The 72,089-nt window shown below is 41.3% G+C and overlaps 1 long non-coding RNA gene across 2 annotated transcripts; it reads left to right on the top strand.

Annotated features, from left to right (window-relative positions):
- The first annotated feature begins 53,289 nt into the window (after positions 1 to 53,289).
- Positions 53,290 to 71,442, top strand: LOC102555465 (uncharacterized). 2 transcript variants are annotated; one of them, XR_005497574.2, is made up of 3 exons: positions 53,290 to 53,721; positions 54,223 to 54,307; positions 70,058 to 71,442. It is a non-coding gene; the product is annotated as an uncharacterized LOC102555465 (long non-coding RNA). The 2 variants fall into 2 exon arrangements; XR_589883.4 differs by lacking the exon at positions 53,290 to 53,721 and having other exon boundaries at positions 53,728 to 54,307.
- The last annotated feature ends 647 nt before the right edge of the window (positions 71,443 to 72,089 follow it).

The following is a 72,089-nucleotide window of genomic DNA, read 5'->3' as shown; positions in this document are numbered from 1 at the left end:
ACATTTTCTGTATCCATTCCTCTGTTGAAGGGCATCTGGGTTCTTTCCAGTTTCTGGCTATTATAAATAAGGCTGCGATGAACATAGTGGAGCACGTGTCTCTTTTATATGTTGAGGCATCTTTTGGGTATATGCCCAAGAGAGGTATGGCTGGATCCTCAGGCAGTTCAATGTCCAATTTTCTGAGGAACCTCCAGACTGATTTCCAGAATGGTTTTACCAGTCTGCAATCCCACCAACAATGGAGGAGTGTTCCTCTTTCTCCACATCCTCGCCAGCATCTGCTGTCACCTGAGTTTTTGATCTTAGCCATTCTCACTGGTGTGAGGTGAAATCTCAGGGTTGTTTTGATTTGCATTTCCCTTATGACTAAAGATGTTGAACATTTCTTTAGGTGTTTCTCAGCCATTCGGCATTCCTCAGCTGTGAATTCTTTGTTTAGCTCTGAACCCCATTTTTTAATAGGGTTATTTGTTTCCCTGTGGTCTAACTTCTTGAGTTCTTTGTATATTTTGGATATAAGGCCTCTATCTGTTATAGGATTGGTAAAGATCTTTTCCCAATCTGTTGGTTGCCGTTTTGTCCTAACCACAGTGTCCTTTGCCTTACAGAAGCTTTGCAGTTTTATGAGATCCCATTTGTCGATTCTTGATCTTAGAGCATAAGCCATTGGTGTTTTGTTCAGAGGGCTTGGATTTCTGATTGCTTCATGTGACCTAAACCCTGGCTCTGACTTCATTATCAGGCCTCTGTGATGCCAGAGACTGGGCCTCAGCACATGAAGCAGGCTAGACCACTGCTATTTCCAAAGAGGCTGAAGTACTTTTGATGAGAGTATTCCTGTGGTTTTTGGGCCAGTCTTTGAATGTAATTTTTTTTAGAAAGAAATTATTAGTAGTTCTGTCCTTTTCTGACTGGCCACTGTGGCTGTGTACAACTGCCATGCTTTGTGACTTGTGAGGGGAACTTCATCACACAATCCTAAAAGCACAAAATGAACAAAATGTAACCGTTTGGCTCCCACCCTCCTTTCTCCCACCCTCTTGCTCTTCAATTTGCAAAATTTGCAACAAGGCACATACGCTTATTTGTATACTTAATGAAATGCTGAATATATATACATATGTATATAATATCTAATAGCATAGTGGATATGCTTAATATTATTATTTTTTTAAGATTTATTTATTTATTTTATGTATGTGAGTACACTGTACTGTCTTCAGATACACCAGAAGAGGGCATCAGATCTCATTACAGATGGTTGTGAGCCACCCTGTGGTTGCTGGGATTTGAACTCAGGACCTCTGGAAGACCAGTCAGTGCTCTTAACCACTGAGCCATCTCTCCAGCCGATGCTTAATATTATTAGTAACACTGAATAAATGTTTTTACTGCCTGGGTCTAGGTCACGATGAATAATTTGGATTGTTGGCTCTGAAGTTCTTCTATAAGATCCAGGAGACATTCTTTCAGGAAAGTTTTTGCCCAAGTGCCCTATGGGAGAAGCACAGATATGAGAGAGGTGGACAGGCTCCAGGTCAGCTTCAGACTGCTGCGGGCTGCAAGTCCTGGCTCTCACAGGAGGATTCCTTCTCAGTCAGGGCAATGGAGTTTGGAATCATTTTTACTCTGGTTCTCTCTGCAGTCATATTTCCCAGTACTCTCATTCTGACTTTGGTGCTTACCTCCTGGAAAATCTTTATTTCTCCATGCAGGTAAGTTCTGGGCATGGCCCAACGTGCTGTGTACAAAGGAGGAAGTATTCCAGTAGGGGCACTGGCCATACTATATTTGTCTAACATAAAATTCCTGTTGAAAGCACCGTAGAAGTTAGGTAATAAATTACTTCTGTAAGCAGTCACCCCTTAAATTCCTTCCTCCCTCCTTCCCCTTTTCCTCCCTCTTCCTCCTTCTTCCTCCCTTCCTCTCAAACTTCCTCCCTTCCCCTCTCTCTTACTCCCTCCCTCCTTTTTTTTCTTACTGAGGCAATATTTAATTCTGAATATTTAGGTTGGCCTGGAATTTACTATGTAGCCCAGGCTGGCCTTGAACTCACTGCATTCCCACTACTGCACCTCCAAAGTGCTAGAAATACAGGTGCTAACGTCTTTCCACTGGTAAATAGGTTTGCTATAAACAGAACAGGGTTTGGGTCTGTGTTCTAAGTAGAGACGAAAGCCTGGGTTTCAATATTTAGAGTCTAGAGAATAAGGTTACCAATTCTTAAAAGGTGAGGGCAGTTTTCTGGGAGAGGGATGCCCAAACACTGCAATGTCTTTAGTCACTATGTAATAAGCCCCTGGAGTTCCCCTCTCCCCCTTGTTTACACGTAGACAGTGGATTGCACAGTATCCAAGGCTCATTAAATACACAATAAAACTCCGGGAAGGAGGAAAAGGGGTCAAGAATCCATCCAGGACCCTCCCGAGAAACTAAAAGGCAAACGGTCAACGTCTCCCTGCATGTGTTTAAGTTGTTTTAAGCGAAAGAAGACACTGTTTTTATGGTCTGTGTTAACAGGAAGAGGAACAAGCTGCATTCACGTTCTCTGGTAACCTTGAACTGAGAATGTGGGAGCCCGAGCCTTTCTGTTTCCATGCATCCCACAAAGAGGTTAGCCTGCATACACTTGGCAACGCTCAGAGGAGCCATTTCCTAGTCCTCAAAAATAGCTCTTGTTTTAAATGTTTCCCAAAAGTCTTAAAATATGTTCACGAGCTGTATATATATTTCATTTGCTAAACTGTTGGGTTGAAAACTCCTTAAAGGAAAAGCAGAACTTGCAGAGCAAAGATGTTTAAATATTGTAAAATCTAGAGGAATGGAAAAGCACTTTAAAATAGCACATCTTTTAGTAACGCGTAGAGAGCATACAAACATTTACATCCAGACTAGAAACTCAATAGGATTAAAAAGCCTATTTTTTATTGTTTTTGCTGATAGTCAATGTAGAATATTTAATTTAAAATAAAATTACTCACTGAACAGCAAACAAAAATTAATATGTGAAGGAATTCAAAATGAAATGTTCTTTACCAAGCATTTCACATGGACTTTCCTCCAAGGGCCATATGTTTCCTTATATTATCTTACTTACTGAAATTGTAAACTCATTAAGGAAGCATTTGTTGAATGTCTGTTCCTAGTGTTGGTGATATGATGGGGCAGGTAGGCATTAATTCAACAACCACACACACAACTCTAGCAAAGGCTCCATGAAGAGGGAGAAATGTGGGGGGCCTTAAAACACCTGAGTTGGGCTAGAAATCCCTGAATTGTCACCAGGGCAGGAGGCCACCAGGAAAAGACTGAAGACAGAGGACACAGAGAGTGTCTCTAGGTCAGCAGGTCTAGATTTTATTTATGACACTGAGTTTGATGACAAAACACTGTCTTTTACAAGTGTGAAACTAAGAGTTTTACTCCAAATTAAAATAAATTCAAACATAAATATATGTTACTGATGCACTAGAGAGACTATTTCAGTTAATGAATATAGCATAAATTACAAAAATAGCTACTAAAAAATTCTGAGTATCTATAAAACCATACCTTCCTTGCAACAGATCTGGCCTCATGTTTAACCAACAGTATGGTTGTTTCCAAAGGTATTAAATGGTAGCTCAGATTTACTTAAATATATTCTAGTATAAATCTATGGAAGATCGATGTCTCCTGAGAACATTGACAACAAACACATTTGAATTCTTTACATTTTGACAGAGTGAAAAGAGCTGCTTATATGTGTAAGGAAAGGGACTCCGGAACTCACGGCATTAGTTCCCTGATCTCTAAGCAGGCAACAGGAGGAAGGACATCATGGAGATTGTCACCAATGGTGACATTCAACTTACATCACGTAGCTTCTGGAATAGTTCCTAAGAGACTAATGCCAGTAAGTCTACCTATTATTTACCCAAAAATAGGTTTTTAAAAGTGCTTTGATCAAAGGGTGTCGAGACTAAGCATGTACGCACACCTGAAAAACACTTGCTGTCAAACTGCTGGACAATAAGTGTGAGAGAGAAATAAGAACGAGGAAAGGCTGGGCAGGGCTCCGTCTAAGTGGTTCAGGAAGAATTGATGGTAGAGTTAGAAATGCAGGGAAGCAAAGGGGCTCATGAGATTTTCATAAAGCAAAATTAACTAAAAGTTCCAACACTCTCCCTTAGTGAATCTTAGAAATATGGGCCAAGCAGATGTTGGTAAGCTACCTACCACCTTCATGTTGAGGGCAGGTGACATCTATGTGACATCCTCAGAGGTGGCTGCGGAGGAAGATAGGCAAGGGATAGGCCATCCTGAGGTAAACATTTCAGTCAGAATGAGAAAAGCTCACGCATGATCAGGCAGCAGCCAGGGTGAGGTCAGCAGCAATGGCCGGGGGTTGGGGGGGGTGGTTCTCTTCAGAAGGCTCTCTGAATAACCAAGCCAAGTTCCACACTGTTCGTCACTGGCTGGCATGTGGGGTGTCTCATGATTCCCAGGGAACTCTGCTCATGTCTCTGTGTAACCCAAAAGGTTAAACTGACCAATTGCTTGGTTTTCTTGTATGTCTGCTCAGCTTCCTGTAGAAATACCTCTCTCTCCTGTTGTGACAGGAGTCAAGGCTCCTTGGCATCCTTCCCTCAATAACTGGAGGTTAAAACGAGAGACTAAAATTCAGGCAACTCACAGAGTCCAGCGTCAGCACTAGTCTCAGACGTTTTTGTGATGCTGAGAAGCAAACCCAGGGCCTTGAATAATCTAGAAAAAAAATGCTCTATATTAAACTACATCCTCAGGTGAAATCTTTTTCTTTAACCTTTTATGGCATAGTTTTCTGTTTTCTTTCTTTTGGGTCTCAGTGTTATCTCCAGCTGATCTGGAACTCAGTATGTCAACCAGGTTGACCTTGAACTCACAGAGATCAGCCTGCCTTTGCCTCCTGGGTGCTGAGATTAAAGGTGTGAGCCACCATGCCCAGTTTATCCTCTTCCTTTATCTCACCCACAGTTTCAGCTCTGCCTTTATTTGTCCAACACCACATACTTGTCAGGCACCTGACACCGCAGACAGTAACGCCATAATGCCAGCTGAGTGGAGAATTATCTTTGTCTTCACAGATTCTTGACTCTGTGAGCAAGGACAGATGTACTTCAGAGAGCTCTGCTTATCAAAAACAAAATTTATCCTTTTCTCATCGGATATGACAACTCTCAGTCTTTTGCAGTAACTGTCACCGTGTGACCCATTACTGTAATGTAAGCACAGGTGACGTGCATGTTATTTCTTGACCAAGATATTTAAGACACAGGCATACTTCCTCTGTATCCTTTCAGTATATATTTTTTTGATGGATAGAGATGATAATGACATATTCCAGGAGAAAGGGGATGTGATTTGAAGGGGAAATGTCACCCAGAGGCTCATGTGTTTCAACACTTGGTCCGCATCTGGAGTTGGGTCGGTCTGCACTGTCTAGCTGGAGGAAGGGAGTCACTTTGGACGGGCCTTCAGGTTCCTTATCCCTGCTCCCCTTCCTGTCCTCTCTCTGGATGTCATATTCTCCTGCCTTGCCTTCTTCATCATTACAGGGTCTATCCTCTGAACCCTTACACCCCAAATCTGCCTCATTCAGGGTATTTGGCCACAGATCCAAGGAGGGCAACTAATATAAAAGTCAGAGCCAAGGAAGCTCTCAGGTTCCAGATATGCAATGTAGTAAAGGCCTTTTCCCATCCAGAAAGATGAACTTTGCAGTTTCCTGAGCAGCCACTGAACTAATTTCTATTAGGCATTTGCTACTGCAATCAGATACTCTGCCTGCTTCTGCAGTTTCTCGAGTCTGTTGTGCTCTACTTAGTATCCTGGATTGTCTTTTTGCTGTCAGGTCACTCAGCCTCCAAATGTGTCACAGCACTTAAACTTTCAAACCCTTTTTGTGACCTGGTAGTGGCAGCAACATTGCTATTAGCCTTTCCCTTCACATGGGATCTCAGGTCACTAGGTTTCTACCACAGGCACCATTGTCTGTGGAGCCATCCCATTGACATAATCACGTTAGTAACCCATGAGACAATTCTCTGAACTAAGTACTATTCTATTCTTCTGCCTTTATACACGGGAAGACGTTGGCTCAGGGAAATGAGAAGACTTTTATCCAAGAGTCAACAGCTTGTGTAAAACAGGGGAGCTGCTCCAGATGAACAGACGAGGGTCCACGTGGAACTGCACTATGTGTTACTCTCTAGTGTGTTTTATTACACCTTGATTTCCCTCAATTCGTTCATTCTACTTGAAACACTTCCCCGTTGGGTTTCCATGGTATAGAATAAGGAACTATAGATACAGTTACTAAGAAATATTAGCAGTGGTGAAAACATTATGTATTTAACATTTAAAAATCAGTGCAATTTTTTTTTATTGTTGACAAGTGATTTGACTAAAGATACAGGCTGAAATGGGTTGGTATCCACTCAATGGATATATGGATATGCACTGGACTGGTGTCCACTGAAGGGGTTTACTTTGAACCTTCATATTATTTGTATTCATTCAGAGCCTAAGAAGGCACCAACCGACCCAGCAGGCTTTCCTTCATATTTTTAGTAAACTTCCACGATAACTGGAATGGCCTGTTCAGGGAAGAATGGAAGCATGAGACAACTCCTTTGCTTTGTTTTGGAGACAGTGTCTCACTTCGTAGACCTGGCTGGCCTAGAACGTGTGCTATGGCCCAGGTTGGTCTAGATTCATTCATGGACAGCCACTTATTTGTTTCCAAGTGCTGAGATTAAAGGGTGTTTCACCATGCTGGAGAGGAGGCTATACTTATTTCCAGTCCTTGTGAACAGGAAGCCACTGAGCCTTTAAAGAATACCTTCCTGGGGAAGCCCTGGGTCCTGCTAAGACTGAACCCCCAGTGAACTAGACTGTTGGGGGGAGGGCGGCAATGGGAGGAGGGTTAGGAGGGGAACACCCATAAGGAAGGGGAGGGGGGAGGGGGATGTTTGCCCAGAAACCGGGAAAGGGAATAACACTCGAAATGTATATAAGAAATACTCAAGTTAAAAAAAAAAAGAATACCTTCCTACTATGAATATCGATGCAAAAATACTCAATAAAATTCTCGCATACTCAGTCCAAGAACACATCAAAATGATCATCCATCATGATCAAGTTGGCTTCATCGAAGGGATGCAGGGATGGTTCAATATGCAGAAATCCATCAACGTAATCCACTATGTAAACAAACTCAAAGTAAAAAATCACATGATCACCTCATTAGATGCTGAGAAAGCATTTGACAAAATTCAACACCCATTCATGGTAAAAGTCTTGGCAAGATCAGGAATTCAAGGCCCATACCTAAACATAGTAAAAGCAATATACAGCAAACCAGTAGCCAACATCAAACTAAATGGAGAGAAACTTGAAGCAATCCCACTAAAATCAGGGACTAGACAAAGCTGTCCACTCTCTCCCTACTTATCCAATACAGTATTCAAAGTCCTTGCCAGGGCAATCAGACAACAAAAGGAAGTCAAAGCGATACAAACTGGAAAGGAAGAAGTCAAAATATCACTATTTGAAGATGATAGATAGTATACTTAAGTGACCCCAAAAATTCTACCAGAGAACTACTAAGCCTGATAAACAACTTCAGCAAAATGGCTGGGTATAAAATTAACTCAAACAAATCAGTAACCTTCCTCTACTAAAAGGATAAAAAGGCTAAGAAAGAAATCATGGATATGACACCCTTAACAATAGTCAGAAATAACATAAAATACCTCAGTGTGACTCTAATCAAGCAAGTGAAAGATCTGTATGACAAGAACTTCAAGTCTCTGAAGAAAGAAATTGAAGAAGACCTCAGAAGATGGAAAGACCTCCAATGCTCATGGATTGACAGGATTAATATAGTAAAAATGGCCATTTTGCCAAAAGCAATCTACAGATTCAACGCAATCTCCATCAAAATTTGAACTCAATACTTCATAGAGTTAGAAAGAGCAATTTGGAAATTCATTTGGAATAACAAAAAACAACAACAACAACAACAACAACAGCAACAACAACCAAAAACCCAGGATAGCTAAAACTATCCTCAACAATAAAAGAACTTCTAGAGGAATCACCATCGCTGACCTCAAGCAGTATCACAGACCAATAGTGATAAAAACTGCATGGTATTGGTACAGAGACAGGCAGGGAGATCAATGGAATAGAATTGAAGACCCAGAAATGAACGCACACACCTATGGTCACTTGATCTTTGACAAAGGAGCCAAAACCATCCAATGGAAGAAAGTTAGCATTTTCAACAAATGTGCTGGTTCAACTGGAGGTCAGCATGTAGAAGAATGCAGATTGATCCATTCTTTTTTTTTTTTTTTTTTATCGTGTCAAGCCAGGAGAGGAAGAGAGGAAGAGAGAGAGAGAGAGAGAGAGAGAGAGAGAGAGAGAGAGAGAGGAAGAGCAGAAGGAAGAGTGAGAGTGAGGAAGAAGAGTGAGCAGATCGATCCATTCTTATCACCCTGTACAAAGCTTAAGCCCACGTGGATCAAGGACCTCCATATAAAACCAGATATACTCAAACTAATAGAGGAAAAAGTGGGCAAGATTCTCAAACACATGGGCATTGGGGAAAACACTGATAGCTTACACTCTAAGATCAAGAATCGATAAATGGGACCTCATAAAACTGTAAAGCTTCTGTAAGGTAAAGGACACTGCCATTAGGACAAAATGGCAACCAACAGATTGGGAAAAGATCTTTACCAATCGTACATCTGATATATTTTGGGTTAATGTCCAAAATATACAAAGAGCTCAAGAAGTTAGACTCCAAAGAGCCAAATAACCCTATTAAAAATGGGGTACAGTACTGAACAAAGAGTTCTCAGCAGAGGGGTATGGTATGACTGAGAAGTACTTAAAGAAATGTTAAACATCCTTAGTCATCAGGGAAATGCAAATCAAAACAACTCTGAGATTCCACCTCACACCAGTCAGAATGGCTAAGATCAAAAAGTCTGGTGACTGCAGATGCTGGTGAGGATGTGGAGAAAGAGGAACACTCCTCCATTGTTGGTGGGATTGCAAACTGATACAACTGGTCTGGGAATCAGTATGGAGGTTCCTCAGAAAGTGGCACCTGAGGATCCAGCTAAACCACTCCTGGGTATATATCCAAATGATGCTCCAAGATACAACAAAGACACATGCTCCACTATCTTCAAAGCAGTCTTATTTATAATAGCCAGAAGATGGAAAGAACCCAGATGCCCTTCAACAGAGGAATGGATACAGAAAACGTGGTACATCTACACAATGGAGTACTACTCAGCTGTCAAAAACAATGACTTCATGAAATTCATAGGCAAATGGAATGAACTAGGAAATATCATCCTGTGTGAGGTAACCCAATCACAAAAAAACATACATGGTATGCCCTCACTGATAAGTGGATATTAGCCTAAAAGATGGAATTACCCAAGATACAATCTACAGACCACATAAAGCTCAAGAAGAAGAACAGGGCTGCAGAGATGGCTCAGGGGTTAAGAGCACTGACTGCTCTTCCAGAGGTTCTGAGGTCAAATCCCAGCAACCGCATGGTGACTAACAGCCATCTGTAATGAGATCTGATGCCCTCTTCTGGTGTGTCTGAAGACAGCTACAGTGTACTTATATTTAATAAATAAGTCTCTTTTTTTAAAGAAAAGGACTAAAGTGTGGATGCTTCACTCCTTCTCAAAAGGGTAAAAAAATATTCATAGGAGGAGATAAAGTTTAGAGACTGAAGGAATAGCCATTCAGAGCCTGCCCCATCTAGGGATCCAGTCCATATATATACAGCACCAAAACAAGACAATATTGATGAATCCAAGAAGTGAATGCTGACAGGAGCCTGATATAGCTGTTTCCTGAGAGCCTCAGTCAGAGTGTGACAAATATAGAGGTGAATGCTAGCAGCAAACCATTGAACTGAGAACAGGTTCCCCACTGGAGGAGTTAGGGAAAGGATTGAAGGAACTGAAGGGGCTTGTAACTCCACAACAACAATACCAACCAACCAGAGCTCTCAGGGACTAAACCACTACCCAAAGAGTACACATGGACAGACCCATGGCTCCAGCTTCATATGTAGTAGAGGATGGCCTTGTTGGGCACCAATGGGAGGAGAAGCCCTTGGTCCTGCCAAGGCTGGAGCCCCTAGTGTAGGGGAATGTCAGGGAGGGGAGTTGGGAAGGGGGGTGGTTGGGGAGGAGGAACTCCCTTACAGAAGTAGGGGAGTGGGAAACCGGGGAAGGGAATAACATTTGAAATGTAAATAAAAAATATCCAGTATAAAAAGAAAAAAAAATCAGGTGATCAATAAATGCCCTGCTTCTTGGGTCCACAGAACAGACAATTGAGGGAAAAAAAAAGAATAGTTTCCTACAACTTTGAAAACTTGTGATATTAATTACACCAGTTATTCAACTGTTTTTTCTTTCACCCATTTATCCATCCTTTTTTGCATACTTCCATTTATACATTCATCCATGTACTTATCTGTCCATTCGCATCTCTTTATTATACAGTGATCTAGAGCTATGAGTAATAAGCAGTCATCTTTCCAGACAGAAGGGGATATATTGGATAAAAAACATAATTTCACTAAAAGAGAAACAGAAAAGAATTCATACTTCTTTATCTCTAAGATATCATAATAAAGGGAGATAGAAATGTAATGAAATGAACACAACTATCACACCAGTGACAGACACGTGCATGACATTCAAAGCCATCTTTGGTGGTTGTGCCTTTGATTCAAGTGCAGATTCTTGTCTCTCGCCCAACGTCTCGCCAGCAAGAATGACGCGTGGACACCAGGATCCTTCTGCAGCAAAGCGTTTATTGCATCTTAAAGAGGAGAGAGCGAGCCCCAGAATGGCGCTGCTTATATACACCCTAATGTGGCGTGTCCATGCCTGATTGGTCGCTTACCCATGATCTCATTGGCACGCCCTGGGGTGGGCAAAGACTTGGCACGAACACACTCTTGCACATGCGCACACAGCTAGTCTCCTGAAAGGAAGTCGGGCTGGTGCAGCGGAAGCCAGTGCCATCTTGTAATGGCGAATGCTATCGCGGCTTTCCACAGATTCTTTGTAGTGTTTAATTATTAGAAAGAATATTTTTGTGCTAATATCGAGGAACGAGTGATTAAAATGAGTTAAGTGGATTATAGACGTGTAATCTTGGATTCAGTTGAAAATAATAAAAGCCCAGTGGCTCTGGCTTTAACAGCAGAGGGAATCATCATGGGGATAAGGGGTATTTCATGACATTAATACCCTCTAATCCTTATTTCTGCTCGTCTCACTTTTTCTTCTTTTTATAGCTTGCTCCCTTTTTCATTCAGGATATAATTGATTTAAGTCCATCAGAGAAGACACTGGCTATCTCTCTTTTGATCTTTTTGCAAATTTCTCTCAGGAGGAACCTGATGGTTTGGAGTTGGAGGGACATTTAACCCAGGCCAATCAGCTATGACAAGTAGAGTAGGAGCTGGGGTGGGAGGCCATGCCTGGGAGCCGGGGAACATGCAGAAGTGATCCTGCTAGATTCTGACCTCAGCAGCCCATGTCTACCACCAGGCAGATGACTCCTGAGTGTTGTGTAGAGACAGGGCTCATGTGCAGCTTAAATGCAGGACAGATGGCACTATGGATAAACTGCTTTTCTGTTTTTACCATTTTTATAATATTGCTCTACTTTTCTATTTGGGCACACATGTACAGTATTACGTTATGCCAGACTATGTGTTAGCAGAACTAAGACATAGTATTTAAATACAGAACTCCAACCAAGTCCCACAACATGACTAATTTAACTATTTCTTTATATCTTTCATCACCTTATTAGTAAAATAGGAAAATTTCCCACTCCTCAGGCTGTGGTGACCAACAAATGAAGTCATGCAGGGAAAACATTTCCTCAAAAGCTGAGTGCACACCAGTTGACTGTTATGATAGTTTTTAGCTTAATTTAAAGGCTTTATATTTTGTGGAAATGAGTAAATATATATGAAATGAGTTTAATGCGTTCAGTGTTGAATTGTTCATGGAACCAAGCTTTTCCTCGGGAACCTATACAAGTTTTTAACAATGTCCCATCGAGTCAGATGTTTTACTGTTGTTACTAAAGAATGTAGCTAGAGATAATTCAACATATTTCCATGTTTCTTCAGAATTCCTCAATTAAGTTTTTATGAGCTCATAATTGTGTTTTTTACCCTTAGGAAGAAGGAAACATGTTTAATACCACGACTGAGCTATTTGTGCTGATACATTAAAGCTTTTGTTCTATTTTTTAGTGTGTGTGTAGTGTGTGTGTTTGTGTGCATGTGTCTATGCATGGACCTACAGGTGGAGGAGACCTTGGGACTGTGGGTGTCTTTCTATCACTTGTCACTTTATTTGTTGAAGTTCACTGTCATAGAAGTTAGGTTGACTGGGCATCAAGTTCTGGGAACCCATCTGACTCTGTCAGAGAATTCTTTGATTACAAGCATGTACAGCCATGGTGAACTTTTACATAGATGCTGGGTATTTGGAATCAGATTCTCTTGAAGCGCAGTTGCTAACATCAGCATACACAGGCTTGGCCTTCACACAAGGGTGAGGCTGGAAGTCTGTCTCTCTAGCTGCTCTCACCTGCCCTTGTTCATGTAACAGTTCTTTCTTGGTCAGACCCACTGGTCTCAGAGAGCTGGGTATAGAAGGATTTCTATCCTCAGTGACTTGTCACTCCAGATCTTGCCCATACCACATCAGGGTGCCTGACATTCTGTATAGAGAAAGTTCCATTTGTTAAACAAGAGATGTAGAAAACAGACTCTGTTCCTCAAATGCATCAAACCGACATATCCACAATGGCTTAGGGATAGTGTGGTTTAAAGCTAGAGTAACAGCTTTATTTAGTTTGCAATGAAGTAAGTGAAATCGTGCTTTGTTATCAGTCATATCCTTCGCTTGTGTGACCATTCAATGCTTGGGACAGCTTGGCCCCGTCATGAAGATAATGGATTCAGTGAGAAACTCAAGCGGAAAACTGACAAATGAAGCACACAAGTTTATCACATTTCCAAAGGGAGAACATGAGGCTTTGCGGATAGAGTGGTAGGATTTGTTAACTTCAGTCTGTGTCAATGCATAAAGCAGGCTCCAGGACTTTCTGGCACATTCCCATTTCATGCTGCTAAGTTAGAGGGTCTGGGCCAGTGAAAAATATCCACGGACAACACAGAGAGCATTTAGGAGCCTTTGGTATTTCACCCTTCTTCATAATTGCTCTGTGTGGACATTTGCTTTCTTCCCCCCTCCCTCGCTAGGTCACTGCATACTCTCCATGTCTCTTTCCCTGGCCCTCCCTCTTCTAGTTCCTTCTACAGCATCACATATCAGAGCCTTGCTGATGGTCGGCAGGTAAAGCACTTAGCCACACTGCCTTTATCTCCTGACCAAAGAATAATCGTGTATTTATTATTTAAATCAGGAAGATTTCCCCTGAAAACTATGTTTTCACATAAGTTATGAAATAATGGACGGCAATTTATTTCAAAACTGCCAACTAAAAGAATGTAAAGAACATAATAATAATATTATTATATTATTACTTTATTTAATGTATGTAGGAGTGCACTATCTGTATGTATACCTTCCTGCCAGAAGAGGGTAGCAGAACTCATTACAGATGGTTGTAAGCTATCACGTGGTTGCTGGGAATTGAACTGAAGACCACTGAAAGAGCAGCCAGTGCTCTTAACCTCTGAGCCATCTTGTTAGCCTTTGGACATTAATATTATTAGTCTCTGTTTTTTAAGATTTGTTTAGGTGACTGGCTTTAGGTGTAAGATCTAATTTTGATTCTAAATAAATATGATGTGCTAGGTTCTGCAAGCCACCTTTTGCATGATCCTTTGAGTGATCACAAAGCTTTCAAATTCTAGTATGCATGGTGGGGCTGCCCCCTATAGAGTTCCATAAATAGCTTCAAATATACCTTTTACTTTTTGGACAGTCAAGCCAGCACTGGACATGGAGACACGCCTAATCTTGAGGTTCCTCATGTAACTGAAAGGAGACATCTGAAAGATGAGGATTCAATACATTGGTACTGCCATAATAGACATTTCGTGCCCTTAATATTTGTGGTCAATTCCACAAGGAAAGAGAATTCTCCTTGCACTGGCTGGTTTTGTGTGTCAATATGACACAAACTAGCATCTTCAAAGAGGAAGGAGCCTCAGGTGAGGAAAGGTCTTTATGAGATCCAGCTGTAAGGCACTTTCTCAATTAGTGATCGAGGGGGGAGGAGATGTAAGTTGAACAAACCCATACCTTGCCTTTTGGTCATGCTGTTTTGTTGCAGCAGTAGAAACCTAACAAAGTCAGCCCCGGGAAGGAAGGATGTTGGCTAATCACCTGTCACCATGGAAATAGGAATCGGATTCTCTTTTCCTTAGATTTTGTATTCATTACTCAGAATATCAGTGTAACATCCTCCAAGCTAGGAAAAAGGAAGCATTCATTGCACACGCTGCAAATCACATCTCAATTCTGAACATCTGTGGGTGCTCAAGGAACTCCATGTTCTTAAGGACATGGATGCTCTGTGGCCAGGATGGGCTATGAGCCGTTGAATGAAGAAAGGGAGGAATGATAATTAGGCTCCCTGCACTGCCTTGGACCAGGATTTGCTTTCCTTGTCTCTGGGAAGGCAAGCCTTTATCATCCCCTCTGTCACCAAACATCTAGCTCCACCTTCCATTCACACTATCAGCTGCTGACCTCACTTGTTGTTCTCTTGAGGAAATAGCAGCTTTTAGAGGAGATGACTTCATCTTGGCCCCAGCAGATTTGTCAGCCTCCCTTAGGATGATGCTGGCCTCTGCTCAGGCCATGGGTCTCATCCCTTCCTTTGCAACTATCATCTTTTCCTGAGTCACTATTTCACCTATTGTCAACCAGAATTCTCAAGCACCGAAGCCAGTGTCTTAAATAAAATACCCTACACTCATCTCTCATCTCTTCCTTATGTTTAGCAAAACTCATGATGTGATTTGTATATATTCGATATGTTGTTGTAAAAATCTAAAAAAAAAAATGCTGTCTTTTATCCCGCTCTAGATCTGGCACCCTAGTGCCCAAAGATATCTGCTAGATATCTTAAGTCTCAGTCAGCAAAGCTTCTCACCCGCTCTGCTCCAACCCAAAGCACACTGCCAAGGGCCTCTCTCTGAGCCTGGCAGCAATCTCTCTACCTATCTAGTTCCCAAGGCAGGTTTCCATGCCAGAAACACACATCCCAACTCTGTGGCAGCCCAGACCAGTCGCCCCACACTCCCTTACACTTAAATCTACACATGAAAGAACACACAACACAATGACCTTTGACCCAATTGATGAGATATAACTGCCCACCCAAACATCCATCCCTTAAGAGCATTCATAACAACCTGTAAAGGTACAGCGTGGAATCCTAACGTCAGCCTCCATGTTGTCTCTCCGCAGCTTCTCTCTCTCTCCCTCCTGTCTCTTCCTCCTTTCCGTTCCAATCTCCTCCTCTTCCTTCAAACTTTACTCCCTCCCATCCTTCCTTCTCGTCCAGTGACAGGCCTCCTTCTATCCTGTACCTGCCCCTCACCTATATTTTACAAATTAAATGGGGAGAAGGTTCTGGTGAAGTCATGGGTGTCCTTGGGGCAATAGAATTAGCATCAAAATACAGACAGGGCAAACCACAATATCAATATATCTTAATCCTCTATTTGCATCCTTCTCCCAGGAATCTTTGATTTTTAAAAAAGGTACCTATGGCATCCTTTCACACTAACTTTCAAATCTCAAATGAGTGCTTTATACTTTCTATTTTATAATAAAGCTTTGGAAATGCAGTATTTATCATAATAGCAATCAGTACACTATATAACACAAAGGTTAATATGCTTGTGGACCAGGACCCTCCTTCCCACCCCATTCTCATTCTATATAGAGTATACAGAGGCATCTATGGAATTGTAGCCACAATGTTGATCACTTGCAAACTCCAGTCTCAGATGACTCTACTTCCATTCTTTTTAAATCATAACTCATTATCTAGCATCTCATGAATTATGAAATTCATGTATAATTGGTTTCCATTGGTCAGGTGGTCTTCCAAGACAGTAAGGAGGTATAGGTATGAAATATTTTTATGTTTTACACCTTGGTTGATACAACTTACAAAACTTAATAATTATTCTCTTAAATTGTGGATGATATTTAAGGTTTGCATGAAATTGTTTGAATGCATGAAATTGTTTGAATTTCTTTAAGAAACTTTCTGCTTTAGGAAGCACAAGTATTGCTCAGAGAAGCCTCACAACCAAAATATGAATAAATATAATTTGCTTTGCCATGATCACTCTCTTCCTTGTCACTGCTTCTCTGTCATTATTAAAGGTTGGTCACAAGAAGAATTAGAATTCGTTGTATACGATGAGGTAGCTATAGAAAATTAGAATCTTCTCTAGTAATTCACCTAACCCAAAGGTAATGGTGGATTTACAAGGATATGATCTCTCTACCCAAGCTTCATGAAGACTTTGCTGAGCTAGTCTGCCACATAGACATTTATCTTTTAAGACAAAGGCATCTTATGCAACCTCTACCTCAGAGTTTTCAATACCGTTTGGTGTTTTAATCAGTTAAGAAGAGTGCAGTTCTTGTAATATAATAGATGCTGAGTTGTGAAATTATCCAGAAATGGAAAACTCTGCATCTGCCTTCTGAGTCTTTGATGAGAGGAAGTCATATGCTTCTTGTAAGGTCCAGGGACTAGTCATAATCTCCATCAACTTGAAGATTGCTATTATTTTGTAGATTGCTCACACTGGACAGAAAGTGGCTGCTGGGTGCTCTGCTGAAGGACATACCAATAGGTATGTACACATATGGCAGGAGGTTAGAGTAAGTATCAGTTGGAGTTGCTGATAGAATCAAAGGCAAGATAAAGAAATATGTTACTGGATGAAAATTCTGTAAAAAGGGAGGCCATCTGGTAAGGTTAATGTTTCTCTCTTCTTGGATAAGCAATCCCTTTCAAGAAACTTGAAGCTAAAAGGCGTGGCTAGTAGATAGGGAAAATGTTCCTAAATGCCCATTGAGTAGCTATTGCTTTGGAATCAAAACATTCCTTTCTGAAGGGAAGCGCATTATAAGGCAGAATCAACTAACAGACTTACAAGTCCTAGGAAGTAAACCAAATCCACAAGTCTCAGGAAGTTCCTGAAACCTACAAAATTCCCAAGGCCCCCTCCTTAAGGTTTTATGAGCAGTAACAATTACTGTAGGGGAAAAAAAAAACCTCTATTCCATGCTGAGCTGTCTACAAGTCCCACATGGAGCTATGAGGATATACCCATGTTGTAGTGGGCTTTTTGGTGATGAAGCTTACTTTGAATCACCTGTGATTCTATAAGTAATCCTTCACTCTTGATCAATAAATAACTCAACAGTCTCATTGGTATACTCTCTCTTGTTTCCTGTATATTGACAGAATTTCTTTGTCCATTGAAAACTGAAAATGTTAACATTCATTGCCAGGGGTATCCTTGTGCAAACATACTTAAGACTTTCATTGGTAAACAAGACCCTCCATTCTTCTTACATGTATGCACAAGCCTTGCCAAGGATGAGGGCAGCAGTAATTGCTAAATAGAGTCATGAATACAAGCACATGATAGCTCGCTATGGGATAATGGAATGTCTGGAGAGTAAGAGGTGTCAACTGCTAGCTCATCCTACATTGTCTCTTCAGATGAGACCTAGAAAGCACACATCCAAAGGTAACATTATGAAAACCATCAAAACAGTGACTGGAGCACTGGGCTGTATTGGAAGGGGGCATCTTGAGCTGACCCCAATTACATCATCAGGAAACTGCTCTTGTGTCCACATCAACAATCCCAAGAGTTTCTCCTTACTGGGAAATCCCTTTGTAGTAATTTAGCAAATTCTTCAAAATCTCATGCAGAGTTGCTTAGTAATAAAGATTTCTGCATCCACTAAGGACTTTTATGTCAGCTGCCTCACCCAGTCCTTCATTCTCCCATGTCTGTAGAAACAACCTGGGTTCTAAGCTTTGTGGAAAGTTTTATGAACAGGTCAGTGGGTGGCATTCAGCATCACTGTGTTTGTGGGCTGTGAAGGATCCATTGGTTGGCGGAGTGTTAAGGTTTGAGTGTAAGATAGCCTTCATTGGCCCATGCCCTTGAATACTTGGTCTATAGCCAGTGGCACTGTTTAAGATGACTGCAGTCCTTTGGGAGGTGGGGACTGGCTGGAAGAATGAGCTGCTGTGGGGGTGTAAGGGTAGGGGTGGCTATGAGGACTTCTGAGGGCTGTGGCATGAACTCTCTGCTTCATGGGGTGGGACATCATAACCAAAGTAGCTATTCCAGGCTCCCGCCTCCATGAGCTAAGCCTTCTGTCATGTCAAGAGTTTGTCATGCTGTGACAGACTCTGAATATCTGCGACTCTGAACCAAAATAAATCATCCTCCTTAAGTTGCTTCCATTGGGTATTTTGTAATAACTGAGAGGTAATTAATGCAAAGACGTTGGCCTAAAAGAAAGACCAAGCCAACAGAAGTCCAACAAAGAGAGAGGAAAGAGTGGTGAAGGAGGAAATAGGGAGGGTTCAGCCTGCAGAATGGGCGGTGATAGTGAAAGCCCAGAGTGAGATTCATTTCTGATTATTTACACAGACTTTTCAAGAAATTCTGATGACTAACCAGGTGTGGAATTGACTAAATTTTTTTTTTTGGTTCTTTTTTTCGGAGCTGGGGACCGAACCCAGGGCCTTGCGCTTCCTAGGCAAGCGCTCTACCACTGAGCTAAATCCCCAGCCCCGGAATTGACTAAATTTTGTCTGCTCTTTGTACACTCAAAGTCAAAGGGACTTGATGAATGTCCCTCCTTTAGATGTATCACAAAAGCAAAGGAGAAATAAAAAATGTTATAACAGGGAGTGTACTTTTCATGTGATCAGTGCCCCCTAGATACTTTCCTACTCCAACGCTTGTGTGAGAATCTGCAATTCCGTTGATCTTCCATATAAGGACGACACATTTCATAGGCACCAAAGACTCGATACCAGTTCAAGCAGAGTTGTAGGGTGACAGAAACATGACCTAAAAGACCACATCTTCCAGTCCTCAGCTGTGAAAGACTGTGTCTGTCATCACATGTCTCTGACACTTAAAGTCAAACATGAACTATCCCTGTGTCTTTCATAAAGTCACTTAAATATGATATGGTGTAATTGATAGTGGCTGTGGAAAATGAGTCCGTTTCAGGGAAGTCATGTTTTTCTTTTTCTAATAAAGAAAAGCTGTGGGAGTCAGTGCAGGCCCTTGATATGCCCAACCATTACCATGATCTCTCCATTACCATGACAGAGGAAGACTCCATGAACTGTCAGAGCTGTAAGCCCACATTAAAGACCTAGTGATGAAAAAAACAAAAAAACAAACAAACAACAACAAAAAAAAGATCTAGTGATGGAAGCCTGGCTTTTCCACATAAAAATCCAGAGCATTTCGGCATCACAACCATCTTTTCACCCATTAATATTATTATGTTTGGGGGTGGTGTTGTCATTTCATGGGCCGTGGCCTTTGGCTGAAGTAAAGACAGTGAGTGGAACGCCAGCGTTCAGCGCTCACTGCTCCCTGATGGGCGGTCACCATGTGACTAGTTGCTTAAGCTCCGCCCCCATGGCTTCCTTGGCAACATGGACTGTATTCTCTTTAAGTGAACCCAGACAAACTCTTCCTCCAGTAAGCTGGCTCTCTGTCCCCCATCCTGTCACAGCCTTAAGACAAGTAAGGAGTTCAGACTTGTCACAAAAAGGTCAATGTATCTGTACATCTCGATGGAGCAATTGAGTAAAAAGACAAATTAAAATTACACTTTCTCTGTCCATTTATTTGTGTGTGGATATGTGTGGGACATGCATGAATCATGGTGCCTGTACGGATATGAGGTGAGAACTCTTGGGAGCTGGAGCAGTTCCTCACCATGTGGGACCTGAGTATTGAACTCAGGCTATCAGTCTTGGTAGAAAGCTGTGTTAGCCATTGACTGAATCATCATGTCATCCCGAAGAGGATTTTTTTTTAAAATAAAAATTTTGAATGTGTTTTTGTGCATGGTGGGGAAATTTATGCCACATGTGTGCAGGTGTCTGTGGAGGTTGGAAAAGGGTTGGATCATCCGAAGCTGGAGTTATGGGTAGTCATGAGCTCCCTGATGTGGGTCCCAGGAAATAAACTCAGGTCCTTTGGAGGAGCAGGAAGTGCGCTTCACCATGAGGAATTTCTGCAGTCAATCAAAAGACTATTGTCAATCGTATTGAAAGAAAGGGAAAGCACGGGAGACAGGGGAGGAAGATGAGGAATAATATTAGCAGAAATCGCAAAATCACTGTACTACAAAACAAAATTAGCCATAATCCATATTTACCAGTAATAATAGTTATTAGATGTTCAATAGACTTGGTATTTAAAAGCCATTTATTGTTTACTGAGAGGAAGAGAAATAGCTAAAATATACATACACAGAAAAGTCAAAAGTTAAAAAAAAAAAGACGCATGTGCCAGTCAAAATGGCGTCTGGAGGGAAAAAAATCATTAAGCATAGGAAGAATCTTTAGTCATTAAAATTTATTTCTTCAGATACATTGTGTGTGCACTTCGTAGCAAAGCTTCAAAACATTTAAGTCCCATGATGGGCAAATCTACGATAAGAACTTAAAAATTTAGAAATTTCCTATGATTTGTTTGAGAATCAAGTAATGAATCTTTGAATAACACTATTAACACCATACTATGCAAGAGAGGTCACCCCTAAGAAAGTCAATCTTCTTCTCAACTATGTAAGGAAGAGCTATGGACGCCAGCTCATCCTAAGCCGTGATCGCATAGGTTTTATCTCCAAGAGCGTAATCAGTTACATGTAAGTATCTGAATATGTGGAGAAGATGTGTACCTTTAAAAATCCATTTAAAGTCTTTTACATTAATTCAGTTAAAGTCAAATAATGCACACACACACACACACACACACCACACACACACATTTTGACATTTACATTTAAATAGCCTAGGAATTTATGTGGGACCAGTTTATTCAAGTGTTTCTGATTTTTAATTAAATTTAATAAGTAGAAAATGTTTTGTTTTGGTTTTAAAAGCTGTTGTTAAGTTTCGGTTTTCCTAATAAACGTCCATTTTACCCAAGGTTTTTAATGCGTCCAAGAAATGCTTCTTTCAGCTCCTTTCTTTTGAAGCTTCTGTACTATCTACTTATCTTATTTTTCATTTTAAGATTGTTTATTTGTGCCGTTTCATATTTTCAAAGATCCTCAACATATCTATTTTATTAGCTTTCTTTTTCAAAAAAATGAACTTTTGCCCTAGTTGGTCCCCTCTACTGTATATTTGCTTTTCGTTTGATTGATTTCCACCCTTATCTTTATGGTTTCCTTCCTTCTCCCCTCTTTGTGTTTATTTTGTTGTTCTCTTACTTAAGTTGCTTAGCTCATTTATTTTCGGCTCTCTTCTCCTTTTGTATAAGCACTCGGAGCTGTAAATTCGGCCTGCGGTATGCTTCAGTTCGAGCGCACTGTTCAGGCGGGCGAGCGGAAGCTGGCTGAGTTGTGCTTTCTCCTGCAGCTGGCGTGAAGACGGCAAAGCAGCCCTTGCAAGCATGGCGCGCAAGCGCAGCAAGTGTGGGAGACATACGTAGTTGATGGGGCATCCTGGGCCCCATGTGCTGTACAGTTTTGTTTTGAGAAGCAAATAGAGGCCAGCAGTTGATTTTGTTGATTGGAGCTATGACATAAAGACGTTCACACGGTTATTGCTTATGCTTCCCCAAACATGCCTTAAAAAGGAAACCAGCCTGAAGAGTCTATAACCATTCAGCTGAGTATCAGGGAACTATCTAGAGACCAAAATCAAGTGTAAACAGTGGAGCAGGGCTCGCTAATGGTTTGCTGAAGCAAAAGGGATGACTACAGGAAGAAGTTAGCAAACGCAGACTAAATAACCACAAATCAAATCAACACGAACAGACAATAAAAGAATTTATGAGGGCTTCATGCAAATCTGAAAACTGCAGGAATTAAAAAAAAAGTCAAAGTGACATTGGGATAAAATTTAAAAACATGGAGTGTATGAATAACAATTGAACCAACCTGGAAGAAAAGGGCCTCAATTATAATCTTCATGCTCAGAAAGTTCTAGATGAAACTCCCCATACTCTTGATGTACAAGAGAAACGACTGACTTTAGGATAAAGAAGCTGCAGGTGGACTTTCAGCCTGGGGCAGAGGCTCTAAAGATCCAGCTCTAGAGAATCAGAAGACTTGTGGGAAAATGGATGCACATAGAATAAGACATTAACTGAAAACGATGGACATAGAATGTACAGTATTAACACAAAACAGATGTGCATAGAATGTATAATATGAACTGAAAACGGATGCACATAGAATGGTATTATTAATAGTATGGTATTAACTGAAAATGGAAATACATAGAATGTACGGTTACCTGAGGATGAATGCACATGGAATGTATATTATGTGACATTACCCAGTCTCAGAAAGAATTACACGGTCTCCGTCATGTGCAGGATCCAGCCAACAGTGCATGTATATATATAAGTGGATGCACGTGTGAACGCAGTATTATAATGCATAGAAGAGAGAACAAGATTTTTAGTCTAAATATTAGGGGATGAGGGAGGTCTAAGTGTAGGAGGTGGGCATAAGTTATGAAAGAGGTTATAAAGCTAAATGTGTTTCCGGTTCTAACCCTCTGGTGGATCTTTTCTTTGAGGTAGTAGGTAGGTGCACACAGTATATTTGAGAGTAAAAGTGTGTAACCTAGTATACAGCTGCACTGCTCTGTTCCAAATGGCCATTAAAGGAAATAGAAGTGTGTTAATATGCATAGATTTGAGTCTGACTGATTTTGGTGTGCATTTTTTTTATTAGAGAGTTTCTTTTCTTTTTCTTCCTTCCTTCCTTCCTTCCTTCCTTCCTTCCTTCCTTCCTTCCTTCCTTCCTCCTTCCCTCCCCCCCTTTCTTTCTTTCGAGACAAGGTTTCTCTTGCATAGCTCTGGTGTCTCGAAACTCATTCTGTGGACCAGGCTGGCCTTGAACTCAGAGGTCTGCCTGCCTCTGCTTCGTGGGTGCTGAGATTCAAGGTGTGTGCCACCACTGGCTGGCTATTTCCAAGTTTTTAAAACTATAATTTATAACATTTAAACTAAAGGAGAGAAAAAAATCTAGACTAGAATAGTACTGGCATAGAAAATCATGAACAATCAAATACTTAAGAAATATATTCTTAAATACTAATTAAAATATTTAGGCAATAAAATAAATGCAATTAACATTTCCAGAATGTTCCTCCACACAACAACAGAGTGCACATCTGTTTCTCCAGGGAGGTCACAGAACAAGATTTATTAAGCCCGAAATATTATCAGTCCTCTTTTCTGACCAGAGTAGAATGAAACCAGGAATCAAGCACAGAAAGAATTTTATAAAATTCACAAATGCACAGAGATTAAAAAATGATGGTTTTCAACAACAAATGGATCAAGGGAAATAAAAGTTTATGTGAAGACAAAGAAAAACTGAACTACAGAAACATCACACTTGCGGGAGGTGGGATAAGGGGGTTTATAGCATAAATGTCTCTGTCGTCAAGGTCGACTTTTGCTAACTATATATACTACACGGGAAAGGAAGAAATTAACCCTAAACACAACCAAATGAAGGAAATGGAGAATACCACAACAAAATAAGTGAAATTTGGACTGAAATTACAGTCAATGGAAAAGACAGACACAACTGAAGAAGAATTAGCCAGATTGAGAAAAAATAACTTTAAATAAAGCAGAAATCGAGGAGAAGGGTCCCAGGCACTACCGACAGAACTGGAGAGGAGCACAGGGGAGCACAGCGGACCATCCGTGTCTGCGAACTGGACAACATAGAGAAATGGGCCGTTCCTCCACAGCCTGCTCTGTGCAGACTGCGACTCATACTGCCCGCCGCCTGCACCTAACAGAGAGATGACAGCCGCATCCCCTATGTCCTGACAGAACAGACAGGGGCATCACAGCCAAGGGACGCTTTAATTTTAACTAGAATTCTTCAATATTATCTTTTTTCCCTCCGGCTTCTTCTCACCTCTTTTCCTCTTTTGCCCCACCCACTTCTTCACTTCCTTTCTGTGTTTTCTCCCCGTCCTCCTCTACACAACTCTCTCTCTCTCTCTCTCTCTCTCTCTCTCTCTCTCTCTCTCTCTCTCTCTCTCTCTCTCATTTTTTCTTCTGATATAAGCTAAAAAATATCCCCCCATACTGTTTTAAATGTTCATGCTGAAGACTAACCTTTCCCAATAAATGCAACTAAAAATGAATAGTTTTTAATTCAGGGGATCGGGAATGTGGGCATTTGTTATATTATTCTTTGTACTTGTATCTTTCTTTCGAATGTTATTTTTCAAAACTAAGAAAACATCTCATGGAAGCCCAGCTTTGGCCCGGAGCAGATGCTTTCAGTGAAGATCTTTGCGCCGATTTCTAGAATTAGTCTAAACCTAGGCACCAAGGCTCATAAGAATGCATTTTACTGTGGTCATCTCTAGTTTTTATTCATAAGTGCTGAATTACTCAACATAATATTCTTTTTTTTAAGTCAAAACCAGACAGGAAAATATGCATTCATGTGAAAACTTTCACTTCTTCCGAATACCGGAAATAAATTCATAGTCTCGGGGCCAAAAAGAAGGCACTCATAATCCTTAAAAGGAATCTTTATTTGCCTTGAAATAAATATGTACATGCCAGTTTTCTCATAAAATTCATTCCTCCCAACTGACACCTTTTCCCACAGTTCCTTCCAGGCATTGGTGATGCTCAATGCCTGGAAAACATCCTGTGTCCCAGAAGAGGGTGGGGCGCAGTCCCACGGGGATAGCATCTTGAGGTGACAGACAGTGACAACATTTTCCTTTAGGGCAGCCACTTTCAGGCACAGGACGGCATCTGTGGGAAGCTGTATTCAGGATGTGCTTGCCAGAGAACCAACCAGAACAATGATTTTATCTTTCCTAGGAAATAAACACTCTCATGATTCTGATTTTCAAAATGGCTTGTCCCAGTTGGGTACAGAGATTGCTGGGAAAAAATTGAGTTTATTGGGACCCTTGTTTTGGGGTGGGCAGCAGCCACATCTGCATCATGAGAAAAAGATCCCGAAGGTGATCTTGAGTGTTTTAAGGTCAGGAAAATCAGAAGTGGGGGAAAAAAGAACTTGCAACATGCCAGCTTGATTGATATCCAAGAGTGCCCACTCCAGACACGTAAGATGGCCTGGCCAGAGTTTCCGTGTGTCAATCTTCTGTGGTATCTTTAACTTTATTTGTAGATTATGACGATTTATAATCTCTCAAGGTCATGCTGACGACATCATTAAGGAAACAATGAATACAAAGTGCTTGTTATTATCATGTTGTTTGGACTGGCAACTCTCCTGAGGTGTTGCTGTTATTATAATTCGTGTCCCATTATCCCATCTGTTCAATATTTATTTGTAGCTTCTGGCACTTTCCTTGTATAATTTCTTATATGAAAACATGCATCTAGAGTTAACTTCTCCTTTCTCCACTTTTATGTTGAGTAGGGGAGATGAACGATACTTTACCACAAGTTGTTGTTTTCTCCAGCTCTAGCCTTAGATGTCCCTTGATCCAGATTGAATGTAGGTGGATTAAACTAAGTAATTTAGTGTGCCAGGAACTGAACATATATGTCACTTTTCCAAAAAAATGTAGAATTGGGGAGGAAATAATAAATATTTTCTAGGCCTTAGCATTTACCATAACATACTTACTAGTGATCATTGCAAAGTTTTGGCATTACAAAATCATAAAAAATTCTACTTAATTCTTTTTAGTAACAAAAATGTATTAGTCTCCAATCAATATCTTGCATGTCTTACTTGCTTATAAAAAATACATATTATAATTAGAGATTTTTTTTACCAAGAATTATAATTATGTTTTCTTCAGGGTTTAAACTTGTACTTTTATCTCCATAAATGAGTCTTTTGCTATTCTGGAAACAGGTTTTAAAACATTATAGGTAAAAATACAGTAAAATTCCACAATTACAGCCATTTTATACCCTAGTCTTTTAAAACTTGCAGACCAAGTGATATTGTTGAAATGCTTAACTGCATAAATATGTGGCTGATATTACTGCCAACAGCAGCCAGTTCTAATACTGATGTAAGACCATTGAATAATGTTTCCTAGTTGGCTATATTTCATTATAGACTGCTGGAATGTGAATTCTGAAGATCTGGATTAAATGAATAAATATTTTAGTTTAGAACAAACATATGTCTTGTATATGAACTAACTTTAATAGCTGGAAAATATTTTTCTATTGGGTATAGTCTTAAGAATATTTTATGTGTATCTATTGTTGCAGTAAGTTGAAGCATTAGAGATTGACAAGATTGAAAAATTAGGTCTTGAACAGTTGGACTTTTTTTCTGCCCATGTGAGTTACCCTAGCTCCCTTGTCCGAGTCAAAAAGGACTTTGAATTACTGAGTTTTTCCCCAGCTTAGTCTTTGTGGCTGAAAAACTAAATTGCGTAAGTCGAATAACAGGCTTAAAAATCCACCCCTGCAAGATTAAAATGCTATTTTCCACTTTGAATATATTTTTAAGATCATCTGGGATTTCAGGTTGGCAGTGTGCTTTACTTTTCAACTGAATTTTGGGTTTTCAGTCTCATGCTTCAATAAGATCTTCTGTATGCATTCTTGTTTTCTATCATTTAAAAGCCATAATGAATAATAAGGACATAATTTCACTTGAAGATATTGACTTAAAATTTTCATCATAAAATGATAATAAGAGAGCTTGAGGGTAAAGAGGATATTACTCTTCAATCATGAAAGGTTTGAAACAGGTGAGTGCAAGGCATTTTCAAGGTGTGTGTGAAGAACCACTGTCCCAGTGGACAGTAGACCTCGGGCACTTGTGGCTCGAACACCACCCAACAAAGGCCATTGTCACTAATGAAAGCGACTTCACCAAAAACCACTTCCATTCTGTCGTTGCTCTTTAGAGAAAGTGAATGCTTTGGTAAAACCATTGGAAATGTTCTTCCAGTTATAAATTTTATCATCAAGATTATTTTAAAGGGCTTCTTAAACTAAATTAAAATAAAGGAAAGTCTCAATATTAAATCATTTATAATAAAATAAAGATTAAAAGATTCCCACTGTCTCCTGCTGTTATGGCTTCTTCTGGAAGGGGCTTTAGTAATTTTAAAGCACGTGCACATTCCGTGGACCAACAGAGAATGCTGAGATCAGAGTGACTTGTCTTTTCCTCCTGGATAAGGCTAATTAGACCACTTTGTGTTGTTTGGGCTTCATTTTCCTTGCTGTGATACAATACCCCAACAAAAACCAACTTGGGGGTGTTATTTAATCTTAATTTGAGGTTACAATATATCTACGTGGGGAAATCAAAGCAGGAACTTCAAACAGCTAACCCCACCACACCCACAGTTAAGAGCAGATTGAAATGAACGCATACATGCTTATTTGCTTCTCTGTTGGTATTTGTCTGGATTCTCTTCTCTTACATTGTTCAGGATCCCCTACCTAGGGAATGCCACCACCCACAGTGGACAGAATCTTTCTACATTAGTTAAGTAATTTAGACAGTTCCACAGAGACATGTACACAGGCCAGCCCAGTGATGACACTGCATCACTGTGACCCTCTTCCCAGGTTGTGGCACACTGGCAATTGAAGTTAACCATTATATTTGCTGAAATTAGGTTGTTGAAATGATGGTTTCCGAACAGTTCCAAAAATTCCTCTGTTCCACCGAAATTTACTATATTCTTTAGATTACAGATCTAATTCTGAAACTTTTGGGGGGCATGATATGTATTATAGACACATTTAGAAATATAAACTTTTTCCTTTTTATTGAAAATATACTCTTCTCAATGGATATATCATGATTACAGTGTCTACTCCCTCTACCCTTCCCCCCAGTTCTTCCCACCTCTCCTTTCCTCCACTTCTTTTCTGTCTCTCATTAGAAAAGAACAGGCTTCTAAGAGATAACCAAATATAAGAAAGTACAATATAAGAAGATAAAACAAAAACCATCACGTTGAAGTTGGACAAGACAAACTAACAGAAGGGAAAGAGCCCCAAGAGAGGACCTAAAAATCAGAGACCCACTCATTCACACAGTCAGGAGTACCTTGACAACACCAAACTGAAAGCCACAAGGTAAAACAGAAAGCAGAAGTTTCTATAAATTCCTCCCCTCAGAACTCAAGAAATCCAGTGGCTGAGGAGGCAGAAAGAGTAAGCACCAGAGGGACTGGAGGACATGGCAGGGGGGTGTGGTGGGGAGACACAATTCCTAAATCAACGTGAGCACAGCTCATAGGAACTCACACAGACCGAGGCATCTCATACAAGGCTGCCCAGTCTGCACCAGGGACTCTGCGTGTATGTGTATATACGGCTCTCAGTTTAGTGTTTTATGGGAAGATAAAGTTTTGGTTAACATAAGCTTTCCTAGACTTGTAATTTCCACTCAAAGACCTCAGAAAATTCACATATGGATGGATGTGTTTGCATCTGAACAGTTGTGATTCCAAAGCAGTTGAAATGGTCTGTGTAGATGTCCAGTATCATTTACTGAGACAGAGAGAGAGAGAGAGAGAGAGAGAGAGAGAGAGAGAGAGAGAGAGAGAGAGAGAAAGACACACACACACACACACACAGAGAGAGAGAGAGAGAGAGAGAGAGAGAGAGAGAGAGAGAGAGAGAGAGAGAGAGAGCTCAAGAATGGCTAAATTAGCTTAGCCAAACTATTTGCTGGACAAAAACGTAATAATGAACCCTTTTGCTGTTGAGTATGTGGACGGGGCAGAGCTTGGCACAGGTCACTGGAAAGCACATTTGAAGAATTTCTGAACGGTTTCCACATTCTGCAAGATGCCACTTTTTTTCTGATAAGCTGCTTCTCTGCACCACCTTTCGAGTCTCTAGCGTTCATAGTTGTCACCCACGAGGGACCACAGTTCATGTAATGTTGCCTGCTCCTCCCTCCCCATATAACATGCATGCAAGACACTTCTCAAGCTCTCTGGCAAGGTAAGATACCAAGTCCTTATGTGCCCGGTGGCTCTCGCACAGGGGTTCCTTCTCAGGCTCACTCTGTGAATCTTTTCCTTGCCTTAGAACCTGAGACCTTCTGTGAATGGTGCACATCTGTTTTCACAGGGAGGAAAGGTTCCCTGCCCTACTTTTGCCCAGATAGACCTCTCTTGTTCTCTGATAGTCACTCTCTTCCAGCCCCACTTTCTTCTGCTTTTCTCCATGACCCACTCTAACTGTAAGTTCTTCAATTTATCACAGTTCTGTTGACATTTATTTTCTGAAGTGTGGTTTATCCTGGGATGAGCTGGCATTGCACCTGGGCCATTGTGTCCTTTTCATTTGACTATAGATAGATTTGGTGTCCAGTATTCCTAACTCATCTATGGATATGGCTCCTGTGACCCAAAATATAAAGCGTCTGTGTACCTATAGGCACTTGGGTTGTACATCTGTGCATATGTTTTGTATGAGTCTGTAAACCCTTGATTACACATTTTCTCCAGTGTTGGGGATGGACCTGAGGATCTCATGCACGAGGCCGCTACTCTCCGATGCAGTTCTGCCTCCACTCTTCATTCCCTATTCCTAACGCTCTCATTCTTTCTCGCTATTTTTCACAGTAGGTTGAGAATTAGGAATTCAGGAAGGGATCTTTTGGGCCAGGTGGCCCTCATTTGGTAGCTGGAGCTGCAGTTCTCTGTAGCCTTGGGTTGGCATGGCTTTCAAGACAGCTCACTCCCACCACTGGCATTTGCTGCCTGTACTGTGGACTGGAGTGCCAATGAGGAGCTCTTCCACATGGTTCTCAGGGTAATTTGTATGTCTTCTTTCTCTTTTTTTCTTTTTCTTTTTCAGAGCTGGGGACCGAACCCAGGGCCTTGCACTTGCTAGGCAAGCGCTCTACCACTGAGCTAAATCCCCAACCCCTGTATGTCTTTTGTGATGGTTGGCTTTCTGTTTCATACAACATCCCAGAATTCTAGGCAGACATTGTACAAGATTTTTCTGATCTGGACGCCAAAACTAAATAGCTTATATAGTATTGCTTTTTCACAAGTCCATCTATATGCATCAACTCCCAGTGGAAGGGATATCAATCAAATCGGTGGCAAAGCTATGAACTGTGATTGTCAACATTTTGGCTACAAGCAATCATTCCTTTCACATGCACAACTCTCCATGGTCCCCCATAAGGTGTCCCTGACTGCATCTCATTCCACTTGAACAGGAGTTCAGAGGTCCAGAATCTCACATCATAGGACAAATTATAAGGAGGAGTCTGAGGGTGGAGCTCCTACAGTCTAACCCTATAGTACCATCCTAGATCTGGAGACTGTTACACAAACACAAAAGCAATAAGCCAGAGTTTTACTATTAATTATGTACTATTTATCGTGTTCTACACGACTAATAGAAAAGGACTATTAGGCATCATGTGACATCACATGACAAAATAAAAAAGGAAAATTACCAAAGGCATTGAAATGTTGTACTCATCCATCTGAAGTGTGCTAATTGGACATTTTAATCTAAGAGCCAACAGTATTCTTTGGCACTAATTGTCTGTGGAGTTCGGTTTGCCTTGGGTAACGTGCTTCAATTTAAATGTATCTTTTCTTCCCATTAGGAATGAGGCACACCACAAGTGAGTTTCTCTTCTAGTTCATTCCCTGCTGTAAGGCATCTCTGAGTCTTGTACTATGCCTATCTCAACCCGAGATGATGCAATTCCTATAAAACTTTAGAAGCTTTCCAAAACTATCCTAAGTGATTAACTCAGTGTAGCCTGTCTCTTCTTGGGATGCCTAGGAAGTTGCTCCAGAGCAGATCTACGGTCTTTACGTACATTTAGAAGTAAGAGTCAGGGACCTTGCCTGAAGATACCAGGGAGACCTTTTGCTGTTTGAAACGCCTCTGATTCAGACACTTTGAATTTAGTTTCATGTAGTGTTTATATTATTGTATGACTGCAGTTTAAGAGATTTAATAACAAGCATAAAAGATTTTTGCTGGGAGACTGGAAATCATTTTACATTTGGGAATACAATCTTGAAATGAAAGCCTCTCATTGGCCCATCTTTCTCTGGTCATCTATTATGCACGGTCATGAAAACCCAGCCGAATGTCTTATCTCCCATGCTCCCTGGACAGCCCCTTACTTGGCTAAACCATCGATATAGTTTTTCGTTTTGAGTTTTGTCTAGTGTTTATTTTTAAACTCTATCATGTAAACTTATTTTATCTTATTTTTGTCTTTAATGACTTTAGTAATGTTATTTACTTTTTTTCTGTTTTTCTGAAGAAAACAGATATTTTATTGAGGATAGATTTTTTTATACAACATATTCTTATTGTGGTTTTCCTCCTAACTCTTCTGAGATGTTTTTCCCACCTCCCTTCCCATTCAAATACCCACCCTTTTTGTTGCATTTAGAAAACAAACAGTCCCTCTATACATCTCTGCGGTCTCCTCCTGTACCTGATCCCGTCCCCGCTTCTCCCCCTCCCCCTCCTTTCTTCCTCCCAAGATTATTTTGTTTCCCTTTCTAAGTAGTACTAAAGCATCCACACTTTGGTATTCCTTCTTCTTGGGCTTCATATGGTCTGTGAATTGTGTTGTGGATATTTCAAGCTTTTCCCCCTAATATCCACTTATCAGTGAGTGCATACCATGTGTGTTCTTTTGTGATTGGGTTACCTCACTCAGGATGATATGTTCTAGTTACATCCATTTGCCTAAGAATTTCATCAAGTCATTGTTTTTTTTTTTTTTTTTTTTTTTTTTGGTTCTTTTTTTCGGAGCTGGGGACCGAACCCAGGGCCTTGCGCTTCCTAGGTAAGCGCTCTACCACTGAGCTAAATCCCCAGCCCCAAGTCATTGTTTTAATAGCGGAGTAGCACTTCAATGTGTAAATGAACCACATTTTCTATATCCATTCCTCTGGTGGGGGACATGAGCCTTGCCAATACAGATGCGCATGATTGCAGCCAACCATTAGGCTGAGCATAGGGACCTCAATGGAGGAGTCAGGTGAAGGACTGAAGTAGCTGAAGGGGTTTGCAACCCCATACAAAAAGGACAATATCAACTAACCAGACCCCCCAGACATCCCAGGCACTAAACCACCAAGCAAAGAATATACTAGGATGGACCTGCGGCTCCAGCCACATATGTAGCAGAGGATGGCCTTGTTGGGCATCAATGGGAAGAGAGGCCCCTGGTCTTGTGAAGGCTTGATGCCCCAGTGTAGGGGAATGTCAGGACAGGGAGGCAGGAGTGGGTGGGTGGATGGGGGAGCACCCTTATAAAAGCAGGGGCAGGGGAGATATGATAGCGGGTCTCTGGAGGGGAAACCGGAAAAGGGGATAACATTTGAAATGTAAATAAATAAAATAACCAATAAAAATAAAACAAACAAGCATCTAAATAATAATAATTAAATAAAATAAGGTAAATGAAAAATGGACAAACTATAGCAGGAAGAAACAAAAATAAGAAAAAGAGCCAAAGAAAAAAACACAAGAAACATATAGATACGGAGACACACTCAGAAATTCCATAAAGACACAAAAGCAGAAGCCAGATTAATACAAAAAGGACCCGTAAGATGAAAAACATTGTAAAACAAACAAACAAGCAAACAAACAAACAAAAAAACCCTCCAAAGACGCCATTGTTCTGTGTTGGGCATCTACTGGTGGGCACAGGGTCTGCCCTTCAGAGCAGTTTGTCCCTAATGAGACTCCTTTGGAAAGAACTGAGTTTTCATTTGTGAATGATTGCCAGTTTGAGATAGGGTCAGGGATGTGTATTACGTACACTTTCCTCTCAAGTGTTAGGACCCCATCTGGCGTAGTCGGGGTTTCCTGAGCTGTCAGGTTAAGGGCTGTATTGCAGGTATATTGTGTGGGGTGAGTGCTCCGTGACCGGTTCTCTGTGTTTGACCCACTTATTTCCTTCATTTGATCCACTGTCATTTCTACGATGGTCCTTTTTTGCTACAAAGAGAAGTTTCTTTGAGGAAGGTTGAATGCTTCGCTGTGAGTATAAGGATAAGAATTTAGGATGTAGTTAGGATTAACTGGTTTAAATGTGTCAATAGCAGGAATAGCCATGGGTTTTGGGTGAGGGTCATGGTACAAGGCACACATTTCCTCCTATCGGCCAGGGATTAAGTCCAATTTGTAATAACTTGTAAGATATTTCATGGGCTATTATGAAATGTAGCCATTTCACTGTGCTGGAATGCCATACTTATTATTTTTATCTATTTATATGCTGGTATCGGTACCCAACCTCTCTGTGTGTCTTTCTTACCTTTCTTAGCCTCTAGTATCCAACACTCTACTTTTGGCTTGACATTTTTTTTTATTATCTAATAATGAAAGAGAATCAATGCTAGTCATCTTTCTGCGTCTGACTTGATATATTTAACATACAGTCCTCTGGTTTTATCCCTTCTACTGTAGGCGACACAATCTCTTCCTCTCTCTGGCTAAATAATACTCCATAGTATATAAGTAATACAGTTCTTTTTTTTTATTGTAGAGGTTTTATTTTTACCTATGTCAGCATCACCGTCACATAAATAGAATAAGCAATAATACGTCCGTTAGTGAAAGTCACAGAATGTCTAATTTCGTATTGTTTTGACCACTTTTTTTTGATTTATGCTATTTATTTTTTTTGAATTTAGAGAATACTTTATTAGTTTTTGTAATCAAACCCACGTAGATAAGACCTTACATATTTAATACAGTGTTACCCCTGTACAAATGGAAAAAACTTAAGTTCAACATTTCTAGACCAATATGGCTGTTAATTTCTGTACAGTGCCAACTCAACACAGTAAACGGGGATACTTTTTTCCAAAGTTGACAGCACAGCTAAAGTTTCAAAAAATTCAAATTATATATCTGTATATATATTTATATTTATATAAAAAGACCAATAATAGCAGTGTGTTATGCATCAACAGCAGCAACAGCTTTTCCAGGTTCTGCAGTCATCTGAACAAAACTGTAGAGACATCCAGCACACTCCATTAAAAAAAAAAAGTAAAAAAAACAAAACCCGAGAAAACAGCACAGTTCTGTTACTCTTGTGGTACCTGGCACCATTTTTTTTTTTAAAATTAGCTTCTCAATCATCATCTGGAAAGAAAACATTCTGAGCAACATCATTAAAAACAGCTCTGATAAAGCACGGTCACTACTACGTATCATAAAGCAGGTACAAGCTATTTTACATCCACAGAGGTATGATACAGTACTGTCCTACATCTATAATACTAGAGGATACAATTTAAAAGGCATTATTTGAGACTTGATTCTACTTTTCCAGCAGAGGGCCCAAAGGATGGTGTGACACAGCTTTGTAAAGAAACATACTCTAGACAGGATTTCCTTTCACTAGTGGCACAGTTCTAAGGATTCATTCTCTCCATGAATGTCAGCTAAAACCGTTATTAAAAAAATGAAATATCCCTAAAACAAAACCGTATAACCACCGGATTCACATGAAGATGACCTAGTGGAGACAAGCTGGACCTCACCTTACCAACAAGCTATCAAATCTGTTATGTTTAAACAGTGAGACCTCCAAGGAAGGAGATGCCAAGTGGTGCTTCAAAGCTTCGGACCACAATCAAACACAGCATCCTTTTCAACAGAAGCAGAAGCTCATCTGAATATGCTCAAGGATGCTGACATCAAAATTTAATCATCTCCTCACTCATCCAGGAAGAAGGGGAGATCAGTTACTACTGTACTTTATTGTGTTCAACCAAATCACCATGTTACAAAAATAGCAAGCTGCCATAATAAAAAATAAGGCTCCTCTATCCAGCACCAGATAGCATCATTTTACTTTCAAGCCTAGAAATTGCACACTTGTATATAAACCAACCGAAGATGAGGATTGAGAGTTCATCTTGGTGGATTTTTCCTTTGATGAATATGAAGTGTTCTTCCTTATCTTTTTTGATGAATTTTAGTTGAAAATTCATTTTATTTGATATTAGAATGGCTACTCCAGCTTGCTTCTTCTGACCATTTGCTTGGAAAGTTGTTTTCCAGCCTTTCACTCTGAGGTAGTGTCTGTCTTTGTCTCTGAGGTGTGTTTCCTGTAGGCAGCAGAATGCAGGGTCCTCATTGCGTATCCAGTTTGTTAATCTATGTCTTTTTATTGGGGAGTTGAGGCCATTGATGTTGAGAGATATTAAGGAATAGTGATTATTGCTTCCTGTTATATTCATATTTGGATGTGAGGTTATGTTTGTGTGCTTTTCTTCTCTTTGTTTTGTTGCCAAGATGATTAGTTTCTTGCTTCTTCTAGGGTATAGCTTGCCTCCTTATGTTGGGCTTTACCCTTTATTATCCTTTGTAGTGCTGGATTTGTAGAAAGATATTGTGTAAATTTGGTTTTGTCATGGGATATCTTGGTTTCTCCATCTATGTTAATTGAGAGTTTTGCAGGATACAGTAACCTGGGCTGGCATTTGTGTTCTCTTAGGGTCTGTATGACATCTGTCCAGGATCTTCTGGCCTTCATAGTTTCTGGCGAAAAGTCTGGTGTGATTCTGATAGGTCTGCCTTTATATGTTACTTGACCTTTTTCCCTTACTGCTTTTAATATTCTTTCTTTATTTTGTGCGTTTGGTGTTTTGACTATTATGTGACGGGAGGTGTTTCTTTTCTGGTCCATTCTATTTGGAGTTCTGTAGGCTTCTTGTATGCCTATGGGTATCTCTTTTTTTAGGTTAGGGAAGTTTTCTTCTATGATTTTGTTGAAGATATTTACTGGTCCTTTGAGCTGGGAGTCTTCACTCTCTTCTATCCCAATTATCCTTAGGTTTGGTCTTCTCATTGAGTCCTGGATTTCCTGTATGTTTTGGACCAGTAGCTTTTTCTGTTACATTATCTTTGACAGTTGAGTCAATGATTTCTATGGAATCTTCTGCTCCCGAGATTCTCTCTTCCATCTCTTGTATTCTGTTGGTGAAGCTTGTATCTACAGCTCCTTGTCTTTTCTTTTGATTTTCTATGCCCAGGGTTGTTTCCATGTGTTCTTTCTTGATTGCTTCTATTTCCATTTTTAATTCCTTCAACTGTTTGATTGTGTTTTCCTGGAATTCTTTCAGGGATTTTTGTGTCTCCTCTCTATGGGTTTCTACTTGTTTATTTATGTTTTCCTGGAATTCTTTCAGGCATTTTTGCAATTCCTCTCTGTAGGCTTCTACTTGTTCTCTAAGGGAGTTCTCCACGTCTTTCTTGAAGTCCTCCAGCATCATGATCAAATACGATTTTGAAACTAGATCTTGCTTTTCTGGTGTGTTTGGATATTCCATGTTTATTTTGGTGGGAGAATTGGGCTCTGATGATGCCATGTAGTCTTGGTTTCTGTTGCTTGGGTTCCTGCGCTTGCCTTTCGCCATCAGATTATCTCTAGTGTTACTTTGTTCTGCTATTTCTGACCGTGGCTAGACTGTCCTATAAGCCTGTGTGTCAGGAGTGCTGTAGACCTGTTTTCCTGTTTTCTTTCAGCCAGTTATGGGGACAGAGTGTTCTGCTTTCGGGCGTGTAGTTTTTCCTCTCTACAGGTCTTCAGCTGTTCCTGTGGGCCTGTGTCTTGAGTTCACCAGGCAGGTTTCTTGCAGGGGAAAATTTGGTCCTACCTGTGGTTCCAAGGCTCAAGTTTGCTCGTGGGGTACTGCCTAAGTCCTCTCCGCGGCAGCAGCAACTGGGAAGATCTGCGCTGCTCTTTCCGGGAGCCTCCGTGCACCAGGGTTCCAGATGACGTTTGGTGTTTTCCTCTGGCGTCTGGATGTGCGCAGACTGCAGTCTCTTCTGGTTTCCCAGGCGTGTCTGCCTCTCTGAAGGTTTAGCTCTCCCTCCCACGGGATTTGGGTGCAGAGAACTGTTTATCGGGTCTGTTTCCTTCAGGTTCCGGCGGTGTCTCAGGCGCAGGGGTCCTGCCGCTCCTGGGCCCTCCCCTACGGGAACCCAGAGGCCTTATACAGTTGCCTCTTGGGCCAGGGATGTGGGCAGGGGTGGGCAGTGTTGGTGGTCTCCTCCGCTCTGCAGCCTCAGGAGTGCCCACCCGATCAGGCGGTGAGGTCTCTCTCCCACGGGGCCTGGGAGCAGAGAGTAATACAGTTCTTTATTCTTCATTACTGGGCTCTGTTTATTAGCTATTGGAAATAATGCAGCAACAAACTTGGCCTACAGGTAACCCTTTCTACATCAGTATAATTGCTCTTGGCTATTTACCTAAGAGATGGTTAGATCACATAGCACATCTATTCTTAAATTTTGGGGGAGTCTTCATGGTGTGCTCTGTAGAGTTTATGCCCATTTACATCCTACTGAGGCTGAATGTGGATTCCCCTTTCTCTGCATCCTTGCCAGAACGTGTTCTGTTTTATTATTTTGTGCAATGGTCATTTAAACGGCATTAAGATAGTATTTTATGATCTCTTTGATTTGTGTTTCTTTGAAGCTAACAATGTCCAGTGCTTCTTCCTAAGTATGCTGGCCTTCTGCTCTTTAGGGAAGAGCCTGTTTCTATGTCATGCTTATCGAGTTTTTGGATTCTAATTTGTTCTGAATACTCGTCCCTCCTGAGATGAAAGCTGTGCACACATTCTCTCTTCTGCAGGTTGACTCTCCAGTCTACTAATGCTTTCTTCTACAGAACCCTCTTAGCTTCATAGGACTCATTTGGCTATGTGTGCTTTGACTGTGGTTTTACATTCTTAGCCAAGAAATCAATGCTGAGGCCAACGTCTTCAAGCATTTACCTCGTGTTTTGTCTAGGAATTTCACAGACTCATTCCTCATATGGAGGCGCGTGTTTAATTTTGAGTTGATGTCGATTCTGAGTCAAGGGCAGGAGTAGCTTAGGGCTTCTCTGTGGGAGTGCCAGTGTTTCTCAGCATCCTTTAATGAACTTCCATGATTTCCCCTTTTACCATTTTGTTGAGAGTCAGCTAGCTGCGTAGGTTTGTTTTGGTTCTGTCTTCCAGTGTGTTTGTTTTGATGTTAGAAATAAATTGAACAAATAAATTAATAATAATAAATTTAAACTAAATGGAATAGATGGAAACAGGGAAAATGCATGAGTAACTGGTGTAAATAATGACTTGTTGAATAAGACCCAAAGATATAAAAGCAAACGTAAAAGTAAGTAAATGCGATTGGGTAAATGGGATTAGATACCGTGGCACTCTGGTTCCTATAGCTTCATAATGTGCTTAAAGGACAGGAGGTCCATGGCCATTGTGTGTTTTATTATTTAAATGGTTTCTACTTTGGGTAGCAGTTCAGTTTCTCACTGCAGAGACAGGTCTTATCTCCTACAACCTTCAGTTACGTTGTTCTCAATGCTCTTTAAGTTCTGACTGATGACCCCTGCAATGGCAATTTGATTTCTGCCAATAGAATCCTTAAGGCCTTTCCACTGTTTACTTACTTCTCACTGCTCAGTCTCAGAGTCAAGGTAAAGTCTCTGGGTTGTGTTTTTGTTTTTTCTTACTACCCACAGCATACCACCTCCAGAATACTCATTCAGTTTTCCTTACTACTGTTGTGTAACCCACTACCCAAAAGTTTAGGTACTTAGAATTCATATTTTTTTCTCACAGATTTGAAGAGTGGGAGTTTGGAAAGGCCCTTGAAGGCCCGCCCATTTTCTCTTGGCATCTGTTATAGAGTTGGAGACAGTATTAGTTGGGATATGGGTGGTCTGAAGGTTGCACTGGATATTCAAGATGCTTCCATTCCCTCTGACAGGTAAATGCTGTTGACTGTCCACACAGGGCTGGGCTCTGACTGACTGTGTGTAGACTCACAGTGTGCTGCTTGCAGGAGTGAGACTGGCTTGCTCTTTGAATTCTTCCACAAAGTGTGTCAAAAGGATCAGGTTCAAGCTGTGTAGCCCTTTATGACTTATTCCTCTCTCTCTCTCTCTCTCTCTCTCTCTCTCTCTGTGTGTGTGTGTGTGTGTGTGTGTGTGTATTTATCTTGTTGTGTATGTTTATGTTGATGTGTATGCATGTTTGTATGTATGTTTTTCTGTGTTTGTGTGGCACATGGAGCCAGAAGACAGCCTTGGGCATTGTTCCTCAGGACTTCTACCTTTTTATCTTGAAACATTCTGTCATTGACTTGGCCTGCGCTGAGTAGGCTAGGCTTGCTGGCGAGTAAGCTCTAGGGATCTTCCTGCCTCTGCCTGCCCAGTGATTAGATTACAAGCTTATGCTGGCATGTGAGCTTGTGAGTGTGGATTCTGGATAGCAAACTCAGGAGTCATGCTTGTAAGGCAAGCACTTTGTCAACTGAGTGACTTCCCTAGCTGTTCCCTGACTAAGCTTAATATTCTGTTTGCTCACCAACCTGACAGCACAGCACCCTGGTCACTTGAGAAATATCTTTCATGCCACAGTGAATGAGTAGTTCCTGAAGGTGGGCCAAATGTGGTAACTAATGGCAATGCATCTTTTACTCTAATAACAGGATGGTTGTAAAAGCTGTCTGGAAAATATTAGACAAAGAATATTGGCAAAAGAAAACAGAGCTACCAGTAAGGCATATTTGGTAATAGGAACAATTTTCTGAAGTTAATCTTTCAATGTGGACACATGGTTTACCCAATCTTTTTTTGTTAGTTGAATAAATAGCTACAAGGGCACCCATAGATTGTATAGACTACACACACACACACACACACACACACACACACACACACACACACACAGAAACAGACGGACAGAGACAGAGACAGAGTCAGAGAGGGGGTCTCAGCCAGTAAGCAACTTGTTTTGTAAAGATAAGCAGTCAAATCAGAAGACTGCAGATTCAGCTTTCCATGCTGGGGAAGTGACTGGGGTCCACTGTAAACAGATATGTACATCATATATCAAGACTGTCATTAAATGCAGAGGTGACACTTGAGGCCCTCACATAAAGAAGGCGGCTTTTGACATGAGCAGCAGAACTCTTGTGAGTTCACAGGAACCTGACCTTGCTTTTGCATTATGCTGGTTGGGGCCGCTGTTGCATAGGCTGCCATATTGCCTTCCCACACTGCGTAGACACGAAGGACAGCTAGAGCACAGCCATTGAGTTAATGTGGTATCAGGAAGGAATTAAAGTGCTGAAAATGATTTCACTTAAGACAAAGATAAAAAGAATCAGAGTTCCTTCATCATTAATCTCCATGAATCCTTATCTTTATCCAGCCCAGGCTTGTCCTTTCCTGGTGGTCTGAGGCCTCCCACCCCTTCTTGCTGCTGCCTCGTCTTCAAATCATTTCCATTGCAAAACTAGATCTTTTTGTTAAGATTTCCACAGAGTGCTTGCTTTGCATTTTCAGATTAATTGAAACATACTTGCTCTGATGATACTCTGTCTTTCAAACCCAACCAGAGAAGAGTTGGTATACACTCTCTCTCCTCCAATCCTAGGGCCAGGAAATTGAGCCAACATTCTCCAAGCAATCTGACTTGCCTGCCTGTTATAGGAACATGGATCTTCAATTTCCCCCATCTTGAAACTCTCTGTTCTTTTAATTCCCAGTCCATTGCTCTGTGAAATTTATCTAATGAGTAAAGTAGAATGACTTTCAAATTGCTGTGTTTTCTCCTTCCATGTGTCCTGTCTTCTCAGGATAGGTATTTTCTTAGGGGTTTTCCTGTCTAAACTATGTTCAAAGTTTTCGGTTTTACCTCCTTACTTCTTACCTCACAATGTTCTTCCAGTTTTCATTTTAGGCAAACTAGTGGTCTACTCTGGCACTAAGATTCTATTTCCATACATGCATGATGCTACTCCTGAAACATGCCAATACAGCCTCTGTCTTTGAATAAATGAATCAGATGTTATTCTGATCTGACCTGGTGAATCTCCTATCTGATTCTATGCCCTTTGAAGCTGTGGAATCACAAAACCATTTTTTTTTCCTGAATGAGATCATTGTTGATTTTTTTTCTCTTTTCTATCATAGCATCTAGGGAAGAAAAGAGAACTAACAATAGTTGTTGAGAAGCAGGTATTTACCAAAACATCCAATCAGATGTAAAAAAAAGTGACATTTTAGCAGTTGTTATTGCCAGTCTGTTTCTAGATGAATATCTGACTTCAGAGCGGATGAGTAATTTCTTGATGTTAATTTAGGGTTGACAGAGACTATATCTACTTACATCCATGCCCATAGCACAGAGCTCACTGGCTAACCATGCAAGCACTCAGTGAATCTTCTGAGGAAGAAAAATAGAAGGCTATTGCATTAAAGCATGGACTATGGAGAAGCAGACATTGACAACGGAAACTATCAGAATAATTGAGGCTGTTGGAACACAGAGTAAGAAACAACAGTACAGGCTGGAGAGATGGCTCTGTGGTTAAGAGCACTGACTACTCTTCCAGAGGTCCTGAGTTCAATTCCCAGCAACCACATGGTGACTCACAGCCATCTTTAATGGGATCTGATTCTCTCTTCTGGTGTGTCTGAAGACAGCTACAGTGTACTCACATACCTAAAATAAATAAATACACCATTTTTTTTCTTTTCTTTTTCTTTTTTTTTCGGAGCTGGGGACCGAACCCAGGGCCTTGTGCTTCCTAGGCAAGCGCTCTACCGCTGAGCTAAATCCCCAACCAAATACACCATTTTTAAAGAAAGAAAGAAACAGCAATACACATAGAAGGTAGGAAATAAGTTTTCACAAAGGGAACGCAATACTTTGACTTGACTTGTGGCTATAGCATTTTGGTGTTGATGTCTATGAGAATCTGGTACCCTCCTTCCTCAAACATATTCAGTACATTACAATACTCTGAATAGCTATCGGAAACTGAGGACAGTACCAAGTCATATGCACATACATACCAATGACAAAGGACAGGCACACCAATCATAAAGCATGTACTAATACTTATATAATAAAACTATAGAGTGATTTTATTTTGCATTCAACTGTACCATCACAAAGCCCCAGGTAGGTAGCATGAAACACTGTAACAATCGTGAAATAAGATGGATATTTAAAAATAGAAATTCAAAACAAATATGAAACTTGAAGCTGAGTAGGTGGTTTTGTTAAATCATAAAACGAATGCAGTGTTGCTCAATAGGGTGCCTCTACCACAGACCAAGAATATTTGTAATGTTAGTGTAGGGTTTTGAGAACATTTTAGTCCAGATTCTCGGTTGTTGAGTAACTGAAGCAAGGCATAGCAGGTAAATGATTGATTATAAGACAAGGCAAGCACGACCATTATCAGCAACCATTTCCACGTTAGAGTTTGATGTATGGTCACTATTAATTTTAATTATTATTATTATTATTATTAATTTTAACATAATATTTTGTACTATGGTTTCAGAAGTTCATAAATGCATGCAACGTGCTTTAATCATCCATCACACACGGCTTCCTCTAACTTCTACTGACTCCACCTCCCCTTCCAAATCCATGTTCTTAAGAAAAAAAAAAGCAATAAACCATTGAGTCCAAGTTTTGTTGCATGGATCCTCACGGGTGTGTTGACCTACCAGGGACTCTTCCCTGACAGAAAATTGGCTCTCCCTCCCCAAGAAGCCACAACTTTTCAGTGGAAGGATGCTGGTGGTGGTGGTGGAGGTGGTATTGATGTTGGTGGAAATGGTGAAGATGGTGGGGTGGTGGTGGTGGTGGTGGAGATGGTGGGTGATGGTGGTGGTGTTGGGGGTGGTATTGGTGTTGGTGGAAATGGTGGAGATGGTGGTGGTAGGGGAGATGGTAGTGGTGATGGTGGTAGCGGGGCGGGTAGTGGTGTAGTGAATCTCCATTCTCCATGCTGAATGTTGACAAGCTTGATCTTATCCAGTTCTTGCGCTGTGACTTCATAAGCACAGCCCTGTCATCTTTAGAGGACATTGTTTCCCTCTTGTCTGACTGTCTCATCTTTGACTGTTACAATCCTTCTTTTCCAGAGCCTTGGGGAGAAACACAGTGTCTGGTTTGTTTCTTGTTAGAACTAGTGGTTGAGCCCATGGCTTTACTCTGCCTAACTCCACACTCAACCATTGGGATGACATTCAAAGCCCAGTCCACTGTCTCTGGTTGTAAAGTGAATGGAGAGCTTCGTTCTTAGAGGATGCACAGGTGTTGGATGGCAGCAGGACACGGGCACTTGAGTGCTTTGCTAAGGGAGGAGGGGTTCAGATGAGTTCTCATCCGGTGAGAGCACCATGGGTTAACACTGAAGAATTAGAGACATACAACGTGGCAAACAAGCCCCCAATATGCTTTGAGCCTTCGAGATGAGGAGTCACAAATAACACAGCCTTTGAGAGGCAACTAGGAGGGACATGCTTACATCAGGTTTTCCAGATTGCACGTAGCCCTGCATTTCAGAACAACACTGCTGAACCCAGCAATACTTTGGTTTATTTTGGGGATGGGCTGGGGAAAGAAGGCAATCAGAAAGTCAATTAAAAAGAAGAAATTCTTGCTTCGGAATTATCTTTATGGCTTGTAAGTGTAAACTCTTTTATACTCTCTCTTTGTGAAATAAAAATTATTATTCACAGTCTATCCTCTCTTCTCATGCTTGAGTCTGATGTTTTCCTCTGAAGGGCTGAAGGGTCTGCTTTTACTCAGGGTTTTGAAGATTTCCAGAACCCGGGTCCTTGCTTTTCTCCCACTAGTACTTATCCAAAGCTGAGGTATCCGGCTCAGGCTGTTTTAGAGAAAGCCCTTTGATTTGTCCTGCATCTGGCCAGCTTCCAGCCCTGCTGCATGATGATTAAGTGTGCTTTTACCCCCCAAAGTTCAGAAAAGCCTCAATTATTCTCAAAGACCAGCAAGTCTTATCATCAGACTTTATACACAATTTGAATCCCAGATAATGCTCAGTTTTTTTTTTTCTTTCTTGAGATAGACTCTGCTGTGAGACCAATCAATATCCACAGGGAAGAAAATCATGTCCATGAAATCACCACCAGGTGCCCCCGTGCCTCATCCCATCGCCTTCATTTCCAGCCCTCTTTTCTGGCCTCTCTCAACATCCACTTATTATGTGAACTCTCATTATGCCAAATGCACAGCTTCAGACTTGTGATTTTATAGAATTCATTTGGCTTTACTGGCCACACTGTTGCAATCAGTTCAAGGACTCTAAGAACGCTGGGGGAGATGCTACATTGAAAAGACCGGTGCTGAGAATAGGGGAGCGGGGAGCAGTGAGGCAGCTTGGAATTTGGGAGACGCTAAAACTTGTAGATCTTTGAAATACTTGGGGCAAAATATTTATGGGTGTAGATTGTTACACTGTAGCACACTACACTGCTTATCACTGGTATCTCCATACTTTAGGCATTATCTTTCCACAGAGAGCAAAACAGAAAAAAAAAAAAACCCTCCGCCATCTCCACCCCACACTCACGCAAAAAGCCAAAACCAAAACCCCTGACTTGTCCTGTTTTCATCTTACCAAGTCAGGTCGCGTTCTAAGCCCCGCCTTGGCTCACACTCGCATTCCAGCTTTTATATTTTCATGACTCTTGTGTTTTCCACGCCAGCTATGAAGAAACTCCCCCTTTCTAATGCTGGTCACTTTGGCTTTTGGCTTCTATTACAGCACAAGTTGGATCTATGTAGGTGAAGCTGCACCCGGGCGTCTGTCCTCTGCGGTTTGGTCAGCATTTTATCACACGCACTGTTCATTAATTTATTGGTCTAGTGTGGAGCAGCTATTGGCTGGACTATTGATGTAGACTGAGTGGGATGGTTATGGCCTTGGAATTTGAGGTATATTTTGGAATTCAGCTAAATAAATGAACACATCTCTAAATGTTGGGAAGAAGAAAGAATAATGTGTTATATAATCGTCCAAAAAAAGGAATGCATTATCTAGACATGGAGATCAGAGAAGGCTTCCTAGGAAAAAGTGGCCGGGAAATTAAGCTTTCCAAGAGAAGCAGGAGTTAGCAAGTGCAATGAGAAAAAGAACACTTCAGATTTTAAAAAAAGGACACAGTAAGTCTGGAATTCTGAGGATGCATTCACAAAAGGAAAATGGGATGGTCAGCTTTAATTTGTCAACTCAACACAACCTCAGATTCCCTGCTGTGATGGTGAGCTTTAACAGTTAACTTGACACAACCTACAGTTGTCATTCAATGTGGTAAACAAGACCCCAAATATGCTTCGAGCCTTCAAGATGAGGAGTTACAAATAACACAACCTAGAAAGGCTATTAGGAGGGACATGCTTACTTGGGAGGAGAGTCTCAGTGAGAGATTGTCTTGATCAGCTAGGCCTATAACAAGTCTGTGGAAGATTATCTTAATTTAATTGATGTGAGAAGACCCAGCACACTGTGGGCAGCACTATTCCTTAGGCCTCTCTAGGCCTGGCCATTTGAGAGTGGAGAATTCATGCTAATCACAGGCAAGCAAGTGAGCATGCATACATTCATTTCTTTCTGCTTTGGACTATGTGTGTGTGGTTTGATCAGCTGTTAGTTTTCTGTCTTGACTTCCTTACAAATGAAAGGCTATAACCAGGAATTATAAATTGAAATAAACTCCTTTCTCTCCTAGGTTGTTTTCTCCCAGTATATTTTATCACAGCTCCAGAAATGAAACAATACACAAAGAAGCCAACATTAGAGGATACTACAGGACTTGGAATGTGAGCTAGTGGAATGGAATGATGGGAGCTTGAGTAACAGAGCAAGTGAAGGGAGAGGGCTTTGCCCACCACAGCATCAGTTGGAACTTTACCTTAACCGTAATATGGTAAGAGTATTCTTGTGTAAAAGATCACATTGGCAAGGCAAAGCAAGATAGGCAGGAGGCTGTACATTTGTCTAGTCAGGAAGAAGGTTTGACTAGTTTTGTAGCACTGAGGCAGGCTGATGAGCAATGAGGAGACAAGGGTTTCAGAAGGCGAATGATAGATGTCCTGGCTGAGGAGATGCAGGGGGTGATGGAGGGAAGGCCATGTGCCGGCCTCTCTGCTTCTGGGTGCATCCGATGACCTTTTCTTATCTAGCACAGGATAATCACTAGGCTCTTCTGCAAAGAGTACTGTTACTATACGTTCTCTTTTCTCCCCCTTAACTAATCACCTTAACTGTTTGTCTCATTCTCTTAACAAAGAATTTTAAAAGATGTGATTCTCTCTCTCTCTCTTTCTCTCTCTCTCTCACTGTGTCTGTCTGTCTCTCTCTGTCTCTCTCTCTGTCTCTCCCTCTCTGTCTCTCTCTGTGTGTCTCTCTGTGTGTCTGTGTCTGTCTGTATCTCTCTCTGTCTGTCTCTCCCTCTCTGTCTCTGTCTCTCTCTGTGTGTGTCTCTCTGTCTGTCTCTCTGTCTGTCTCTTCCTTTCTGTCTCTGTCTCTCTGTGTGTCTGTGTCTGTCTGTCTCTTCTCTCTCTCTCTCTGTGTCTGCGTGTCTCTCTCTGTCTCTCTCTCCCTCTCTGTCTCTGTCTCTCTCTGTGTGTGTCTCTCTGTTTCTCTCTGTCTGTCTCTTCCTCTCTGTCTCTGTCTCTGTCTCGCTGTGTGTCTGTGTGTCTGTGTCTGTCTGTCTGTCTGTCTCTTCTCTGTCTCTCTCTCTGTGTCTGCCTTTCTCTCTCTGTCTCTCTCTCTGTCTGTCTCTTCCTCTCTGTCTCTCTCTGTGTGTCTCTCTGTGTGTCTGTATCTGTCTCTCCCTCTGTCTCTCCCTCTCTGTTTCTCTCTGTGTCTCTCTCTGTGTGTCTGTGTCTGTCTGTATCTCTCTCTGTCTGTCTCTCCCTCTCTGTCTCTCTCTGTCTCTGTCTCTCTCTCTCTCTCTCTGTGTCTGTCTGTCTGTCTCTCTGTCTCTCTCTATCTCTCTCTTGTGTCTCTCTGTGTGTCTGAGTCTGCCTGTCTGTATCTCTTTCTGTCTCTCTCTCTGTCTGTCTCTTCCTCTCTGTCTCTCTCTGTGTGTCTCTCTGTGTGTCTGTATCTGTCTCTCCCTCTCTGTCTCTCCCTCTCTGTCTCTCTCTGTGTCTCTCTCTGTGTGTCTGTGTCTGTCTGTATCTCTCTCTGTCTGTCTCTCCCTCTCTGTCTCTCTCTGTCTCTGTCTCTCTCTCTCTGTGTGTCTGTCTGTCTCTCTCTGTCTCTCTCTGTCTATCTCTCTCTTGTGTCTCTCTGTGTGTCTGAGTCTGCCTGTCTGTATCTCTTTCTGTCTCTCTCTCTGTCTGTCTCTTCCTCTCTGTCTCTCTCTGTGTGTCTCTCTGTGTCTGTGTGTCTGTGTCTATCTGTTTGTCTGTCTCTCTCTCTGTGTCTTCCTGTCTCTCTCTGTCTCTCTGTCTCTCTCTGTCTGTCTCCCTGTGTGTCTGTGTCTGTCTGTCTGTATCTATCTCTCTGTCTCTGTCTCTCTCTCTGTCTCTCTGTCTCTCTGTGTCTGTGTCTGTCTGTCTGTCTCTCTCTCTGTGTGTATGTGTGTGTGTGTGTGTGTGTGTGTGTGTGTGTGTGTGTGTGTGCTCGTGTGTGAGAGCATGGCCATGCATGAGCCAGGGCACATGTGAGGGTCAGAGGACAACTTTCAGGAGTCAGTTCTCTGCTTCTTCCTGGTTGAGTCAGCTCTCTTTTGAGTTTGTCCCATTGTGTATTCCAAATTAGCTAGGTTCATAAATTTCTGGGCACTTCTGTTTCTGCCTTCCATCTTTCTATAGGAGTGCTGGGGTTGAAGACACATGCTACCACACTCAGCTTCTCTGGATCAGCTTGGTTGTTACCAAGTGCCTTTATCTGACCAGCCCTCTAACCAGCCTCACTTTCTAGGGGTTGTTCGTTTTTCAGGTTATGGCCACAATTAATTGAAATTAGACCTTGGGGTTTCCCATTTTAGAGGTGTTTGGCTTCTCATACTGAAGCTTTGTCCTTCCATATTGGCTTTCTTTTTTGTGAGAAATCCTATCTCTGACTGTTGTTTTCCAGGTAAAGTTTTGCTACTCTGTCTAAAGCCAGAGAAGCTCTGTCCTCCTCCATGAAGCTGTGTGTGGATCCCACAAGGATGGGTGAACCCCCTACATCAGTTACTTTTCCTGTTGGTATGATACAATACCCAGACAAAAGCAACTCAGGAAAGAAAGGGTTTGCTGTGGCTTACATTTCTAGAGGGCTAAGGTCCTTCATGGCAGAGAGGACATGGCCACAGCCTGGGAAGAAATGGCAGGAACAGGACGGTGGCTGGATGCATCCTGTCTACAATCAAGAATCAGAATGTGAACAGGAAGTGGGGCCAGACCGTAAGGTCTTAATCCTGATTCCAGTGACACACTTCTTCCTGGGAGGTTCTACCTCATAAAGGTTCCCCAAGCTTTTCAAAGAGTACCATGAGGTAGAGATAAAGTGTTTGAACACACCAGCCTGTGAGAGCGTTTCAGGGTCACCCCCACCAATTTCCTCCTGATCTTCCATTCCCCTGTGCTGTGCCCGGCTCCATAACAGAACTTCCTGTCCATCGTGGTTTAGATCTCCTTTCCGAGGTTTTATGATCTCGCACCTAGTTCAGGCCGTTCCTATCTCTTTGAAGGCAGAGGACCATATTCGTATTGTCATGAAGGAAAAGGTTTGCTCGTTTTAAATATTCACGAAGAGTTTAGTGTAAAATAAAGAGCTGGAATGTTTTCTTTACAGTTGGTTTCCTTGTGCAGCTCCCTCAGGACCATCTTTCAATCATGTTCACTAACCAGTCTTACTGGGATGTCCTGAGAAATGCTTTATTCAGTAAGAACAAGCTGTGTGTAGTAATGAGCATACTAATTCCCCAGTACCATGTACAGTGCTGCAGATGTGGCACAAGCGTGACATCTAAAATGAATTACTTCAGGTTTTTTTTTTTTACGTTGAATTATTGAAAGATTTTTTTAAGTCTAACACATTTAAAATGGTGATGATTCACAGCACATTAAGTTTTTTAAAGATTTGCTAAAAATGCCTCAAAGTACTTAGCAAAATACCTAAAATGCCCAATAATAGAACCTATTAATTGCCAACATCTCTATAACTTAAAATGTGTACATTTTATAATTGGTTTTTCAATTTTAATAGGCTGTGTGTGTGTGTGTGTGTGTGTGTGTGTGTGTGTGTGTGTCACAGATGTCAAATAACTTTCTAAATAAAGTAGGTGGACATTCCAGTCGGTCAGGAAGGCTCATGGGTTCTGTGTCTGTCTCTGGAAACTACCTCCTGAAATCTCTTGTTTTGCTGTTAACTTACATGAATTTTCTGTTTCCTTTTTACTGCTGCAGGAGCCATATCTGCTGTCTTTGGATCCCCACAGTGCCAAGCACTATGTTCTGTGCTTATTAGGCACTCAGTAAACATCTGAACAACTCCAGCCTTGCCCTCTTGACCTGGAAACATGGGAGAAACTGTCTAATCTCCCTAGTTATGTCTGCAAAGAGCCCTGGGCCTCTGGAGGAGAGAGGAGGAGGTCAAGAGTGATCATTTCCCATTAGTTCAGAATGTTTTGAGTCCTCTCATCTTGTTTCCTGAAGTTGTAGGGGAGTTCTTTTTGCTCTTACCAGTGTTCTTTCCAAAGTGAATTTAATAAATGAGAAGAGGAGGAGGAGGAGGAAGAGGAAGAAGAGGAAGAAGAGGAGGAGGAAGAAGAGGAAGAAGAGGAAGAGGAAGAAGAGGAGGAGGAGGAAGGGGAAGGGAAAAGGGAAGATGAAGAAGAAGAGGAGGAAGAGGAGGAGGAGGAAGGGGAAGAGGAAGAAAAGGAAGAAGAGGAAGAAGAGGAAGAAGAAGAAAGGGGGAAGGCAAATGCTGATCCACGGTCCTTCTAATGCTGATGGCATCACCATTCAGAGAGCCAACACTTGTGTTCAAAGGCAATGAAGAGCTTCGGTGAACTGCAGGGTTGAAGACAGTGGATTGTGCCTGCTGATGCATCACACATCCTTTCATTTCACCTCCTTTATCATTTCCTTTTCTCCCCTTCTTTCTGTTTCTTTCTGTTCTCTTCCTTTCTATTCCTCCGCTATCATTTTTTCAGTTAGAAATATCTTTGTAAAAATTCTGAGTGCTTATTACAAAAACTTCAAGTGGTATAGTGAAATAATTTTTTTTCTCATTTAGAGTGACCCAAGGCTTTCATTAGGTCACTTCTTTGGAACTAGGATTCAGGCCCTGTTTTCGTGTCCACTCTTGTGATAATAACAGCACTGGGACTGACTAGGTGTCTGGAGTCTTCTCTATACCATAGCATAGTCTGTACTGGGTCCCCAGGATGCTCTGTTGGGGACTATGTTCTGTAGGATCAGGCTTTATCAATTTATCCATTCATTGGAACAGATTTATTAAATGTGTAAGGTGATGGAGCCATGGTATTTATTGGCAATGCGGGTTGAGCTGGCTGGTCTTACCTTCCTCTCCTCTCTGTAGTATGTGTGCTTCTCATGACCCTCAAGCTGGTGTTTGGCAAGACCTTTCTGGAGTTCTTGTCATTCCAACATATATGTATGTGTGAATATCCTCTCTGTAAACGAAGTTTTCAGCTGTCTTGCAAAAACAGTGCTTTCATACTTTGTGAAAAGCATGAAAGAGTTGTATGCTTTTCCAGAAACTGGTTTTCCTTTTCTTTCAGAATGTGTGTCCATGTTCGAACTCAGAGAACAGCCCTCGAGCTTAATTCTGGGTCTCGAAGCCCTGCTCTCTATGGTTTCTTGGTGGGAGCTGTGTCTTTCCAAGCTTTGCCAGGCAGATGATGTTGGTGTGCGTTTGACTTTCTCATTTCATTCAATTATTATGTGATAGCCATCAGCAAGAGGGAGAAATGTGTTCCCATCTTGCAGAATGGGCACAAACCGAACAGTGGTGCTGAACTCTTTAGAAAGTGCATGGCCTTGATGGTGTTGTTTGTAGATAATCTTGATATAAGACATTTCGAAAACCAGGAAGGTCATGTACAGTGTAATGTCAACCAGTGCTCCACCCAGAAAGGTCTTACCAAATACAGATTTAAAGGTAGGGAAAGTATACATGGTACAGAGACCGGAAGGCCAAGACTATCCTGTTCAACCCACAGTGTTGATAAATATCAAATCAACATTGCCTTATACCTGAATACTTTTTTTTTCAGTAAATGATAATCTTACAAACCCTTGATAATTTACTTTTCAGTGAAGAGACACTATCAGGGAACATTAGAAGTGCTCTGGGCTCCCTGAGGAACATTTCTTCATAACTTGGTTGCTCCATTTGGATCTCCATTTTTCCGTGTGAACTTTCCCTTTTGCCCAGCTTTTTCTTGGTGACGTCCAAAGAATTACCTGCTTGTACTTCTGCTGAGAGGTGCACACACAAGACGTTGGGTGTTCGTTGACCTCTGTGGCATATACAGCCATGGATCCTAAAGCTGACTCTGATCATGTGGATTGTTGTACAAGACGGGGATGAAGTGGGAGACAGGGTTGAGAAAGCTTTGCTTCAGTTTCTTTCCCACATCACAGATATGTGACAGGTCCAGTTCTCTGATACGTCCAGGGAGATGGGCAGGTAAGATTAGCATGATCGCTACACCCGCAGCTCTGATAGTCTGGGTGAAAGCGTAGAGGGAAAATTCAACCATAAAAGTAAAGATTTCCCTTCTCCGACTTTTTGTTGTTCTTTACCATTTCTTCCTCTCTTTCCATTCTTTCCTCCCTCTGTCCATCCTTTCTCTCTCACTGCCTTCCTTTCTCCCTTCCTTCTTTTCCTTTGTTCTAAAGTTTGAACCTGGTACTTCACACATGGTAGGCTAGTGATTTACCACTGAGATATGTCCCCGGCTCCTCCTTAGTAACTTCAGGCTTGAAACCAAGACGAGAACAGGCACATTCTGGAGAAAGAAATGGGAACCACCATAACTATTATAGCTGTTGTTGTTATTATTATTTCATGACGTCTAATGATCACCAGTATTAAGCCTTTGCAGCCAAAGTCAGGCAAGCACTTTCTGAAAACGACTCTTCGCAAAGCGCTAGCATTTCAGGACTTTTTCTTTTCTCTCCAAACGACACGTGAAAGAGACATTGTTAGAAATGATTCACCCATTTCACAGATTGAAATATGATACTTGGAAACGTTCCCAGCTTTTACAAAGGAAGCCTGTGGCAGATAAAAGCTGGAAACTTGGGAATTTATTTCTTCATCTTGCGCTGCACCAATTGGAGACACGCTGTCTCCAGACAATATTTTCTTTTTAATGGCTCTGAAGTGAATGAACTCCGCGGAAAGTCTAGTGTCTCGCTGCGAGTGATATGAGAAAGAAGAAGGCACGAAAAGATTCCTCATTAATGGATGTGTATCCTAGCAATGGGGCCAGGGGTGAAAAGGGCACTTGAAAAGTAAAATGAAATATGGAGTATGTGTAGAAATTATCTCCTTATCTGACTCGGAGGCACGAGGCTGCACGTTATCCTCTGTTCATTTATTTTTTTTCGCCTGGTTTTTCTTTTATTTTTAGATAAATCTGAACCAGACAGATGAGACTGAGAACAATCTTTAGAAGCTCTCTCTCTCTCTCTCTCTCTCTCTCTCTCTCTCTCTCTCTCTCTCTCTCTCTTTCCCCAAGGTTTGTGGGAGCACAGCTTTGCTCTTCTTACACATTCTGATTAGAAGTGCCATTTGACAGCTGAGGAAGAGAATCTAGGAGCATGAAATCGAGTCAAGAATCTCGGCGAAGGTTGACTGGCCAAACTACCCTGTAAAGGGTGAGATTTCAGGCTTATTAAGTGCACTCGATAGCAAGCGGGCAAAATCTAAAAAGTGAAATTGAGGTTTTTGTTTTTTGTTTTTTTGCTTTGTTTTGGTTTGGTTTTTGGTGCTTTTTTTTTTTGAGAGAGGGAGAAAGTAAAGGAAGGCAGGAGGGGATAAGAAGACAGATAAAAGAGGAAGAGATGGGGAGGGAGGCAAGGACGGAGGGAAAGAGCAGAAATAAGCAATGGAATCATGGATTTAGAAGGTAACAATTTAGGTAATTCTGTGCAAGGTTTTTTGTATTGTAAACAACTTCATTTAACTTTCAAGTTCTTGACCAGGATCTCCTCCTCCTCCTCTTCTTTTTTCTCCTCCCCTCCTCGTCCTTCTTCTCCTCATCCTCCTCCTCGTCCTCCTCCCCTCCCCCCTCTTCTTCTTTTGTCTTATTTTTCATCCTCCTCCTTTTTCTTCTTCTCCCCCTCCTTTTTCTTTTTCTTCTTCTCCTCCTCCTCCTCCTTCTCCTCCTCTTTCTTCCTTCTCCTTCACCTTCTCCTCCTCCTTCTTTTTAAAATGTCAGTGAGGACTTTAGGTGCTGTCTGCAGTGTTTGAGGTTCAAATCCAGCTTTGTGAATGGTCATCAGCCTGCTCCTCATCCCACCCAGATGTCCTCCAGGTGTCTCCCAGTTTCTAGTGTCAGGGTATAGGTGAGTTAAGCTCACTTCAACCTCCTGTCTTCGCATCCAAATATATCTATGAGTGAGACACAACTTGTGACTTGAGACACACTGGGCACAGTTACATGCAAAGGTAGAAAAGATCAGTTGTGTTACATTTGGGGTGAACTGGTAGCCGGGCTATCATGAAGGGGAAGAAAGCCAATCTGGATGAGTCTTCCTGTCCAGAAGGCAGAGAAGGTTCTCTGAGACAGCAGGGACAAAAGCCTGAACAAAAAGGCTTGAAATGACGTGCAGGGTCTTTGTAGGACAGAACGCAGAGTTCAACGTCAGATAAACAGCATCTAATGTATTAGTGTAAGAGCTTATGCAAGATTTGAAACATGCTTCTAGTAACTCATTGCTTGCTGCTTACTGACCATTCAAATTTAACTGGATATTCAGTAAGCAACTTGTTTTCTTGGCTGTGCTGTGCCCTGGCTGTGCTGTGCCCTGGCTGTCCTGTGTGCCCTTGGACATATTGATGTGCAGCATTGAAAGCTTGGAATCCAGTATGTATGAAGAGAGCCTGGGGTTGAAGTTTATACTTCAAAGGCCCTGTTTTGTCCATGTGCAGGTAAGCAGGATTAAAACATGATTATTCCACATCATATACACCATCTGTCAGTTAAAAACGGCATGCGATTTGAATATATTGTCATTTCTGCTAAAAAAAAAAAAGGACTTCTGGGTTCAAGGAGTCACACAGCAAAATAACTTACGACAAACTTTAGTCTATTCTTTCTGACATAAAATAGATGTGTGAGAAGAGGAAGAAATGCTTGGGGTAGAGAGGGGAAAGTTAAATAAAACCAGCAGGATACAAAGCAGACACTTTGCTGTCATCTATACCATGTCTATGTGTTTCCTGTTTAATTTGTAAGTGGGGGAGAAGAGACGGATGGAACTGCCTCCCTCCATCTAAGTCCCATCCAAATCAAATTCAAGACATGCAGCTCCTACTCAGTAGCCACCGAGACAGGCACTGCACGGGGACAACTGGGAGTCACTCTGAGTATGGCAGGGGGTGCTTCACAATTATTGAAGAACTCAAGTTCACAAGAATGTTCCAGAAGACATTCTGATTGTGTTTGTGCTTTAGGCTGTCTACCGTGTCTGTGGCATGTTTCTGTGCTGTATCTCTTGCTTATGGTATTGGCTCAACTGAGGCTTCTAAATGCCTCCACAGGACATTTGGACAGCATAGAGGTTTGGGGGAACAATGACTGCAGACCAGTGTAGACATTTCTCTCCCTCCTCATTAAATATGTGGCTGTGTCTTTTCTTTTTTTTTTTTTTTTTATTAACTTGAGTATTTCTTATATACATTTCAAGTGTTATTCCCTTTCCCGGTTTCCGGACAAACATCACCCTCCCCCCTCCCCTTCCTTATGGGTGTTCCCCTCCCAAACCTCCCCCCATTGCCACCCTCCCCGCATAGTCTAGTTCACTGGGGGTTCAGTCTTAGCAGGACCCAGGGCTTCCCCTTCCACTGGTGCTCTTACTAGGATATTCATTGCTACCTATGAGGTCAGAGTCCAGGGTCAGTCCATGTATAGTCTTTAGGTAGTGGCTTAGTCCCTGGAAGCTCTGGTTGCTTGGCATTGTTGTACTTTTGGGGTCTCGAGCCCCTTCAAGCTCTTCCAGTTCTTTCTCTGATTCCTTCAATAGGGGACCTATTCTCAGTTCAGTGGTTTGCTGCTGGCATTCGCCTCTGTATTTGCTGTATTCTGGCTGTGTCTCTCAGGAGCGATCTTTACTCTTCTTCGTTCTGTAGAAAGAATTTAAAGCTGCTCATAAATATGAGTGAGAGCAACCACTCCCACACATGGGGCTCCTCAAGCATTTTAATAATTGTCCATTTTAAGTGCCAAGAGTTATGATTCCTATGTATGCTTCAGGAAAAATATGATGATCATTATATTTTATCTGCACTACTTTTTAATTGTTCGTTCACTTTGTCTAATAAACACATGTCATTAAATCCTATGTGAGCTGTGGTATAGCAAGCATACTTTGAAAAGTATTAGATGTAAAAATTCTATTTGATTTGGAGAATTTGTCTTGGTTTCCTTTTTAAATAATAGGACACTTCCCTGTAATTTGCTGAAACTTGTCTTCGCTTATACAAGATCATTAAGGACAGACAAGATCTAGCTGTGGTAAACACAGTCTGAGTTTCATCATTAACACTTTATAGATAGAACAGACCATAGTGTCACAATGACTGATTTTAGTCCATTAAGTTTTCTTGGAATAGTTTCCCATTGGTAGTAAGTTCTAAAAGGTACAAATAATAATGGGTTTGCATTGGCCATGGTGAAGCACAATGCTCTGGGGCTTTTAACTAATGACGAGTTCAGTGTAAGTGAACACAGTATAGGGCTGCTCTCGATCAGGTAATGTTTAGAGGTGACCTTTAGAGCAAACTTGTTGGTTATAGAAAATATGAAAACCTGAATCTAATTTCCAAAGTGCTGTGTCCAAATGGATTCTGTTTTTTAAAGTCTGAGTTTGTTTTTGGCCTCCCTGCTATAAGAATATACTCTCTGCTTCTTAAGAGGATATTGAGACCATGCCTAAAGAAACAAAATACAGAAATAGAAAGTATTTTACACAGAGGAAAGAACCTTGTTGTTAAACATAAAAGGTTTATGCTTTCTGCTGTTAAATGTATACAAGGATCAAAGGGTTGATGTCTCAATGTAAGGAGGCAGAGTGTGAGAGATAGTCCCTATGTAGGTGGAGTGGAAGACTGTGTGACCTCAGTGTGTCTCACCTGCTGGTGGGGCTAGAGAGTTTGAAGTTTTCAGCTTAGAGCTGGCTCTAGGTATCTGTGTTCTTAAAGATGCTTAGGGTAATTATGTGTGTTTCCTGGTCCACATATCTTCTAAAAGAATTTCAGGAAATTATTGACATTAAAAAAGAGAGAAAACCCCAGTGAATGAGGTCTTTGCTATCCCACACAAAGAAACTGTCTGATTTGACTGGAAGTTTCACTCTGAGGCTTAAATATCTGTGGTTATGGAATTATTATGCCTATATGGGCAACCTTTTCAGCATAGCTAGCATACAGAAGGGTAAAATGAAATAAACACATACACAAAAACCCGAATCAAAGCAGTTTCTGGGACTGGAGATGCAGCTCAATGGTAGTGTGCTTGGGTTCAGTCACCTGCACTGAAAACAATAAAAACAGCCCCTGCAGTTTGCCCCGCACCAGTGCCCACCAGAACCAGAAGTCCTGCACTTCTTGCTCTTATGAGCACTACTGTCTCTTTCCAGATTTTTAATGTGCAGTGAAATATGTTCAGACAGCGAGTTCATGTCAAGCCCCAGTCAATGGTTGGCTCCCTTATCCGTGGAAATATTTGATATTATAAGATATTTACATGGAAAAATAAGTCAGCTTTTTGGAGTTTTCTTTGGTACGATTAATGTAATCACTTTGAGTCATTGTTTTCTTCCTCTTAGCACCCTGTCGATCTCACTTTTGCATGCCTCCAGCTAGTTTTTTTTTGGTTGTTCCCATCACAAAATGACTTTGAGCTGAAAGATAATTATACAACAAGAAATTTGCTCCAAAAGTTGCATGAAGCCAACTATGTTAGCAATGCAAAGAACTAGTACATTTTGTTTTGAAAATTTAAAAAAAAAAAATAGACCTGGCAATTTGTCTACTTAACTCCTTAATAATCTTTTCAGCAGAATTCTCAGTGAAATAAGTCACTTTCCTCCTCCATTACCTCTAAAACTTCAAGGACAAATTCTGGGGGTGTTATTGAATAGAATCGTTTGTTAAGTACTGTAGAATATTGAGCATTAAATATACAATAGTGTGAATGTCGTGGGGGGGGAGGGAGACAGCTGCATGCACGTGCAGCTCTCACTCACTCACACACACTTACTCTCTCTCTCTCTCTCTCTCTCTCTCTCTCACACACACACACACACACACACATACTCACACACACGGGGGGGGGGGGAGCAAGCACACAAGGGATAGAGTGAGAATACCGAATTATATGGAGAGACGGTTAGGATACAAGTCACACATTGAACTGTATATAATATAGGAATCAGAATCATGACAACAGTCTGACTCATTTCTCATCTAGATATGGTAAGCATTCATTTCCTCTCCTATCTTATTTTCTGTTTTTTTCCCCTAATCTTTTAGTGTTATTAAAAGATACACTTAGTTCCAGAGTTCAGAGATCAGTTCTAAAAGCTCAAACCAGCATTTTCCAGTCAGCGTTATCTCAAACTAATGTTCAGAGAGATGAACCTGTGGGCAGAAACACAGATGCTACATTCCCTCCTTATCGATAACCAGATCAATGGAGCGAGGGGCTTCGCAGGTGAAACACCTACAAAGGCCATTTGTGCTGTGCAGCTTTGTCTTGTGCTGTGAGGCAATGACAAGGACAGGCAGAGTGCACTGGGGCCAGACAGTCCTGTGGAATGACATCAGACCTTTAGCCGGGGAGATTGAAACCATTTTCCTGCTCTTGTCTTTAAACAAACTTCTACCACTCGAAGGCCTTGTTTTTCACCCCCGCAGTACGCGTTATGTTGCCTAACGGAAGTGCAACATTGTCCGTTCCAAGTCTGCATCTTGGAAAACCAAAGCTTTGCTCCAATATGAGGTCCTGTGGTTACATATCATTTTAATAGCACCACATGCAGAGCAGGGTAGCATCGGGTCAGGAAAGTGCTTACAGCCTTCAGGTTGCAAGAGATTAAGTTCTACCCCAATTACTTTCTCAGCAAAAGCCAGTGGAAAATTAGATACATCCCACTAGGCAATAAATATATCACACTAAACAAAATTTAAAGGAGAGAACAATCGACCCCTTTCTTTGTTCTTTCAAAGAAGAAGTGGATTAGACCTTTTAAGAAAAAGATCAAGAGCATTTTATGGGAAATTTGGGGGGGAAAAACTATTTGGACTGAAATCAAAATGTTATGAATAGTACTTTCTTAGTAATGACACACATCAGCAGTATTTGTAGCTGTAAGAACAGTGTGATAAATTTTAATCGCTTGGGACTCCAGCTCTGTGGGAAGGGCTTGCTACACAGGCATCGTTTCTAGGTTTCCAGTTATGACCTATGTCTAGAAGACATTTTAATGATAACTGGAGAAAGTAGAAGGATTGTGTTCCTCGAGTGTTGAAATCCCTGCTTGTTGTCATCCTCAGCTCTAGTAAAGGCTTTCAAAGGTACGCTTCATCCTAGCAGTCAGGGTGCAAGACCAAAGGGATGCAGCTATCGGAGATAAAATATGCCAGCAACAGACACTCCTCAGGATTTCCTGTGGGAGTCTGACCAAAATAAAGCAATATTAATAAATATAAATTCTGGAACACTGTTATCAACAGAAACAGCGTCTTGAAATGTACCCTTGAAATTCTTCTAGTTTCTCCGGGCAGGTCAACTATTTCAGTGTAACTGTGCAAAATGTCTGACCTCCCTACAGGGACAATTGCTTTAAATTATATTAAAGACTCAAAGACTCTAATATGTCTGTGAGAGGAAGGAGCTTAATTTGCTGGATGCTTTAAATCTTTGGGCTTACTCGGGGCCCTTTAGTCCCTGACCCTGAAAATATTTTGACAGGGGGAAAAAGTGCTTTCAAAGCATCTTAACATTAAAGGACGTGCAACTGGCCAAATTACCTTTTTTATGGTTTCCTCTGTCTTTTTGTTATTATTATTGTTTCTTTTTTTCTTTTTCTTTTTCTTTTCTTTTCCTTCCTTTTTTTTAAATTTCTGAAGTCTGATTCTAAAGACTCTGGGTCTCTGGCAAGGGGTCTCCCACTGAGCTGCTGTCTCGTCTTCTTTGCCTGGGTCTCCTGGCCTTGCTTGGAGGCATAGGAAGTTCCTGAGGTTCTGAAGGACTAAAGGCCAAAATAAAAACATTCACCAAGCAGATCTGTGCTGTTAAACTCTGAAGGATTCTCACACTCATTTTGGTTTCAGCCCAGTAGTTTGAAAAGCTTCCCTTTTCGTGCAGCACAGAGTCAAATAAAATTTCCTGTCCTAGCATTTGTCATGTTGCTTAAGCATTCTCAGGATTCGAGCCTTCGGTCTCTCATGGCCTCCATGCGTAAAGCATCACCCAGTTAGGAAGATGCCTGCTTGCAGCCCTTCTTTTCTTCCTATCGTTTGTCCACGTAGTGAAATTTTCTTCTTCGATTTTACCAAAAACATTGCCTATGTCTGTGGCCAGTTGATATCTTTATATCCATAGATTAGTGCATCTCTCAACTCTCATGCAAGAAGTTTTTGTTCTAGATGGCAGTTAATACAGAGACTCACAAACCATCACCATGTAGTGCAGAGAATCTGAGGCTGGGGGGTTCTCATGTCTTCATGGGACTTGTATATCACACCCTCCTATACCAAGACTCAGGGACACCAGCACAAGAGGTTGTAGGACTCAGAGTGCATGCTTGCAGTGACATCATATTTGTCCAACTCGACAGTGCCATTGTACACATGAACTCCCATGGCTGTGGCTCCCTGCATAAGTCCCAGAATGGATTAGGGAGGGTCTTAAGTTTTACCCTTATCTGGCAGTTGATTACTTCTCAGACAGAATTAGTTTTCTTTAATGGTACAGATCCTTAGAAACTGCCTGTGTACATAGTCCTACACCCATGCACACACAGGTAGCACTAAAAGTACTTAGTGGATCTTAAACACACACATGCATGCACACACACACACACACACACACACACACCACATACACACACACACACACCACACATACACACACACACACACACACACACACACACACACACACACACACACACCACAGGAAAAGCAGAGATATGGGAAGGAATTGGAAGCAGATATGAATTTGACTAAAACATATCAGATGTATGCATACTTATAAAATAAAATCAGATAAATAAACAGGAAAGGTAAAGGAGAAAGACATAAAGACAGAGAGACACAGAGAGACAGAGAACATAGTGAATAAAAAAATGTTTGACTCTTTCTCATTACATTCTGGTTTCCAAATGTTTTAATCTCACAGTGTAGTTTTTCTTAATATAGTTAACGAAGGCATTGGGTGAAATGCACTGTAGTCTTATCATTTTCTGGATAATTTTGGTCACAATCTTTTGCCGTATTTCCTCAGTAGGACTGCTCATAAAAATGCTCCATTTCTCCAGAGCTCTGTGCAGTCCATAAGAATTAACATTAGGAAGTACTGCAGACAGCAAGAAGAACAACAACCACTGTTCTCTCTTCACGAGGTAAAGGGATTCGAAAGAAAGCTCAGTGGTTAAGAGCACTTGGTGCTGGAGGACTTGGGTTTGATGCATGGCACCCATACCATGGCTCACAATCATATGTGAGCACAGTTCAGAGGACCTGACACCCTTCTGACTTCCATGGGCACCAGGGATGCTCATTTTGTCAATGACATACTTATGCCAATATGTACAGTTAAAGCAAGCGCACATCAATACATCAAAACGTACACACACTCGGATCTGAAGATACTTCTGTTTCCCAGGTGGCAAACTCTAACGTTTGTTTCTTTGAAAAGAATGACTGAAGTGGTAGTACGGCCAAGATAAATGCAGAAAATAAAAGATGTTACAAGAGCCAAAGTTCAGACTTTTAACAGCTCCCGGTACGATTGTCTTTTTGTTTCTGTATGAATACGTCATCTTAAGCCAACAAGATGAAAGTATTCCGAGTCAAGGTTTGTTGGGCACAAATGCGACAGGGTTTATGCTATCAAGTTACTTAATAATCTGAGGTTGGGCTTCTGTCCAGCAAATTTGACCATTGTACGAGAGTCCATGGCTCAGGTCATTGAACAAACACTCTTGAAAGTTCAGACCCATTCGACACCATTGATGACTTGGCTTTAAAGAAAGGGGCTCATTTTCAGTTATAGAATTTTCTTCTTAAATGGCCAAAGATCTGGACCCTTTTCTATTCCTTCCGTGTGTCTGACCACCCTACCACGAGTGAGTCCATGACTTCCTCGTCTTCCAATGTCAGTGTGCAGCGTCAGTGGCTTATTTTAGTTAATCATTATTATCTTCACTTTCTTTGTTGCTAGAAACCCGTAACTGTGATCAGTTTTCATTATTATTTTTACCTTTTAAATATTTTTATTTCTTTTAAATATTTTAGGAAGGAATTGTTTAAAAAAGTCTTTCAAATTTTATTAGTTTATGTGTATGGGTTTTTTCCTGCATGTATATCTGAGTGTCATGTGTGTGCCCAGTGTACACAGAGGTCAGAAGAAGGCATTGGATTCCTTGGAACTGGAGTTCCAGACAGTTTTGAGCCACTATGTGGGTGCTGGGAATTGAACCCACATAGCAGTCAGTGCTCTTAACCATGGAGGCATTTCTCCAACTCCTAGGAACAGTTCTTTAACATATTGGAAACTCAAGTCAGTGGGAATATTTTCTTTAATGCCTTTTATTTTTTATCAATCTATTCTTTCAAGAATGCTTATCAAAGCAAGAAAGGAAACAAAGGATCTTACCATAAAAGGAACATCTGTAAATGTGTTGAACAGTAGACTGATTCTTAGTTTCCTGGTTAGGTTAACTTGTTTTCCATTCTGTGATGGATGAATTACTTTAGGGTTGGGGACCATGGCTCAATAAAACGTTTCCCATGCAAGCATGAGTACCTGAATTTTGAAACTCAGCACCCATGTAAAAAGTTGGTCATGGCATCACACGCCTGTAACACCTGAACTGAAGCTGTGAATACATGTTCGTGTGTGTGTGTGTGTGTGTGTGTGTGTGTGTGTGTGTGTGTGTGTGTGTCTGGGTCTTGCTGGTTTACTGGTTTAGTCAATCACTGATCTCCGGGATTAGTGAGAGACTTTTCTCAAAAATAAGGCTAAGTGATTGAAGAAGATAATCTCGATCAACCTTTGGCCTCTGCACACATGCTCATATACCCATATATACATGTGCATGTACATGTGCCATGAACAGATACTTATAGCATGCATGCACACATTATTCTGCAGATTATCCATGACAGCTAGTTATTTAATGATAACTTTTGGCCTAGCACAGATGTAATAGCTTATTCAACAACTTTTCTGAACTAGAAAATATTATTCGTTTCTAAAATTTCGATTGAAACACCATGGTTCTAGCCCTTTCTCTGCCATTTATTTCATGACCATGGACAAAGATTAGACAAAGGACCAGTTCAATTTGTCATTTAATTCAAAGTCTCTGAAATTTAGCAAACTTCTTGATAGATTATGTTCCTAGTTCAGTTTCCAAGATTTTTACTGCAAGTTCCGGCATCCAGGCTAACAAGACTGTAAAGACGAAGCATCGTAGAGGATGAGAGGAAATGGGCAGCAGGTTCATGGGAACATCATGCCATAGAAGATTCACGGTAGCTAATAGATAAATAATAACTCACAAGGACGGCAAGCCATAGATACGCCTTAGGACTAGAATGGTTATCAATTGATTCTGACTTTTTCACTCACAAGGGTTGTTTATTGTCGAACATCCAATTCAGACTGCACTGGACTTTAGAACTTCCGATCTTAATGGGAAGGTCTTGTCTAGGAGAAATCTGAATGTGTAAAGGGCTGAGAATGGGCCACTATATACTGTGTTTCACAGTCTTTAGAGTGCAGGCTCACACAGCATTCCAGCACTCATGAAGTTTAGCTTCTATGAGCAGTGCCACTGGCACTGAAATTATTCAATCAATACCTTGCCTCATCAGAAGCCTCCCTCAGGAGCAGTCCCTTTGAAGGCCTCCATGCTCTGGGAGAGAGGTGATCTCACCAAGGATCAGGAATCAATCAAATTGATATCTGCTTATTGTCACCTAGGAACAGAACTCACAAACCCTAACTCTGCAAAGGCAAGCGGTCAGATCTCATAATATTTGCTGTTAACTGAGGAGCATCATGGCTTTGCTTTTATTCAAAATGTATCCACATTAAAACAGCATGGGACTTTCTAAAGGCTTGTTAGTCATAGGTTCCAAGATGAAATGTGATTTTAAATATAGAAAACAAAGAAACATCCTAGATATTTTTGTTCCCAAAGTTCTTCTTCCTCTTGTTAGTCTGTTTAAAATAAAGCAAAACTTAACCTCCATCAGCCCGACTTTAGAAATGATGTCCTTGGTGCTTATGTAAGGATGTCTTACTCTTGGGTAATTATCCTCAAATTACATGAAACAATCACCCACTGACTGTCAACTTCACTCTAAAAGCATAGTAGGATGTGCAAGGTCTTTCCTATTATTCTGGTGGAGAGATTACTACAGTCAAAGCACACAGTTTCATTTTCAAGTAAAACAGTTTCAGATCTCCGTCGTGAATGCTTGGAATTTTAAAAAGACAGCAACGAGCCACTCAGATATTTTTCCAAGGCCTGAAATCTGAAGCCTTCTCATTTACCCAAACCTCCCACCAGACAAGTAGGAAAGATAAACAAAACTGCAGCCCCCTGGGCTGTACATATCCACAAGGCTGTAGTTCCTCAGATTAGAAGGGCTCATCCCTGTGTTCAGTGTCTCCCAGGAGGACCTCTTGTAGGAAGAGGGAGGAAGCACAAGGTTGGGAATTTCAGAAGATTAGGCAGATAGTCAAGTCCTGGATGGATGAGGCAGCCTGTAACTCATTAGCAGAGCATCTCCCAGGGGTCCTGTAAACATCCTACTGCCCGCACCGAAAGGTGGGGTTTCTGACAGCCTGGATGAACAATGTCCCTGTGCCCATGGGCATCAGTGCTGTTTATTGCAAGGGAGAATCAGGGCACATGGGCAATGTAAAGATGTGGTGGGAAGTGTCACAGCCGAGGTGCTTTGCATGCCAGAGGCAGATGCAGAAGATGCGTAATACGACTTTTCAGATGTCTATTGCTTCAGTTATTTTTTTTTTTTTTTTTTGGTTCCTTGGCAGTGCTGGGACTGGAACCCGGGGCCTCCTGCGTGGTTGGCACGTGCTTGCACAATGAATAGTCCTTTCCACTTTCATTTCGAGGCAGTTTTTACTAAGTGGTCCAGAGCTGACTTGAACCCACCCTGTAGCTCAGGCTAGCTTGGGTCTTGCAGTTCTCATGCGTCAATAGGACCAGTACCTGAGCTTACGCGATGGGGCTGGTAATACCATCTTAAGTAGAAGGTTATGAGACTTTCAAGAAAGCACAGGGTTCCTGGTACATGCTTCAAGAAAGGAGGAGAAAGTTCTTATTTTAGCTCAGAGTTCTTGGGAAGATTCTGGGGGCTGTTTTTGTTTGTTTGCTGTGACAGTATTGTAAGGACAGGCACAACTCTGTTACTGAAAGATGAATTCTTTTTGACAGTCTGCTTGGAGTCAGTAAATCTCCTATGGCTGTGTTTGTTTAGCTATCACTATATCAAGCAACCCTGTGTGTTGAATGCGTTGAACAGTGGCCTCCTTCCCTCAGCAGGGTGAGGACGGCTCGAACCTCGAGAGCTTAGAAGTCACCTACTCACGGTTTTCCGTGTCTGAGTGTCCTCTTTTTCATGAAAATATATTATTCTTTCCTCTCTGAAATAAAATTCAAAGTTTCCCCATCTCTGTGCGTCATTCTGAGAAGTTAAAAAAAATCCTTGGCCTAATGAAATGGTCTCTCTATTTTTTGATATTGTAATCAATAAATGTGTATTTAAGATGGACGAATCTACATATAGAGGCATTTATATGTATACTTCTAAAAAATGTATTTTTAAACTCACATGTCTCTGCGTGGATGTCACATGTGTTCACAGCCACATATACTGCAGAACCAGTAGGGAGTCTTGGATCCCTTGAAGCTGTAGTTGCAGGTGGTGGTGACATTGGTGGGCACACAGGGACTTGAACTCAGATCCTCTGGGAGAATAGCCAGTGCTCTTATTTGCTGAGTGTTGGCCCCAGACAAAGGCAGCATTTTTATGTGTCCACATGCTTGCCATCCATAGTCTCGACCCTCTTGGAAGTGTGTCCACCTTAGGAACATCTTGACAGCAGAAACTAAACCTCACCCATCTCTGTGTTCTATAGTCAGTTTTTGCCAGCTACTCAACATGTGACAGGCCCTGAGACTTGCTTCTCAGTGTTATTATTGTATCCCTACAGTATATACAATCTCAACCAAAGCGATACTAATAATTCACCATAGTTGATTTTGTCGTCCAAGGCTGAGGCAAAGCTTAGTGTCATGTAGCCTGCCTGTGCCGAGGGAACATCTGGGAAGGAACAACAGAGACACTGGGCTGACTCTCTTTCAATGGCCAGGAAATGAAGAGCTTCGTTCCTAGCAACGGCCCATTTTGTATTTTGGAGGCCGAGATATAAACAACAGCGGGCTCCATGAAAAGCAGCTGCAGTTAGAAATCTCTCAACAAGCTTCACATGTGCAAATGACAAGAAGGATTCCCGGTACCATATTGGGCTTCTCAGTCTCACACGCAGCACAGGGTAATCACTGTCAGCAGTGTTACTGTGAGTACCATGTAGAACAATGTGTCTGCAACCTACTTGCCGTGTGGCTGAAGGTGAGAGACAGATGGGGTGGGACCACTGACATTCACTAGTTTTTTTTTTAAACTTGTTTATTAACCCTGTGAATTCTGAATAAATTCCATACTGAGAAAATGATTTTTGGGAAAACTCATCTTTATATTAAATATGCACCAATTTTGTAGATGATTTCTACTTCTTCCTCTTCATCTTCTGAGTGCCTCCTGATTGGCTGTCAGGTTGTTTCGGTTGTCACTTTCTCATCTGAACACTTTATTGTAAGAGGACAACATATGAGACCTAGCATGGTGGGTTAAACGTGTAAGTAACAATGCAAAAAATGAAGTTCAGCTTATGGGTTCTTTGGAAACACATGCACAAATATTTACAAGTATAGAGAGAGATCCAACTTTTTTTAAAAAATGAACTGTACTCCCTTTTATTTATTTATTTTTGTGAATAAAAACCATCAAGTTCTGGAGAGCAGGACAGAGAAAAGATTCTGGGAAAAAAAAGTGATTCGTTTTACAACCTGGCTGCTTGGTTACCATGGTAACCACGTAGCATTTTCAGAACTCTTTCTCTCAAAATCTTTACAGACTTGCAGGTTTTTGTGTGTGTGTGTGTGTGTGTGTGTGTGTGTGTGTGTGTGTGTGTGTGTTTGTAGTGTAGGTGGTCTGAGGAAACATTTCAATGATTAAATTCAGCACAAGGCACTTTGAAGTCATGAGGTCCTTCAATGTTAACATTATTTATCATGCCTCCAGCGTCTCAAGTTTGCAAGTTTGAGATTTACCACTTTCAATGCCAGATTTGCCAATAGTTGGATTTTTTTCTAACCCACTTTCTTTTAAGATTCATCTTATTTTTAAATTGTGTGTGTGTGTGTGTGTGTGTGTGTGTTACATGTGTGTGAATGTTCTCATCTGTGAACCAGAGAAGGATGTCGTGTATCTCTCTCTCTTTCCTCAGTGAACTGCAGATTTTGTTAAGGTGTGGATTGTGAGTTCGTGGGGTCTGCTCGCCTCTTTACCAACCACACTGTTATAGTCAATGCTGATATCTTATGTGGGTGTTGGGGATTTTTACATTGATAAAAAAAGATCACTTGGGGCAACTTTTGTGACCTCCTGCTGCCAAGAACTCTCAGCTCAGAGTGTGTGTTGCAGGGCTCTAGGGCACATGATTACAGGTGAAAGACACATTTCCCAGGCCATATCACAGATCAAATATCAACCCAGAACAAGGCTGCATCCTTACTGAGAAACTCAACCTCCTCTTCGGAGTGACAAAACCACATTTTTAGATGTTATCCATCTTTCAGTTTCATGTCTAACATGTAAGTCTGTACCTCAAACTGAGCTCACCTCTCTCATACTCTCCAGGGTCTCCTGTGCTCCCAACCAAAATTCCACCATCTTTGAAGACATCTTGTGAACAACACTTCTTGAGGAGTGGCTTCCCTATCATCCCAGCATAGCTAAGCCCTCTCTCTTCCCTGTTTTTATATATTTCATATTTAAAATATATATTTTCAAATATAAAAATATATTTACATTGTTGAGCAGATTTGGGGGAGGGAGAAAGGGAGTGTTGTCGCATACTCAAGTTTTTGTTTTTTTTAACTCTATTGGAACATTTGAAATCTTGATTTCTTTGTACTAAATTGATAATACATATTCAATGAAAAGAAGCACAACCGGATTCTTTAGACTCAGTGTTTAGTGTATAGCTTTTCATTACTTTTAAGCTATGTGTGTGACTATATAGTATGGATTGAAAATACCTTTTGAAAATTGATACTACATGATGAAAGTTTACTGATGTAGGGTATGCGCCGTTTGATGTTTTTACTCCAGTGTTTTCAGGGCTTCACAGACCTGCATTGGATTGTATGCAGATAGCAAAGTTTATCGAGCTAACCCCTTATCCCAGGACATTCCTAATTATTCCATATTATAAATATCTTTATCCACTCAAAAATATTAGTCTTGGCCACTCAGCACAGCCTGGGTATGGATGGGTGAAGACACCCAGAGGCCCACCAGCCTTCATGGTGCTTGGGCGTGGGTTGGGGAAGATACCCAGAGTCCTGTCAGCTGCACAGCCCACCCTTAGCAAGAGCCACGGAGATGTGAAAGGATGTGGTGGACAGACAAGAAAGAGAAATGGAACAGTGTGAGCATCATGAAGAGCTGTGGAACTGAAAACATGAGGGTGGAGGGGAAGAGCCTGTCGTGAGCAGCCTGCCCTGCTACCTGAGGCCATGGCGAATGAAGTCTCAGCATGTGCTGCAGCTGACGGCCATGTCTGTGTCTGTGGCCGTGCAGCAGTGTGTGTGTGTGTGTGTGTGTGTGTGTGTGTGTGTGTGTGTGTGTGTGTGTGTGTCAATGTCCATGGTTTACGCTACCACTAAAGATCATGAGAATGTACCTGGTCTGAGCCACTGACTGGGACCATGTTGATGTCCAAGGCTGTGCAGAGCTGGCCCCACCCCTCTCTGGCTGTGGCACTCTGGAGAGCTGCCTCCACCCCTTGCCAGTTGCTGTACTCAGGAGAGCGGGCCCTGAACCTTACCTGGGCAGGACAGTAGAGTTTGGTTCTGGTGATGCGGGTGTGAGTGAGTAGCCCCGAGGGCATGAGAATAGGAGAGGCTGGTCCTGCCCCTTGCTGGCTGCAGCACTGGGTGAATTAGCAGTAGCAATGCCACAGAGCTCGCCCTGGAGGTGTCGGTACAGGAGAATGGGCAGGCTGACAAACTCTCCCGCCACCCAGGCCAGATACAGGGCTTTTGAGTTGGCTCACCCCAATGTGTATCCCATCTATGACACATTGAAAGGGCCAGTCTTGCAGATCCAAAGCTGCAGGATCTCATGGCAGGGCAACAACAGGATGCTTGAGAGAAGTCCAGGTGAGGGATCCACTGTTGATAGTGTAGCAGAAAACAGAGGTCTGGAACCAGACCAATGACTCATTACAACGAACATTTGCAAGTAAAGACATATGGACAAAAAGGTGTACTGTGTGACATACTGATTCACTACAGCTTCGACCACCAGGTTTTCTTTTTTCTTTTTTTTCTTTTTAAATTCTATCTTATTTTCTTTTCTTTGGGGGAAGGGAGGTTGCAAGGGCAGAGGGCAGATGTGAAAGGATGGGGAGATGAATGGGATTGGGTGCATGATATGAAACTCATAAAGTCTATAAAAACAAAAAATAGCTTTTTCTCTAGAATATTTGATAGATATTACATTGTCATGTATGTTTTCGATAGATTAATAAGCTTTTAGTTATGTAGATCACAGATATCATCTGAAGGTTTTTCAATGTCATTGTCAAGCTAAGATGTGTATTTATTTTTACATTTCTGTCCAAAGGTTGAGAAAGCATTTTACATTTCCGTTTTGATTCATAGTGGGAGTGAACATTAGAAGTGTGCTTTTCTTTATGCAGGTTTACTTTTGTGAATAAGTAGTTCTTATATTTTATTTCAGACATTTAAAATATCAGGCAGATATGTATTAATCGGTGTTCTTTAGAGCAACAGAACCAACAGAAGGAATAGATGTTAAAGGGGAGTTTACTAGACCAGTTTAAACAGTGGTGCTGAAGGCCTGGAGGGTCTCTTGAGAGCTGCTGGTCTTCAGTCTACATAGGAAGGCTGCAGAAGCTGGGCTCAATGCCCCTGATGTCCTAAAGAGCAGCAGAAGCATAAGTGTCAGTAGCGACAGGGTGTGTGGACTTGGCTGCACACTGGGAAGGTACTGCTAGGGCCAGACGTGCAAAGCACACCTGTTTCATTGTGTTTCTTTCTACAGGTGCCACCCACCTTCAAGATGGATCTTTCCATTTCATGTGACCTTTAAAGGCTGTCCTGAAGGTTCCATTTTTCCAGTTTGCTGAGATATTAGCCACACCTTTGCCTCCCAGATTCAGATTTTTGCTGTCTCTGATCATCATGGAGTCCTTAACATGAATAGGGAAGAAATTCCTCGGAGGAACGTGAAAACATGCACATTATTATACAAACAAGCCTTTCGCCCACAGAATCCATCAACTGACACTTGTGGAGGTCCATGCACTGCTGGCCCTGTTCAAGGGGTGGGAACCATGTCATTCCACTCCTATCAAGGCCACATTGGACATGGCAAGCCACCTAGCAAATCTGAGGTCAACATGACTTACATGAAACCCTACTTTGAAAAAAAAATACCCAAGCAAGCACAATTAAATGTATTTAATGAAACTGATTTACAGGTATTATTTTAAAGGCATTTATCTCTTTAGGATTATTGTTTTCAAATTTATTCCACCCCAAGCCTCCAAATTCAGTAGAATCAGGTCCTCAGGGAAAGGCCAGCTCTCTTGGTATGACTCTAACCATTAAATTGGTACCCACTAGAGAAGATGAACAAATACTGGCCAGGACAAGTCAAGTGAGCCAGGGATATGCCATCAATGAGTTGCAGTAAGGTCTGATGACCCTGAACTGAATGTTTAGCACAGCAGGTATGTGTCCCAGGTTTTACTGCCACCTTCCAAATGCCACACAGTGTCTTTTACAAGAGCCGATGAACTTGGAACTATGCAGGGAGTAGAACTGTGGGAAACCTGCTTGCAGTGTACGCCCACCACAGTCAGAGTTTTCAAGCCCCACCCAGCTACTTTATTCTTTGTGTTGAGCCGAGGCAGGCAGATCTCACCATTCTTTTAAAAGACATTGTGTGCCTTCTGTCTCCGAAGAATCAAAGGGCTGGGGCCAGGTACTGCTGATTCATAGGATAATCAAAAAGGAACCTGGAGTAAATGACTGTACTCATATGGAAAATAAAAGACTGACTGGGCTTATGATCTGCAAGAGATGAACCTTCCTGAGAATTTTTTAGGATAACAAGAAAATGCTGTCTCAAGCAGAGAATTGTCTGGAGATCTTCAGAGCACAGAAAGAGCAGTCTGGAAAGCTGTCTTGAGCAGGACATTGGCCGCCAGATTGGACTCATGATTTGAGTTGTTTGTTTTTGCTGCTCCCAGACACTCCTTATCCCAGAACCCTTCTGCAAGCTGAGTCTGGCCCTTGGCAGTGGCTCAGGTTAACCTTGAAACCCTGATCTCGTGTCTCTATATCCAACATAATGGGAATACTTCATTTTAAAATAAAGTTCTTCCATATTTATTAATAAAGATATATAGATAGTTGTTATGATGAGTACAAGTTTTTAATTTTCTTGTCTTATAGATTTTTAAAACGTGCTTTTAGAATATTTATTTTTGATGATTTTTTTCCTTGGTGTATTCTGCTCAGGCTTATCAGTTATAAGTTTCTAAAACATGTTTGGCTTTCTTTTTTTTTTTTTTTTTTTTTTTGGTTCTTTCTTTCGGAGCTGGGGACCGAACCCAGGGCCTTGCACTTCCTAGGTAAGCGCTCTACCACTGAGCTAAATCCCCAGCCCCCATGTTTGGCTTTCTGATGGGACTGTACAAGTAATGGTGCTTTGTGCTTTCTTAACACATTTGTAGAATTTAACTTACCGTTTCTGTAGTGATAAACTAAATCATAAGAAAACTTCAATGTCTTTATACTTTGTGATCTAGATGTCTAAAGCCATATTAATTTCTCCAAAACGTACACAATAATGTAATACCTATCAAATATTCTACGGAAGAAAGACTAATTTAAAAAAAACTTTTAATTGACTTTCTATGTATCTCACATCATCGTCCCACTCATCTCCTCATCTTTTCATATCTGTTCTACACCCATACCACCCCCCAGCCCCAAAAAGGAAAGAAAATAAGATAGAATAAGAAGAAAAAAAACCTTGTCATGTAGTATGTCACAGTGTGTCCCAT

The sequence above is a fragment of the Rattus norvegicus genome, chromosome 1 (genome assembly GCF_036323735.1).
Source record: "Rattus norvegicus strain BN/NHsdMcwi chromosome 1, GRCr8, whole genome shotgun sequence".
NCBI lineage: Eukaryota > Metazoa > Chordata > Mammalia > Rodentia > Muridae > Rattus > Rattus norvegicus.
Note: the sequence above shows the minus strand (reverse complement) of the source record. Positions and strands in the feature narration are given on the sequence as shown.